The following is a 65,815-nucleotide window of genomic DNA, read 5'->3' on the forward strand; positions in this document are numbered from 1 at the left end:
ATGTTTTCTCCCAGCAGGAAAGAAAACACCAGGAGGGTGTGGAATGCTGCTTCCCTGAGTTTATTGGGTGCTGAGGGGAGAAGCTTCAGTCAGGAAATCAGACTTATTTGTGTAAAATGCTGGAATTTGGGAAGCTGACATCACCCAGCCTAAAAACATCCAGGGAAAGCTGTTGTGTGAAATCCTTGAATTGTTGTTCCCAATTACAGCTCAAGGATTGTGAAAACAACACCAAGTTAAACAGAACAGCTACCCCAGAGCCTCTGTTCCTCAGGAAATGAAGGATTCCATTTATCCTGCCACAAACCTGGCTGATGGGGAAAAAAGGTGACTTTCGGATAGTTTGGCACATTGCAGTGAGCAGAGGTGGGACAGTCATGGATCTGCTGGGAACCCAGCTGGAGAACTTGGTGGCACAGGACAAAAGCCATGACTTCGTGGTGGGACAGGACATGGCAGGAATGACACAGGAGCTGTTCCCAAACATGGGGATTCATCCACAAGGAGCATCCCTGGCTCTGCAGGTCTGGTTTGATTCGAGGTGACAGAAAAGGTGGAAATTTGGGCTCCAACAGCAGCAGAAAGAAAACCCAGCCTTGACCCTGAGTGATGACATTTGGTTTATTGGAGACGCGAGTTAAAAATCAGCATGATTCTAGCCCAAAACATGACAAAAAAACTAGCAGGCAAATCTCTCTTAGTGACAGATTAACAGTTTGTTCACGATTTTTATTCAAATATATTAATTTTGTTTACAAACTCTTGAGTAACAGTTAATTAGTGACATCAAATCAACTGCTGTATGTTCATCTGTGTATATATGGAGTAGCAGAGGGTTCAGGCAGAGCTGCAGAACTGGAATCTCGCAGTTGAAGAAGTGACAGGAATTGATTTTGGCACAGAACAATCAGTGAAACCACTCCCAATCACTGACTTGCATGGAAGGATGATCCCAGCTCCAGGTCTGTCAGCACAATGACTTGCTGACTGGATCCATATCCACAAAACTGAGGATTTCACTTAAAAACTGGCTCCCTTTCCAGCTGAAGGCCCAGCAGCTGAGCCAGACTCTGCCCCGGATCCCTCGTCTGCACCGTGGCCCTCGGAGGCACAGAAATGTTTCACTTTCAGAGGCTGCCCGGGGAGCCACGTCAGGCGCATGTGGCAGGAAATGATTTCCTGGAGAAGGGATTTAAACACAGACCTCATCATCCTGATGCAGCTCCTCTCCTGCTGGCAGCAGGGGTTGTTCACCTGCACTTCCTTACCTGGGTTGGGATTTCATGCAGTAGCACAGTGTAGTCAAACTCAATAAAATCATCTTTCCTGATCTGGGCAGGTGTAAAAAAGGGAAAGAATTATCAGGAACACAGGTTTATATTGTTTAAATGTCTGCTGTGATTTACTGGAGCTCAGGGAAGGAGGTGAGCAGGGCCCCTGCAGTGAGATGGGATTTGATTGTGGAAAGATGGATTTAGGAGCCCTTCCTGCATGGAATGTTTGAGGACACCAAGAGCTGTGTGGCTCGGCAGCCTGTCTGCACTGAGACCAGGTGCTAATTAATTGAATTTAACCCTCAGTTACATCTGAGTATTACATGAACCTCTCCTTCAGAAAGAGGCTGAACAGCTGAGGAGCCAAAGCTGGATGCTGCCCGTGGATCCCAGCTGGCTCAGGGCTCTGGAAGTGCTGCTGGATGTGCTGCAGGCCTTGGAGCTGCTGCCCAGCCCGGGGGCAGAGGCTGCTGGGCTCAGCTCTGGGGCTCAGGAACTGCAGCCCCTGCAGAAGCCACTCCTGCCCATCCAGCTCGGGACAGTTTCCCAGCAAAACCCGGACAAAGTGCTCGTGCAGAGGTGGAGCTGCTGGTGAGGAGCAGGCCCTGGGATCTGGGGAATCCCCCTGAGAGCAGAGCTCTGTGCTGCCCTGTCCCTCCTGCCCCACTCACCCACTGCCTCACGGACTTCACTTGGGCCAGGAAGTATCCCAAGGTCTCCGTGGACTTTTCCCACATGATGGAGCTGCTGCCAGCCACCGCCAGAGCCCACACTGGCTCCAGGGCAGGCTCAATGTTGCCATAGCTGTCTGCAAGGCAAGGAGGAAGAGAAAATAATATTAATTCTGGCTGGGCAGCAGAAGAATGATGAACCTCAGAGCAGTTTTGCCTGGCACACCATTCCTGCATGGGGCTCCTCCTCCTGATGTGTCACAGGGAGGGGAATGATGCTGCACCTGCAGTCCCAGGGGAGTAAAAGTGTGGCACAGCTGACACTGCCAAGAGAGGGATCCCCATGATGAGGTGAGAAACCCAAAAATCCACAATAATGGGAGTCCTTACCTAGCTGGGAGAAAAGATAGGATTTTTCCAGGATGGAAAAACTGTGTTGGTCATCCTCAGTGAATTTCCAACCACAGCTGGGGAGGTGTGTGGGTTTGGGCACTTGTTATTCCTGGAGGACAATCTGTATTTATTTGACTTAAAGGTGGCGTGGAGCTGCTTTTAAACCCAAACCACCCTCCCAGGATGGTGCTGAGTGCCAGTGGTAAATGCAGAGGGGTTCTGTTCTCCCAAAAATCCCTGGGGAGGTGGGAGTGCTCTGACAGCGGGATGGGCTCAGGGTGCTACTGTGTCTCCTTTTCAGATGCTTTGTCCCTCACGGCCTTTGAGATAAAGTGAAATACAGGTGAATATTTGGAGGAATATACCTGGAATGTTGTTTGCAGTTATTGGTTTGCTTTGGTGCCTGATCCTTTGGTAAAATCTGTTGTCCTCTTCCTGGATTTCCTTCTTGTCTTTGGTGTGGGAGCACTTGATGCTGACAACAGGACGAGACTTTTTCTTTGGATACAGCACTGTAGCCAGGCAGTTCCCAGCATCTTCCTGTCCAGGGAGAGTTTAAAACTGTTCTTTTTAATCAAGATTTTATTTACCAGCAACTCATTCTTTGTGTGAAGCTTTTCAGGGGTTAGGAAAGTGTCAAGAAGGATTTTATTTTTCTTTTTTCCAGGAAAGAGGTTAAAGCCACAAGGCTAAAGGGATTTAACAGAAGGTTTTAATTAATGCTTGCCCTGCTTTCAGGACATGACAGCGCTCTAAGTCATCTTGGAAATATGTTTGTGAGAGCTCAAGAAACAACATTAATTGATAACAGGGACTTTCATTGTGCCAGCCTTGAAACAAAAATAATCTAAGGCTTCACAGTAAGTTCTGAAAATCATTTGAATTCCACAAAGTGTGTGTGAAGGAAGAGGACAGTAAAATGCTGCTGACAGCTGGGGCAGAGTGAATGGAGGGGGTGGAATTGGAAAGAACATGGAGCTGTCAACTCCTGATTCCCATTCTGGGGTGTGGACAGCAGGAAAACAGGAACCTGAGAGGGGGAATGGGGACCTGACGGGGGGAACAGAGCCCACAGAGGGGGAATGGGGACCTGACGGGGGGAACAGAGCCCACAGAGGGGGAATGGGGACCTGACGGGGGGAACAGAGCCCAGAGGGGGAATGGGGACCTGACGGGGGGAATGGGGACCTGACGGGGGGAATGGGGACCTGACGGGGGGAATGGGGACCTGACGGGGGGAACAGAGCCCACAGAGGGGGAATGGGGACCTGACGGGGGGAACAGAGCCCACAGAGGGGGAATGGGGACCTGACGGGGGGAACAGAGCCCACAGAGGGGGAATGGGGACCTGACGGGGGGAACAGAGCCCACAGAGGGGGAATGGGGACCGGACAGGGGGAATGGGGACCGGACGGGGGGAACAGAGCCCACAGAGGGGGAATGGGGACCTGACGGGGGGAACAGAGCCCAGAGGGGGAATGGGGACCTGACGGGGGGAATGGGGACCTGACGGGGGGAACAGAGCCCACAGAGGGGGAATGGGGACCTGACGGGGGGAACAGAGCCCACAGAGGGGGAATGGGGACCGGACAGGGGGAATGGGGACCGGACAGGGGGAATGGGGACCGGACGGGGGGAACAGAGCCCACAGAGGGGGAATGGGGACCTGACGGGGGGAACAGAGCCCACAGAGGGGGAATGGGGACCGGACGGGGGCAACGGGGAGCAGAGAAGGGGAACAGGGCCCACACTGTCACACTGCCACCCAGGCTGGGCCACTGCACAGTTCCACTCAGGCCTCTGGTTGCCTCAATGAGTTGAGCAAGAATTCCCTTTGGGACTGAGGCCTGGTGAGCCTCAGAGCAAAGACAGGCAGGGAGGAGCAGAAAGGTCTTTCCATGGTGGCAGATCCATTTAGGACACAAATGTCCCTGTTTTGACCCTGCTGGAGTTGATTTAATGCCCCAGGTGAGGAGGAAGAGCAGGAACTCACCCCAGTCCTGTAGTCCTCAGTGCTGAACTGCAGGTAATACTTGTGGCCAGACTCTGGGATGTTCTGGAAGAGAGAAGATGGAGCCAGCAGTGGAATTAAAGCCTTATGTGCTGCAAGGAGCTCTGAGGAGGGAAGGTCCTTCTGAATTCCTGGTTTTGAGTGCAGCATCACTGATTTTTAGTCTTTCTTGGTGTGTAAATACAATTCTGGCTGTTTGCAGACCCAAAGCAAACCTTTGTGTATTATTTATCAAAGCAAACCTTTGTGTATTATTTGTCTAACCCCAAGCCTTCCTGTTCCCAGCATGCTTTTCCCAGGAATGTTTAATGGTACAAGGTGAGTGGCGTTTCATACCCACAGCAGATCCTCAGCCCAGCACCTGCCTGTGGCACCTACAGAGAGCTGGGAAATGTAGGTAAACAACTGCTTTAGTCACTCTATTTTTATAAAATCCCCTCCTGGAGTTTTAGGATGAGGCAAGTCCACTGTGGAGTCAAATCTCACCATGAAGGAGGTGCAGGAAACAGAGAGGATGAGCTCAGACTTTTTGATAATTTCTTTCTTCTCCGCATCCTCCTTCTCCCCTTCTGCCCTTTTTGTGTACTGCCTCAAACACTGTCCTCCAAGTGACCGTGGGACATGGGCAGAGTAGTGAAAGCCGGCTCTGAAATGCAGGATCACCAGAGGAGGAGCGAGTGCAATGAAATTAGGTTTAGAAGCGTCTCACCCTGTGCAATAACCACATTGAAGTCTAAGATTCTAACTTGTAAAGCCACCCAAGAGGTGTCATTGCTATGGTTTACAACACCCCTAATCTGACTAAATTTGGGGATTTTTACAGTGACCCAGGATTACTCCTGTCCTGCATCAGTCCCTTGTGGTGTTACATTTTAGTTAAATGGTATGCTCTGTTGCAGGAGACAGAAGCTGCAATAGTCAGCAGAACTTTTAAAAGAGCACGGAATTCTGTGTTTCTGGGGGTTTTGAAGCAGAGATTCCCTCCTGACTTGCAACAACTCCCCATAGTACTGCTAGTAGCTACTACTACCCTATTGCTGCTGCCTAGACAGCTTTCAAATGATGTTACACAGCTAAAACAAATATTTAGTGAACACCTGAGGCTTCCTGAGCTCACCGGGGAGAAGGGAGAAGCTCCATTTGGCGTGAAATTGTACGAAAAATCTTCGTAATCCCAAAGAAAAACTTGTATTCCCACTATTTTTCCCCACTCTCGTCCCAAAATGCTGTTACCCAATCCTAGAGTGTGGGCTGAGCAGAGCTCAGGGATGTCTGGCAACCCCCAGGGAAGCAGCCAAAGATAAAAGTGTCCAAAAAGAGAAGAAAACAAGTGAGTAATTCATTTTTCCACTCAATATCTGGGTCACGGGATTCTTTTACTTCTGGGCTCCAAATTACCACAACTTTCCTGACAGATTTTTAGTCCTGGGAAGGCCAAAACAGGAATTTCAGAGCAGCTTCACAGCAGGTCCCCAAGGAATCAGTTTCCAATCAGTATGCAATCAGTTTGCACTTCCCTCACTCCCCACAGGCACGGAAAGGGAGGATCCCTCTCTCCCCAGTCCTGAGGAGGTTCCCATCTCCCCCCCTCTGTTTTCCCACCAGGATTTCCCCCCTGGGATCAGTTTTTGTCTGGATCACTGAGCAGGGAGAAGCTGGGAAAAGGAGTCAGAGCTGCCCCTGCCCTGGATTCTGCCTTTCCCACCCAACGTGGTGCTCTGACTATTGGACATTAACAGAACATTTCTCGTTGATTTCTGATATCAGGGAGCAGAGCTGTGGTGTTGCTGTTGTGTCCAGGTGAGGCTGTGAAATGTCCACCTGGGTATTTGAAAATTGGATTTCCTAGACCAATTTAAGCAAATGTTGCACGAGGTCACCTGGCTTTTCCCTTTCCCCTTCACCTCCTTACTCCTAAATTAAGATTTCCAGGGCAGCTTGGGATGGGAAACTACTCCCAAGAGCTTCCCTTTCAATTCTGGGATCTTCAGCTGGCACAAACTAATGCTTCATTATCAAAAGTGTATTTTAAAGTGCAGGACAACAACTCCAGGAGCTGCTGTTTCCTAGAAGATCCTTGGTCAAGAGACAAGAAGGGGCAACAAAACCCATCTGCATCCAGCAGCAAGGTAGGGATTATTCCAGGTTTGGCATTTTGTTGCCAGGAAAGAAAGTCTCATTTTGCCTGAACTTGAAAGATCTTTCCCATCTAGGAGAGTTCCCAGTCCTGGTTCCAATTACCAGTTTCAACAGCTCATGGGCTAATAAAGTCAGTATTCAATTACAGTGCTCATTATTAAATTCCACTAAAAATTATCCTGGTTTGACGAGATCCAGCAATAGAGTAACCAATAGGAAATTAGCCCACTTTCAAAAATAATTAAAAACCGGACTAACCTAAAAAAATACCCAAATCCCAATATTTCTGCCTCTTGTCTTCACGCAATACAGCAAATTCCTTGCAGGAAATTCTTTTCATTTTTTTCCAGGGGAGGACAGGAAAGAAGGAAGTGCCCACTTCTAGTGCATTTCTCCTCTTGTTTTCACAGAGTGGGAAAAAAAAAAAAGAAAAAAAAAAGGAAATAAACTGAACTGCAGAGAGTGGTTCCAGGGAGCTCCTACAGCACCCAGCACTGAGGAAATAAGGAGCAATTTCACTTCTCTATAATGAACCAATTATTTTCCTTCCTGTATGAGGAGACAGGTGGCTGATAGAGGGTGGAAAAACCCCTTTCCCTCCCCACAAATATTCACTTATTCTTCAGCCAGGCACAGGTGTTTATTTATGGAAATATTTACATGTGGACATATGCGAAGTTACCAGGAGATCCAGAAGGAACGTGTGTACTTTTGGAGAGTATAAAATAACAGAGAATTCCTGTCATAGGTGTTTGTAGCAATTTCACAGGAAAGCTTCAGTATCCCAGGAGCACTTCCATGCACAGCACCCAATGATCTCTACAATACAAGGGCTGCATTAATTAATGCATCCTAGATCTTTCTAGTTGGTTTGGAATATCTTTTTTAAAAGGGGAGATTTAACACTACACCCTCTTTACTCAGTTTTAGGAGCTGCACAGGACAAGTGGTGGAAGATCTCCAGATCCTGGAAAGGATCCAGTGGAATCCAGTGCTGCCTTTGGCACCTCACACTGGGAACCCAGAACAAGCAGCCCTTGCTCTCAGGAGCTGCCCAGCACAATCCAGGATCCAGAATTTGTTCTGGGAACCCAGAACAAGCAGCCCTTGCTCTCAGGAGCTGCCCAGCACAGTCCAGGATCCAGAATTTGTTCTGAGAACCCAGAACAAGCAGCCTTTGCTCTCAGGAGCTGCCCAGCACAATCCAGGATCCAGAATTTGTTCTGAGAACCCAGAACAAGCAGCCCTTGCTCTCAGGAGCTGCCCTGCACAATCCAGGATCCAGAATTTGTTCTGGGAACCCAGAACAAGCAGCCCTTGCTCTCAGGAGCTGCCCAGCACAATCCAGGATCCAGAATTTGTTCTGGGAACCCAGAACAAGCAGCCTTTGCTCTCAGGAGCTGCCCAGCACAATCCAGGATCCAAAATTTGTTCTGGGAACCCAGAACAAGCAGCCCTTGCTCTCAGGAGCTGCCCAGCACAATCCAGGATCCAGAATTTGTTCTGAGAACCCAGAACAAGCAGCCCTTGCTCTCAGGAGCTGCCCAGCAGCAGGAGCACAGGGCTGGATTTAAATCCCATCCCTCGGCTCTCCAGGAAGGTGATGCATTCCTTCCAGGATCTACAGCCCAGGACAAACATTCCCCAGAAGTTTTTGCCTGATCCTGTACTTTCAGAAAGTGAATAAGCTGTAAAAAAACCCCAAACCTGGAGGAGGAGAAGGACTGTACCCCGAGCACCACCTCGAGCATCCCCAGCAAGCTCCCCATGACAGGAAGGCTCTGTCCCCGTATCTACTCCTCTCTGGGACTCCTGTCCCGTTCTGCCACCTCAATTCCATGTGATTTTTGGAAGATTAAGGTATATTTTCTGGTGGGAATCGCATCGCCTTTAGATGAAGCTCATGGTATGAGGGAGGGACTGCAGGACAGCAGCTCCTGAGGAGAGCCAGGGGTGGGACAGCGGTCCCTGAGGAAGGGGACAGGGGACAGCAGTCCCTGAGGAGACCTGGGGATCCCTGGGGAAGGGGAGAAGGGACAGCAGTCCCTGAGGAGACCTGGGGGTCCCTGGGGAAGGGGAGAAGGGACAGCAGTCCCTGAGGAGACCTGGGGATCCCTGGGGAAGGGGAGAAGGGACAGCAGTCCCTGAGGAGACCCGGCTGTCCCTGGGGAAGGGGACAGGGGACAGCGATCCCTGAGGAGACCTGGGGGTCCCTGGGGAAGGGGAGAAGGAACAGCAGTCCCTGAGGAGACCTGGGGGTCCCTGGGGAAGAGGAGAAGGGACAGCGATCCCTGAGGAGACCTGGGGGTCCCTGAGGAAGAGGAGAAGGGACAGCGATCCCTGAGGAGACCCGGCTGTCCCTGAGGAAGGGGAGAAGGAACAGCGATCCCTGAGGAGACCTGGGGGTCCCTGAGGAAGGGGAGAAGGAACAGCGATCCCTGAGGAGACCCGGCTGTCCCTGAGGAAGGAACAGATGGACAGCAGTCCCTAAGGAGAGCCAGCTGTCCCTGAGGAAGAGGAGAAGGGACAGCGATCCCTGAGGAGACCTGGGGGTCCCTGAGGAAGAGGAGAAGGGACAGCGATACCTGAGGAGACCTGGGGATCCCTGGGGAAGGGGAGAAGGGACAGCGATCCCTGAGGAGACCTGGGGGTCCCTGGGGAAGAGGAGAAGGGACAGCGATCCCTGAGGAGACCTGGGGGTCCCTGGGGAAGGGGAGAAGGGACAGCGATCCCTGCGGGGACCCGGCTGTCCCTGAGGAAGGAACAGATGGACAGCAGTCCCTAAGGAGAGCCAGCTGTCCCTGAGGAAGGGGAGATGGAACGGCGGTCCCTGAGGAGACCCGGGTGTTCCCGAGGATGAGGCAGCGGCTCTTGCGGGACGCGGGAAGGTGCCCGGTGCCCTGCGTGGGAACGCGCTCCGCTCAGTTACATCTAACAATGCCAATGTAATGACTTCTCTTAATTACACTTTCCCAGCGCCCCTTTACACCCCGCCGGCTCCCCGCTTACCTTCAGCGTAGCCTTGCGGACCTGCCCGAGCGCCCTGAGCCCGCCGAGGGATCCCGCCTGGAAGTTGCGGTACTGCAGGGCCACCCGCGCCGCCGCCGCGGCCGAGCGGCTGCCGGGCTCCAGCACGGCGAGGCTGCCCCGGGGAAGGACGAGCACGAGGAGCAGCAGCAGGGCGGGCGGTGAGGCGCGGAGCCCCGGCAGGGCGCGGAGCCCCGGCATGGCGCGGGCAGCGGCGGGCATTGGGGCGGGCGCGGCCCCGCTCCCGTACAAATAGCGGGGCCCGGCCCGCTGCTCCCGCCCACCCTCCGCCCGCTGCCAGCGCCCGCCGGAGGGCCCGGCCCGGCGGCGACTCCCCTTCCCTCAGCCCTCCCGCCCCAGAGCCCCCGCGGGCTGAGGGGAACTGGGGGCTCAGGGGAGCCAGGACGTTATGGGGACCCGGAGGGTTGAAGATGCCGGGGGGGCTTGAGAGGGACCGGGGTATTGAGGGGAGCCAGGGGGGTTTGAGACTGCTGAGGGGAGCCAGAGAATTTGAGGGGGTCGGAGGTTTCCAAAGGGAGCCCGGAGGATTTGAGGGGGTCGGAGGCTTCTGAGGGGAGCCAGAGAATTTGAGGGGGTCGGAGGTTTCCAAAGGGAGCCCGGAGGATTTGAGGGGGTCGGAGGCTTCTGAGGGGAACCAGAGAATTTGAGGGGGTCGGAGGCTTCTGAGGGGAGCCAGGGGAATTTGAGGGGGTCGGAGGCTTCTGAGGGGAGCCAGGGGAATTCGAGGGGGTCGGAGGTTTCCAAAGGGAGCCCGGAGGATTCGAGGGGGTCGGAGGCTTCCGAGGGGAGCCAGGGGAATTTGAGGGGGTTGGAGGTTTCCAAAGGGAGCCCGGAGGATTTGAGGGGGTCGGAGGCTTCTGAGGGGAGCCAGAGAATTTGAGGGGGTCGGAGGCTTCTGAGGGGAGCCAGGGGAATTTGAGGGGGTCGGAGGTTTCCAAAGGGAGCCCGGAGGATCTGAGGGGGTCGGGGGCTTCCGAGGGGGGCGTGGGGAATTTGAGGGGTGTCAGGTACTGAGGGCAGCCTGGGGGACTTGATGGGGACGTGGGGTTCTCAGAGGAACCAGGAGAATGTGAGGGGCACTGAGGACTTGGAGGGCAGCCGGGGGACTTCAGAGGGACCAGGGGTTTTAAGGGGAGCCACAGGAGCTTGAGGGGGAGCAGGGGTTCTGGGGGGGGGTCAGAGGGATTTGAGGGGTCCTAAGGGAAGCCAGGGGGGATCAGGGGATCCTAGAGGAGATGAGGGGGCTGGGAGCCAGGGGGTCTTGAAAGATGCTGGAACTTGAGCAGGACCGGGGGTTCTGAGGGGAGCCAGGGACACGGAGGGTCACAGGATTTGTCTGAAGGGAGCTTGCAGCTCGAGCCAGATGTGCAGTCCTGACACAGATCCGAGCACACACAGGTAATGGTTGGAAAAACACAGTTAGCTCCTTCTCAGCGTTACCACAACTCAACACCTCCCAGAAGTCCAGAGCCTCGCTCAGACCATGGCACGCTTTGCCTGGGACACAGCAGAAATATTCCAAGTATAATGCACAAGAAGCATTCATCTCTGGGATAAATCTCACTTAGCGAAGCTTTTGGAACCAGTATAGTCATGTCTTGGTAACGTGAAGAAAATCAACAGAGAAAGCAGCCAGATTCCCTTAAACTTATGTTTGGGATACAAGTGGGCTTGTTGCCTTGCTCCTCCTGGAAGCATCTCCTTTGGAGAGACTGAATGTGGTAAAATGTAAAAGGCTCAGCACTTCCTGTGTTGAAAAAGCTGATTTTTAATGACCTGCTCGATTACCATCCCAGCAGACAGGGGTTTGTATGTGCAGCTGGGAATCTATTTTTGTGCTCTGCATGAGTATCGAGGCAGGTTTCTGGGCTGGGACCTCAGAGAAGTAAATCAAAACTAAATCAAAACTCTGGTTAAGGACTCAAACTGTCTCCTGTGGAGCTTTAAGTCTCTTTTTATTACTGGAATGCTTTTTCAAAGAACTGGAAATTTAGTATTTCTGAGGCTTTCCTAAGTGAAGGAAAGAATTATTACAGTAAAGGTATAATATTACATTTTTTATTAGAGTTTTTTATATCACCCAGCTAATTTTCCTGAATTTGTTGATTATGATTTGCCTTCCTGAAATAGATTCTGTAATTAACAGCTTGTATCTTTTCATGCCAGGCTGGAGGGGGCTTGGAGCAACCTGGACTAGTGGAAGCTGTCCCTGCCTGGTGCCAAGGCTAGCTGGAGGGTGATTTTTTCTTCATTTTTCCAATATTTTTCTGGAAGAAACCAACATCTTCTCGTTCTCCTCGCTGTGGTGGCAGCGCAGATGTCCCTGTTAGACTGAAATCCACAGGCTGGTTGCCCTCGGCTGGCACAGGGAGGGGTCGGGCAGTGCCAGCTGTGTCCTGTCCTTCCTGCCCTTCCTGCAGCTCCCTGGGTGTGGGACGAGCGCCGAGGATCCCGTGGGAGCGCAGGAAGCGCCGCTCCACGGAAAGGCGAGCAGGGACGGCCGGTGAGGAGCCTCTGGTGCAGGATGTCGGGGAGGGTGGGGCGGGAGCGGCTTCTCCTGCTCACGAGTTAAACCCACCCAGCGCAGGGGTTTCACACTCACAGCTTCGGTGCCTGCGATTGTGGGGTAAAAAGAGGTGAAAGCGTCTAAATGCGGCTTTGTCACAAAAAGCCTGCCAGGCTCGGAGCCGAGCCCTGGGACGCTGCCCCCATCCCTGACTTTGGATGCACTTCCTCTCCTGCTGTCCCAGTGACAGGGCAGTTTCCTTCCTCCCGAGGGCAACCCGGAGGCTGTGAGTAACCGAGTCAGTGTGACAAGGGCTCTGAACGCCTGTGACAAAGCAGGGATAATCCCAGGGCAGTTTCCTACGCTGCTGCAGAGATCATGCTGCCGCAATCTGCCGTTGATCTGAATTTACTAAACAGTTTGACTTGGGAAAAACAGAAGTTCAGATGCTGACCAGGTCCAGGTCAAGGCTGGGGCGTGTTTGTAAATGTGTACATTTACAAATGTGTAAATGTCCTTCCACAACATTTAGGAAATGTATTTATTTCAAGCTCTGAGGGTTTTGGACCCTTAAAAGCTGGAAGTGCATCCTCCAAGAGCCAAGGTTGCTTCAGGCTCTTTGGTGAGGGTGAAAGAAGCTCTGCAGCGTGTCAGAGCTGAACCAAAGGAGCTGAGGTGAATTACCTGACCTGGGGGGATGCATCCACTGCTGGAGTGAGTCCCGAGGATGATCAGAGGGATGGAGCAGCTCTGCTGGGAGGAAAGGCTGGAGAATTGGGATTGCTCAGCCTGGAGAAGCTTTGGGGTGATTTCACTGTGGCCTCATCTGAAGGGGCTACAAGAAGGATGGAGAGGGACTATTTCCAAGGGATGGAGGGACAGGACACAGGGGATGGCTCCCACTGCCAGAGGGCAGGGATGGATGGGACATTGGGAATTGGGAATTGTTCCTTGGGAGGGTGGGCTGCTCCTGGATCCCTGGCAGAGCCCAAGGCCAGGCTGGACAGGGCTTGGAGCAGCCTGGGACAGTGGGAGGTGTCCCTGCCATGGCAGGGGTGGCGCTGGAGGGGCTTTAAGGTCCTTTCCAACCCAAACCACTCCATAATCCCATCATTCTGTATATTCTGGCTAACTGGAATGTGGTGTAGGGAGGTTCTGTCCTTTACAGTATTTTTCCCTCTCATCCCACATCATTTGCTGCAGCAAAGAGGACGGAGCTGGTGCCGGTTCCATCTCACAGAGCTCTCTCCCTGTCCCCTTCTCTGTCCCCTGTAGGAACCAGGACATTCTGCGAAGCTCCCGCGGTGGTTTGCATCACACTTCTGTCACAGCTGACTTGGACCCTTTGGAACTGGAAATGAGGCTTGGTTCAGGCAGTGGCTCTAAAAGGCATTCTGAGGTTTGCATTTTCCTTTTGCAGACATCAAGTGCTTGTTTGGAGGCCAATTATTCCTAATTAGTTTCATATTTGGAGGCGATTTCTATATCCCCTGTACACACCAGACCTCACTGGCTCACAATCATTACCAGCTGACTGTAATTTAATACAGTGAATTTGGACAAAATTCACTTTATTGGGTTGTGCAACTTTTCCAGTTTTAACTTCACCATCTTGTTGTAGTTATGAACAAGTTCTGTTACTTGATTTTAACTGATCTGGGATTTATTCTCAATAATTAATCCCAATAATTTATTTTTAATTACTCTCCAAATATTTTGCTGGATTAATCAAGAATTGATCACCTTTTAATGCATTGCTGGGCTGACCTTACCTATAGGAATAAAATATGCGAATGGATTTAGTGAGGAAAATTTATATTGTTTTATTCCAGAAAAAATTGGGTTTGAAGGCTTCTGATTATTTTTAAATCACGGATAGGATTTTTTTTTAAAGAAATATTTGTATTTTGTGTCAGCAGCCGTTCTGTCACTCCAGGCCCTTGCAAATTGTCTTTTTCCATCTTTCTTGTAGCTCCTTTCAGGTACTGAAAGGCCATAATTAGGTCACTCCAGCACTTGACTTTTAAGGGACAATATTTAAATCATCCAGGAAGGTCTGGTAACGCCTTCTAGCCAAAACCAAGCTCGTTGATGCTGTTTGCATTATCTTGTGTATTTTTATGCTGGGTTTAAAATGTGTGCCGAGGTCCTGTACAATTGAAATGGCACCAGGAAGTTTCTGGGCTCCCTTAGCTGCTGTTCCCACTTCTCCAGTGAATTGTCCATCAGCACTTCTGCTGCTGTTGCTTGGAGGCTCCTCCAGCCTGAAGGTCGATGCTGTAGAGTCACCTTTAATGCCCCATTTCATTCAGTTTGGTGTTTTTACTGTATCAAACCAATACTTCTGCAGTGATAGACATTCTCATGCAGAAAAAACCCCTTGTGACCCCCACGAAAGAGAGAAGCACAGAAACTCCCAAGCATGTCAGCATTTACAGGATCCTCTTTTATTGCACTTCCCCAAATGTTGATCTGTAAGGAAATTGGAATAAATCTGCCGTGACCTTATCCCAGGAAAGTGAGAGGACATGGATTATAAACAGAGAGTCAGTCACTGCCGATGATCGCTGTGATCCTGACGTTGGAGAGAGACACAGAACATTTGACAATCCTCTTTGGGATAATTTCCTTTGAATTCTGGAGCTGCTGTGGAACAGAGAAAGCTTTCCAGACAAACAAATCCCTTCCATGCCCAGTGAGATCCCATCACCCAGAGCCAGGAATAAACACGGGCAGTAAATAATCCCTGTTTAATAACCTGAAATCACCGTGTTGCCTCGTGAAACTGTAACAAAAGCATGTGGGATCATGCTCAGGCCTGTTTAAAAACAAACAGTAATTAAAGCAGCCCTTTGGAGCTGAGCTGCTGAGGGGAATATTTGCTTTTCGGAGTGCTGGACGGCTGTCACAGGGGAGCTCAGCTGGGATGTTTGGTTGTTGGACAGCTCTTGCAGCAGTTCTGCCTCTCCAGAGATGTTTGGGCAGATTTCTAAAAGATGGGAATCTGAAATGAAGCCTCTACAGCACACTGTTCAGATGGAATTCCTGGCAGATGATGGATGTGGAGGCACAACCCCTCACCCCACAAAACTTTAATTTGTTTGAGGCTAACATTTATTTACCTGATAGCAATAGAAATCCCCTTGTAATGCTGACTTTTTGACACTGATTCTGTAAAGATTCAGTCCCTGTGAAACGAGGGCTGCAACAGCACAATAACTTGGGAGGTGTTTGGTTGCACAATGTTTGGAGAAGGCATTAAATATTTGCACAACAAGGGGGTGATGCCTGAGGGATGTTTGATATAAGGTGAGGACAGCAGAGGGATTCTCACCAAAATTCCTCAGCATAGTCTCAGCAGCCACCCCCCTCTGCAAGGTGACAGTGGCCCCTCAGAGAGGAAGGAATGAATCTTCCATGTCCTGCTCACTGGATCCCCTCTCTGTCTCCTCTCTGTGCCCTTTTCCAGGAGCTGGGGATGCTGAGCTCTGAGGTTCCTTTCATCAAAACCCAAAAGGGGCAGAAGCCCCTGTGGGGACAGCCCTGCACCCTCACTGCTCTGGGCACGCCTCAAAGGGGATCCCGACATTATTTATTTCATAGTTGTTAACATCTCTTAGACAAAATAAAACACAAAAATACTCCTCCTTGAGACCTTCCTTGAGTAGCTGGGGATGTTATTTACAGTGGAAAACAGGTAGAATTTATTGTCAATTCTGTTCTAAGAAGAATTTGTGTTGCAGGGAGATTAATTAACTTAAATGCAGCATTTTATCTTCGCCTATGAATTTTGTACTTAGGTTTTTTTAAAGGTTTGCTCAAAGTTAAATACTTATAGCCTGTATTTATGTCAGTAGATACATAAATTACTCATGGAATTACTCATTGAACTTCATGATGTTGGAGATATTTTCCAGCCTTAATGATTGTGGAATTCTGTTACCCAATTTTCAGCTCACCTATAAAATGTGTGATGATAATTCACAGGTTTTTAATTTTACTCTTCTGCAGGACTTCCGGTAACCAAGTGACTGAAGCAGATTGAGCACCCTGACAGCAAGAAAGGTGGGTTATTCTTCTGGAACCCCTACAATATCAAAGAACAAATCAAAATCCACATTGTGATTTGCTTGTATTGCAAAGTTCATATTTGGCTATTGTAGGCACCACTCCTGGGACTTAACAATGAACTAGGATTACGTTTTAGTCTGAGTATTAAATGGACATGGAATTAAAACATCAGAGCAGCTATGTCCAGTTCTTTAAGTAATTAATGTATATAAAATCTCATTTCCATACATGAATGGTTTGGTTTCTCTCATCTCTCGTTGGTCAGTGAATTATCTCACAATAATCTCGTTTTCTTGGTTGTGATTAGCAATAACTCCTCCTTTGTTCTTTTCTGCATCACTGTGTTCCCAGAACTTCTGAGAAAATGATCTTTTTCCCCTGGATTAGTCACGGTGTTTGGACAAACATGGCCTTGTTTCCTCATGAAATGTATCAGCACCACTGTGTTTATTTCTCCACAGCCTTAACCAGCAGGAGGATGGGGGAGTCCAACTGAACATTTGGATGAAAAATCTGGTGAAATAGCAGCTTTTACAAAGTTCAGTGTGGGCAGTGTGGTGCTTTTCATGAGTGTTGGAGTGCCTGACCAGTGTTTATCCTGCACAAACTCCAAGGGACAGGCGAGACCTGTGAGCTCAGCGTGGCTTTGATCCAGTCAGCAACTGCCCAAAGCACTTCCAAACATGTCAGGCTCAAGGAACAGCTTGTGGAGAGCAGGAGAGGGGCACAGTCATTCCCAGCAGCTTTCATTCCCCTTGCAGGCACTACAAGGAGAAAGCTCCTCCACTTTCATCCCTGGGAAAAGGGAGGGAGTCAGTGTGATCTGGCAGAGCTCCCCCACCACATCAACAGCCCCGTCCCAGAGAGGCAGTGACCAGGGCTGTGCTCACCATTCCCTGTGCTCCCCTGGAGGAATGGACCACAAAAGCTGCAATGGGCACTAATGTTTAGTGGCTTTCCTATAGAGTGAGAGTTTTTAGGAGAGACAGCAAATGAAAATGGGAAGAGTTTCATGTCTAAATGTTTATTTCTTGTTTCTGGCTTGGAAAATGGGCCTTTGGTACCTTCAAATGTTCACAGAATCATGGAATTCCACACTGGATGGGTTGGAAGGGACCTTAAATCTCTCATTCCCAGCCCCTGCCATGGGCAGGGACAACTTCCACTGTCCCAGGCTGCTCCAGCCTGGCCTGGGCCACTTCCAGAGATCTGGGGGCAGCCACAGCTGCTCTGGGAATTCCATCCCATACCCTCCCCACCCTCCCAGGGAGGGATTTGGGTTATAATATTTGGGTTTGGCTTAGAATATAAAGCCAAGTCCAGGATGGGTTTGTTAATTTTTTTTTCCAAAGAAAAAAATGCCTTCAGAGTTGTGGAATTTTATTCTTTCAGGTATTGGTGTTACAGAATGTGCTGAAGTATTTGTATAAATGAAATGAATTAAATTATCCCAGACTAAATAATTTGCTGCCAGTTAAGAGCCTGGTGCTATCATTTTTAGATTGGTGATGTGTTCACAAACAACACAGTGCCACATCTATATAAATTATAAATAAATATATATATGTATTTAGTGAGAGAGGTGTAACCCATGATTGAAGTGGTATTGTGGTTGAATCCCTGATATCACCCACCTTTCCCTCTGAAAGGATTTTTAATTGAGTATTTAATTGTCCAAACAAATAGAGAAAGTTTAAGGGAAATTCTTACATAAAGGAAAAAGGGAGAACTTTCCCTTTTTTCTGTGTAAGTTATTGCAGAGCTTCCCTGCAGAAAGCTCCAACCTGTACTGACATTTTGGTTCCCTTTTTTCCCTCATGCTGGCTGCCCTTGATTCCAGAGGAGAACAATGGGAGGGGAGTGAGTGCTGAGGGTATTTAAAGCACAATCATGGGAAATGCTCCCATCACCACAGAGCCCTTTTCCTTCCCCTGGCGAATCCTCTGGCTGTGCTGCAGCCTCTGGCTCCAGAGCCTCTTCCCCAGGGGAATTGTTCACATGGAAAACTCCTTCATGGCAGGGACACCTGGAAGGGCACAAGGACACCTCATCCAAGGCCCTGGATCCACTTTCCTGCTGCATTCAGAAGGTGCTGCTGGGGGAATTTCACTGATTCTAACAGCTCCAAAGGTCAGAGATTTATTTTTAATCAATTGTTTTTCCCAGACTTCTTAAATCTACTGATCAGCTTTCCATATTTGTAGTGATGGCGGGGTTTGAGAGGCAGCAGATACCTAATTCATACCTAAATTTGATTTAGGCTTGATTTTCCATTTCATAGCAAGACTCTTAAAAGGGAGGGGAGTGATATTAATGTTTCACATGGTTGGGAGAGGAAATGCCTGGCAGTCCCAGGGGAAGAGTCACAGCACCTGTGCTGAACCCACCCAGATTTTTGGCAGGAATGATCTAATTGCTCATTGTGAGTGGAACAGAAAGCAATTCTGACACAAAGCAAGAGAAGCCTGGCTCAGGAGATGCCATCACTGCAATCAGAGAAGGTTTCAATGAGCTGGAGAAAGTAACAGAAATAGGTTGTGTGTTAAAAGACATGTCAGGGGGTAGAAGATCAATACCAAAAATCAAACCATATCAATTCTTCCTTTCTTTTTGCTGTGTTTCCATCTTTCCATTTGCTGTGTTTCCTTTCCAAAGCAAGGAAGGGGCAGGAGTTTAGGAGAGTCTGGTTCAGGTGAGTCTTGCTGATAAAGCAACTTGGGGTTCCGTCATCAATCTGCTTAATTAACTAAAAATGCAGAATTGAAGAAGCTGTTGGATGTTTTTGCATTTTTCTGCAGTTGGCTGCAGGAGACTTTTCTCAGACTATTGGCTGAAGGGCGGGGTGTTCAGCCTGGAGAAGAGAAAGATCTGGGGAGATTTAACTGGGGTCTTCCAAGACCTAAAGGGAGCCTGAAAGAGCTGGAGAGGGACCTTGGACAAGGAGCTGGAGTGCCAGGACCAGGGGGAATGGCTTTAAACTAAAGGAGGAGAGATTTAGATGGGATCCTGGGAAGGAATTCCTCCCTCTGAGGGTGGGGAGTGGCTGGGATGGAATTCCCAGAGCAGCTGTGGCTGCCCCAGGATCCCTGGCAGTGCCCAAGGCCAGGCTGGAGCAGCCTGGGACAGAGGAAGGTCCCTGCCCGTGGCAGGGGTGGGGCTGGGTGAGCTTTAACGTCTTTCCATCCCAAACCATTCCATGACTCCAACCCAAAGAGAACCTGGTTATGGAGCCAGCAGTGTCTGGGGGCTAAAGCACCTTCCCAGCTGTTGACCAGAGCAGGAATTTCAGACATTTTATCCCTGGTTTTTCTTGCTTATCCCTTAGCTGAGAGGTGATGGCAACAACCAGCAGGAGCATCCCCAAGCCCTGGGAGGGGGACGCTTTGGGAGGGGGACACTTTTATAACCATTATTGGCTTTGAGGCTTATCCTGAGCCAACAGAACCAAGAGTAAGTTGTCACTTCAGGGCCAGCATTTAGTGCCAGCTCAGAGAAATGCAGGATGGCTGTGGCAGGTATTAAATACCCTGAATAAACCCTGGAGGAGGATCCCAGGGTAACAATGCCTGCTTGCCAAATCTGTTTGCAGAGTGCACAGAGCAATGAGGAAAACATTGCAACAGCACAAAGGTTTTCTTACAGATCCACCTCAGGCTGCTGCTACAGCAGAGCTGCTTGCTGGTGCTTTTCTTCCAGCCCCAAAGTGGGATTGAGCCAGGCACTGCATCCATGGGGATTGGGATGCTGTGGCTGTAGGATAAACCCCCAGCCAAGGCCCCTAGGGAGCCAATTATGCTGCTTGGAACCCATTTATTTTTCCTCATTCCCTTGAAGATGTGTGTGGGAAGCAGTGATTCATCCAGGCCCTCTCCCCAGTGCTGTGGGATGTGTGTTTGTTTCCCATTTCCTGGAAGCACTCGGTGTTTGGGGAAGGTTGCTGGGCCACGAGGAGCTGCTGGACACCATCCACAGCCACTATCAGGTATTTTCTGCTGGGTGGAACTCCCTGAGAATCCCAGCCCTTCATCTTTGCAGGGAAATCACTCTTCCTTTGGGGCACACAGGGTGTGAGGCTGGCTCTGGGAAATATTCCCAGGGAAGAAAGGCTGGGAATGTGCTGACAGCAGCACTGCTCCTTCAGGTGTCAGTGTAAGAAGCTTATAAAAAGCTCCAGTTTTGCTTGGTGAGCAGAAAGTGCAGGAAAATGGGCTGGGAATGTGTGGAGTAGAAGCTGAAATGACGTTGGGACAGCTCGGGCAGGAGGCAGGAATGCTCAGCAGGGAAGGAACAGGCAGCCTTAAAAGGAAGAGAAAACTTGAACATGTGAATTCTAGACAAAAAAAATTATACAAAGCTGATGAATTGTGGCTAACTTGCAGCGTGACTTTGGAAAAGAAGGGTTTGGGCTCGTGAGGATGCTGATCTGGAACCCCTGACTGTCAGAGCTGTGATCTGAATTTTGGTGGTGGTGCCATCCCTCCTCCCCAGCAGCACCAGAGCAGGGCTCAGATGTGCTTGCCCCACCCCTTACCTCCAGTGCATCTGCTGGCTCTAATTCCCTGCAATAATCAGATTTTAAGGAGTTCTAAAAGCCCTCATCAGTTGTTTCTCCTCTTTTGGTGGGGATGTAAACTCAGAGGAGCCAAGCAAAACACGGCAGTGGTTCCCAGGCTTGGGCAGAGCCCCAGGGGTGCAATCCCAAAGGAATGGGGGCTCCTTTCCCAGCAGGCTCGATGTCAGCTGGGTCCAGGGAATTCAGCTGGGGGTGCTGGAGCCAAGGCCTGCCCCAAAGCTCTTATTGTTGGAGTGGAACATAAGAAGTGTGAGTTCCTGGTTTGCCAGCAAACTCAGACAAGGAAGCAAACACTCCAGCTGCAGGATGGGATGTTCCTACTTGGCATGGCTCTCTAAAGCAGGATTTTTATCTGTTCCCTTTCCTGAGTTCAGTTTTCCCTCCCCATTTTCCATTCCCTATCGCTTTCCTCAGCCATGCCCTTGGCACTTGTCAGATGTCAGATATTTGAACTTGGAGTTGTATTTTCTATGAATGCTTTGTGGTTGTGGATCTCAAATTTCCAGGGAAAAAAAAAAAAAAAAACTGTATTTACCTTCCAGATAAGAGAAAAAAAGAAAACTTCATTCATTTTCTCTCCAATTTCTTCTAATCTGGCTTAATCTACTGGTTACCATTTCCACCAGGGAGTGGTGGAGTCCCCATCCCTGGAAGTGTTTAAAAATCCTGAGGATGTGGTTTAGTGCTGGGTTAACAGCTGGACTGGTGGTCCTGGAGGTCTTTTCCAACTTTAGGGATTCTGGGATGATTCTAAAAGGAAAAAAGAATTTGTGGTTCAAAAGGGTTTCAGCTCCTCTGAGTGTAACCAAAGCAGATTCCACAGATGCTGGCCACGGCCAGGTCAGCGTGGTGGGATCTCCTTCCCATCCAAGGAGAATCTGGCTTATATGTGCAATTCAGTCATTTAAATATTAATGTCATTGGGAATGTTGTTCCCACTGGAAGCAGGGAGAGGTAAAATCCCATGTGGCCTCCTGTGTCTCTGGGAGACACAGGAGTCTCCCAGAAGGAGTCTTCCTTGTGCTGGTGGTAAGGGGTGGATGGAATTCAGGATTTGCCTAAATGGAAGAGGTAAATATAGAAATAAACCAAGTTGTGAGGGAAAGGTTCTCCAAGCACAGCACAATTTCCACTAAAACCATCTGAGAACTTGCTGTGCTCGTCTCCTGCTGCTCAAACCAGGTTATTTTAAAAGGGTTCTGCTCTTTCCCCCCTTTTCAAGGACCATGTGGAGCCCAGGACCAGCTCGGACTCAGGTGGTGAAAGCACAGCACCGTTTTCCTGCCTTGAGGGAAGAAGGTGAGTCCTGGAGGTCCCCTAAGAAATGACAAAATTTCCAAGCCAGGGAAGCTGGAATGACCTTTCCTTGAAACTCTGGGCTAGGAATAATTCCCTTCACATGTCCTGAGTGGGGATGAGCTGGCTGTGGTGCCAGGAAAGGTGAGGGGAATATTTCAGTTACTCACCTGGAGCACTTGTATTTATTCACTTGTCATTTATGGGGAACAACGTGAACCCTCTCGTTTCCTTCTCCCAGGCCATGAATAACACTGAGGAAATTGTTTGCACTTGGAAACCACAAGGTGGGGAGGTCAGGGATATGAAATTGCAAAGAAGGCAATCGGTGAATGAAACTGTGAAATCAAGTGTTGAGCAAGATGCTTCTAAAGGAAACAATATATTTTCAGAATTAGATCACAAGTGATTTTTTTTTGCTGTACAGAATAATTTCTCATTCACTCTTTGAAGGAAATGAAAAAGAAAATTGCATTTCATTTCTCTCTCCAGCCCCTTGCTTTAACAAATACTTAGGCAGAATTTCTTGTCCTCTAATTTGTATTATCAGTTTGTGAAATGTTTTTTTCTTCCCCTCTCTAGCTTGTTTCCAATTCTTTGCCTGTAAGAAAATGATTATGCTCCCCCTTTCCCACCCTTTATCTCTTTTCTTCAAAATTAGAGCTTTCTGTAATTTTTTCCCCCATGGTATCACTTTCTTGGGTTATGAAGCAAAGCCTCATACTCAGAGATAAAGCTGGATACATGGAGATGACTCAGGATTATTGGAATAATTGTGATTTTTCATTTTTTTGTTTTATTTTAAACAATCTCAACCCAATAAGAATATTTAACATAACTGTGTCAACTACAGGGAAAGAATTTACTTGAATTTCCTCAGATCCAAGGCCTGGGAGAGCTGGTGAGAAGGAATTCCACTGAGGAGAGGAATGAATTAGAAATTGAGGGATCAGGTGTATCAGCAAAGGAATTAAAGCTCAGGGAACAACAGGACCACTGAATCAAGTTGTTTGCTTGGAACATGCAGCAGAGAGAAGGAAAGAAATCCTCCCCACCTCAGCCAGGTCTTGGAAAGTCTCCAGCAGAGTTCAGCCTCTCGAGGCAGAGGAAATGCCTGAGGAGGAGCTGCTGGATGTGCAGAAAATGCTCAGCCTTGGGCAGGAAAAAAGCAGGAGCTGGCAGGAGATCTGCTTTGGAATGAAGGAACTGAGGGGGAGAGCAGAGCTGAGAGGGGACTGCAGGAGCCTGGAGAGAGGAGGTGCTGCTGGATCCTTGGGCTGTCCCACAGCTGGGTGGTGGGCACAGCCCTGATTTGGGAACAGGATGGTTTCTGTGATTACAGGGATGCCAGGGGGGCACTGCAGCCCTGCCACGGAGCCAGTGGGAGCAGTTCCCTCTGCCATCCATTTCCAGCTCTCCCTTCTCCAGAGGATGAGGAGCCCTGGTGACAATGAGCTCTCCTTGGCCCTCAGGCAGGGGAGGGGAGCAGAGCCCTTGTCCAGGGTGGGAACTTCCTTCATTCCCAGGGCACTGAGGCTGGGTGGCACCACCCTCCAGCATTTGATTCAGGATCAGAGCTGCCTCCTGAAATTCCAGGGCTGAGCTATGAAATCCTTCATGTCCATCCTGCTGGAAGAAACAGGAGAGTTTTAAGAAGTGTTTTGAGAAGGCATCTTTTCAAAGATGAACTACCCAGGAAATGCTCGGTGGCTCTCGGGCAGCTGTTGTTGGTCAGTATTTCCACCAAATAACCTGGGGATTTTTGAACTTAGCACTGTTAAGGTCCACCAGGAATTTGTGTATCCTGAGGAAAACAGGCACAAAGGGAAAGCTGTGCGTGGAGCCAAGTTCAGGTGTTTCCCAGAAATTCAGTTATAGTCCCCACAGCCCAAAGCTCTGAATTCCCAGAATCCCAGACTGGTTTGGGTGGGAAGACACCTTCAAATCATCTCATCCCACACCTTCCAGTGGACCAGGCTGCTCTGGTCCCTGTCCAGCCTGGTCTGGAACATCAGAAAATCCTCCTGGCAGTCCTGCCTTGGCTGAGAAGCTGCACATCATTAATGGTGCTCCTGCGCTCTCCAGGGGGTGTTTTCACCCCAGTACCTGACTGGCTGTTGGAGAAGGAGCCTGGCAGCAGCTGTCCTCGGGAAGAGCTGTGAATTTCAGCAAGGATCAGAACAGTACTGAACAATCTTTGGCACAAGGAGCCATGAACCCACCCGGCTCAGTGCTCGTGGGACTCAGCACAGGCAGGAGCTGTTTGCTGTGGCACAGGATCCCTCCCAACCACAGGAGCTTCCTCAGGCCGGGATCTTTGCTCTCAGAGAGACTTATGGGGCAGAAAAGCTCCCTCAGCCTCTTCCCAGCACTCAGAAGGAATCAGACTTGTCTTGGGATGGTGCATAAATGCCCAAAAATGTTTGAGTGAGACAGAGGGGTTTGTAATAACCCATTCCTCAGCACATGGAGGGGTTAAAAACTGTTTGCATGCCTGTGTGTGACAGATCCTTCATCCTTTGGTGGGGGAAAGCCTGAGATTTTTCCTTCAGGAAATGGATAATGGGGTAATGATGGTGGAGTCAATTTAACCATGTGAAACAGCTCCCCAGAGGCAGCAATAACTCTGAGCAGCTGCACCCTGAAACTCCTCCTTGTTTCCTGGGAGTGTTCACTGTCCTGAGTGCTCCCTGCACCTGACTGATCTGTGCAAGGAGGGGAGGCCACAGGCACAAGGGTTTTATGGCCCCCATAAAGTCCTGTGCACAGCATTTCCTGCATTTGCTGCTGTTACCCACAGCATTTGGGATCATATGGCACTTTAAGTGCTCTGATTTTTGGGGAGGCAGCAACTGCATCTGTAATAAACATTCTAAAGCCGGAGTTTAAGAGCAATCCACTGTATTTATTTGGGACATAAACACTCACTGCAGTGCATGTGGGAATCAGGGCTGAGCTCACGGGAGCATCACAGCCACGAGCCTCAGGCACAGCAGGGTCACGGCCAAGGTGAAGGTGGAGGTGACTGGGAGAAAGGCAAATGTTGGGAATTAGCAAATGAAACGTGTCTTTTCCTCCAGTTAAATATTCTGGATGCGTGGCTGTAATTTCCTACTGTCTGATAAAGAGCCTGATGTTACACAGAACAAGATAAACACAACCCCGGGCTTGAATTAGCTTTGCTTCCCAAAGTTACCCGTTTGATCTGTGCATAGAAATTGTCTCCCTGGAATTAGGAAACTCCAGGTGGCTCTGCAAGGACAATTATCTTTGAGCTCCCTCAAGTGGCAATGAAATCCTCGAGTTTGTCACAGATATCCTCGAGTTTGTCGCAGAAATCCTCGAGTCTGTCACAGAAATCCTCGAGTTTGTCACAGATATCCTCGAGTTTGTCGCAGAAATCCTCGAGTCTGTCACAGAAATCCTCGAGTTTGTCGCAGAAATCCTTGAATTTTTTACAAAAACCCTCGAGTTTTTTACAAAAACCCTTGAGTTTGTCACTGAAACTCTTGAATTTTTTACAGAAACCCTTGGGTTTTTCACTGAAATCCCCGAGCTATTTTACAAAAACCCTTGAGCTTGTCACTGAAACGCTCGAATTTTTTACAAAATCACTGGAGTTTGTCACTGAAATCCTCAAGTTTGTCACTGAGACTCTCCAATTTGTTGCACAACTGCTTTTCCAACAAAGCCTTGTAATCTAAGGCCCTGTTTTTCACAGCCACTGTTGTAAACTGAGATGCTCGGATTTCAAGGAATCTAAGCCAGTTTGGAGCAGATGATTCATTTAATAACACATTTCTCTTTTGGCAGGTCTCTGAACAGACGTGCATCAAGTGAAATGAAGTGATTCATGTCCAGGAGGAGTCTGCAGCTGATTCACAACATGACACCTGCATGTTTTGAGAGGTTGTTTTGACTTTCCTCCACGGCTCCTTATCAAATTCACGACACAGTGGCTGGAAAGTGAATGTGCTGTTCAGCATCTCAGGTAAAACTCAGCCCTTCGCTTTCTACGCCTTGAAAAGGTAAATAAATCCTTTGGCCTAAATCACAAGTGCTCGTGCCTCATTAAGAGCATATTTTATTCAAAAAGGGCATCTTTTAATCAGAAGGCAATGATTATCTCCTGCACACGGGATTCAGGGCATTTTTGGTGCAAGAAGGTGAAATTTGATGGCAGACTGGAGCTTTTTACAGTAGAAAAGCAGATTTTTCAAGGGTTTGTCTAATATGGCGAGAACCTTTCGGAGCAAAGAGCTCAAGAAAAATGACTTTGGAGAAGAGAAACCTTCCAGTGTTTGAAGCTGGAGAGGAAGTGTTCATCAGGAATGGGAGTGCCAGGACAAGGGGGAATGAACTCCCACTGCCAGAGGGCAAGGCTGGATGGGATATTGGGAGTTAGGGATTGTTCCCTGGGAGGGTGGGGAGGGCTGGGATGGGATTCCCAGAGGGTGGAGGTGCCACGGCCAGGCTGGACAGCCCGGGACAGCGGGAGGTGTCCCTGCCGTGGGTGCCCGTTGATGTCCCTTCCATCCCACACCGTGCTGTGATTCCATGATCCCTGTGAAAAACGCCAATCACTCGGTTTTGAAAATTGTAAAAGTTTAATAATAATAAAATGGCTATAAAAATAGTAATACAATTAGAGTAATGAAAATTTAGAGTTAGGACAATCACAAGACAATAAAAAGCAAAGAATTACGGATGTCCGGATGCTCTCGGGCACTTAAGCCCGATAAGCATGCCTTGTGAACAAAGGAATAATCTTTAAAAGCAACAGCCTGTTGCATATTCATACATCTCATACATGATGCATAAATTCCTTGCAAATTAAGAACTTTTCTGGTTTTTGTCAACTTCTTCCCCTTAATCCTGGTGGTTCCATAAAGACGGAGAGAAGGTGGAAGGATGTTTGTCTTTTCCGATAAAGAGGCAGTAATTCTTTATGGGCCCCCATCATTGCCATCTCTGTGTGAAGAGTTTCTTCATTATCTCATCTTCTGCTTGAGCTAGTAAAAAAAACCCACATACATAGGCTCTATTTTAACTACAAAACTACATTTACCATACTATTAAAATGTTAATACAGCACTTCCAATCAATATAACATAATACATATAGTATTCAATTTAATACTTGCAAAAAGCCAATCATAAAACGTGCATTTTTCACAACACCAAAATAAGGACAATGGAGCGATTTCCCTGGATGCTTCCTGTGGGCTGCTTGCAGCCTGGCCCTCAAACTCCATTTCCACTTCCATTTCGGTTACAGATACACATTATAACGTTGGCTTTTCACGAATATTAAAATGGATCTTCTGTGTGCGGTGTTCAAGTGACTTTGTTATAAAGACGCGGATTTATTTCTGCTGTCAATTAAGTTGGTGGCATAGCTGGTGTCAGCGTGCCGGTGTTAAAATGCCTGCTGGGATGGGATAACCCCCACGGACACAGGCTGAGGACAGCTGTACGGATCTGCCAGCCACCCGCACTCACCCTCTGAAGGCAGCGTGGGCCAAAATGCAGGGGCTAAAAAAGGACCAAAGCCACAACCACGAGATGTGCACGCTCTAAAGAGGAGGAGCTGAGCAGGAGCCAGGCTAGCCAGTTCTTGGAACGTACTCTGGGGGAAAGTTTACCGTGCACAGGGGTCTGTTTCTAAAGGAAACGGTGGCTGAAAGGTGTTTGCAAACGAACAGCAGGCGTGCTCTGGGCCGAGTGCCAAGAACCCCGCCGTTTTTAACCCTTTGCTCTACTTCTGTCTCCTGCTGCCTCTTCATTAACCTTCTTTATATTTCGCCAGGAAACTGAACCTCCTTTTTCGCGGTTTCCGCTTCCATGGTTTTAATATTCATTAAAGCGGGGCCCCCTCGCGGGCCTGGGCCCGCCGCTGCCATGGCAACGGGTCACGTGCGGGGCCGGGTCACGTGCGGGGCGGGTCACGTGCGGGGGCGGGTCACGTGCGGGCCGGGTCACGTGAGGCGGGCGCGATGGCGGAGGAGCAGCGGGCGCTGCTGGGCGCCGATGGCGGCGGTGGCGGCGATGGCGGCGATGGCGGCGGCGGCGGCGGCTCCCCGGGCCCTCCCCGCGCCCTGCCCGCCGCCTGCGACCCCCGCCGCCTCCCGCACCGCCTGCTCGTCCTGGCCCTCATGTGCTTCCTGGGATTCGGTGCGCGACGGGCCCGGGGGGCTGCGTGTGGGGGGCCGGGTGTGGGGGCCGGGACAGAGCCCTGAGGCGTCCCCTTCTCCCTGCAGGCAGCTACTTCTGCTACGACAACCCGGCCGCTCTGCAAACGCAGGTTCAGCGGGTGAGTCGCTGTCAGGGCGCTTTGAAAAACACGGAGAGTGCCCTTTTGTGTGGGCGCGGGGCAGCGGGAAGGGCTTCCCGCCGGCAGAGCGGAGCTGGGATCTGGGATCTGGGATTTGGGGTCTGGGGAAGGAATTGTTCCCTGGCGGGGTGGGCAGGCCCTGGCACGGGGTGCCCAGAGCAGCTGGGGCCGCCCCGGATCCCTGGCAGTGCCCCAGGCCGTTTGCAGCGCCCCGGGATAGCGGAAGGCGTCCTGAGCTGGGAACAAGAGCATTCCTTTCGGGCCAAGCCGTGTGGCAGCGCGCCCGGTGCAGCGCGGGACGCGAGCGCTCGCGGCGCGGCCCTGCAGCTGCCGCGGAGCAGCGCCGTGTGCCTGCCCTGGGCCCTGGGCCTGCCCTGTGCCTGCCCTGGGCCCTGAGCCCTGTGTGCCCTGTGCCCTGTGCCCTGCACCCTGTGCCCTGTGTGCCCTGCGCCCTGTGCCCTGTGCCCTGTGCCCTGTGTGCCCTGCGCCCTGTGCCCTGTGTGCCCTGCGCCCTGTGCCCTGTGCCCTGCACCCTGTGCCCTGCACCCTGTGCCCTGTGCCCTGTGCCCTGTGCCCTGCACCCTGTGCCCTGTGTGCCCTGTGCCCTGTGCCCTGTGCCCTGCACCCTGTGCCCTGTGCCCTGTGCCCTGTGCCCTGTGCCCTGCGCCCTGTGCCCTGTGTGCCCTGTGCCCTGTGTGCCCTGCGCCCTGTGCCCTGTGTGCCCTGCGCCCTGCGCCCTGTGCCCTGTGTGCCCTGTGCCCTGCGCCCTGTGCCCTGTGTGCCCTGTGCCCTGTGCCCTGTGCCCTGTGCCCTGCACCCTGTGCCCTGTGTGCCCTGTGCCCTGTGCCCTGTGTGCCCTGTGTGCCCTGTGCCCTGTGTGCCCTGTGCCCTGTGCCCTGTGTGCCCTGTGTGCCCTGTGCCCTGTGTGCCCTGTGCCCTGTGCCCTGTGCCCTGTGTGCCCTGTGTGCCCTGTGCCCTGTGCCCTGTGTGCCCTGTGTGCCCTGTGCCCTGTGCCCTGTGTGCCCTGTGCCCTGTGTGCCCTGTGCCCTGTGTGCCCTGTGCCCTGAGCCCTGTGTGCCCTGTGCCCTGTGTGCCCTGTGCCCTGTGCCCTGTGTGCCCTGTGCCCTGAGCCCTGTGCCCTGTGCCCTGTGTGCCCTGTGCCCTGTGCCCTGTGTGCCCTGTGCCCTGTGTGCCCTGTGCCCTGTGTGCCCTGTGCCCTGAGCCCTGTGTGCCCTGTGCCCTGTGTGCCCTGTGCCCTGTGCCCTGTGTGCCCTGTGCCCTGAGCCCTGTGCCCTGAGCCCTGTGCCCTGTGCCCTGTGTGCCCTGTGCCCTGCGCCCTGTGCCCTGCGCCCTGCGCCCTGAGCCCTGTGTGCCCTGTGTGCCCTGCGCCCTGTGCCCTGTGCCCTGTGTGCCCTGTGCCCTGCGCCCTGTGTGCCCTGCGCCCTGTGCCCTGTGTGCCCTGTGTGCCCTGTGCCCTGCGCCCTGTGTGCCCTGTGCCCTGTGTGCCCTGCGCCCTGCGCCCTGCGCCCTGCTCCCTGCGCCCTGTGCCCTGTGCCCTGTGCCCTGCGCCCCGTGCCCTGTGCCCTGTGCCCTGTGTGCCCTGTGTGCCCTGTGCCCTGCGCCCTGTGCCCTGTGTGCCCTGTGCCCTGTGCCCTGTGTGCCCTGTGCCCTGTGTGCCCTGTGCCCTGTGTGCCCTGTGCCCTGCGCCCTGAGCCCTGTGCCCTGAGCCCTGTGCCCTGTGCCCTGTGCCCTGTGTGCCCTGTGCCCTGTGCCCTGTGCCCTGTGTGCCCTGTGTGCCCTGCGCCCTGTGCCCTGTGTGCCCTGTGCCCTGTGTGCCCTGTGCCCTGTGCCCTGTGTGCCCTGTGCCCTGTGCCCTGTGCCCTGTGTGCCCTGTGCCCTGTGCCCTGTGCCCTGTGTGCCCTGTGCCCTGTGCCCTGTGTGCCCTGTGTGCCCTGTGCCCTGTGTGCCCTGTGCCCTGTGTGCCCTGTGCCCTGTGTGCCCTGTGCCCTGAGCCCTGTGTGCCCTGTGCCCTGTGTGCCCTGTGCCCTGTGCCCTGTGTGCCCTGTGCCCTGAGCCCTGTGCCCTGAGCCCTGTGCCCTGTGCCCTGTGCCCTGTGTGCCCTGTGTGCCCTGTGCCCTGTGTGCCCTGTGCCCTGAGCCCTGTGTGCCCTGTGCCCTGCGCCCTGTGCCCTGTGTGCCCTGTGCCCTGTGCCCTGTGTGCCCTGAGCCCTGTGTGCCCTGTGCCCTGTGCCCTGTGTGCCCTGTGCCCTGAGCCCTGTGTGCCCTGTGTGCCCTGCGCCCTGTGCCCTGCGCCCTGTGTGCCCTGCGCCCTGTGCCCTGTGTGCCCTGTGTGCCCTGTGTGCCCTGTGCCCTGCGCCCTGTGTGCCCTGTGCCCTGTGTGCCCTGCGCCCTGCGCCCTGCGCCCTGCTCCCTGCGCCCTGTGCTCTGTGCCCTGTGCCCTGCGCCCCGTGCCCCGTGCCCTGTGCCCTGTGTGCCCTGTGTGCCCTGTGCCCTGCGCCCTGTGCCCTGTGTGCCCTGTGCCCTGTGCCCTGTGTGCCCTGTGCCCTGTGTGCCCTGTGCCCTGCGCCCTGAGCCCTGTGCCCTGAGCCCTGTGCCCTGTGCCCTGCGCCCTGTGTGCCCTGTGCCCTGTGCCCTGTGCCCTGTGTGCCCTGTGTGCCCTGCGCCCTGTGCCCTGTGTGCCCTGTGCCCTGTGCCCTGTGTGCCCTGTGCCCTGTGCCCTGTGTGCCCTGTGCCCTGTGCCCTGTGTGCCCTGCGCCCTGTGCCCTGTGTGCCCTGTGCCCTGCGCCCTGTGCCCTGTGTGCCCTGTGCCCTGCGCCCTGAGCCCTGTGCCCTGTGTGCCCTGTGTGCCCTGTGCCCTGCGCCCTGTGCCCTGTGTGCCCTGTGCCCTGCGCCCTGTGCCCTGTGCCCTGCGCCCTGAGCCCTGTGCCCTGCGCCCTGTGTGCCCTGCGCCCTGTGCCCTGTGTGCCCTGTGTGCCCTGTGTGCCCTGTGCCCTGCGCCCTGTGTGCCCTGCGCCCTGTGTGCCCTGCGCCCTGTGTGCCCTGTGCCCTGTGTGCCCTGCGCCCTGCGCCCTGCGCCCTGCTCCCTGCGCCCTGTGCTCTGTGCCCTGTGCCCTGCGCCCCGTGCCCTGTGCCCTGTGCCCTGTGTGCCCTGTGCCCTGTGTGCCCTGTGCCCTGCGCCCTGAGCCCTGTGCCCTGTGCCCTGTGCCCTGCGCCCTGTGTGCCCTGTGCCCTGCGCCCTGTGTGCCCTGTGCCCTGTGTGCCCTGCGCCCTGCGCCCTGCGCCCTGCTCCCTGCGCCCTGTGCTCTGTGCCCTGTGCCCTGCGCCCCGTGCCCTGTGCCCTGTGCCCTGTGTGCCCTGTGCCCTGCGCCCTGTGCCCTGTGTGCCCTGTGCCCTGTGCCCTGTGTGCCCTGTGCCCTGTGTGCCCTGTGCCCTGCGCCCTGAGCCCTGTGCCCTGAGCCCTGTGCCCTGTGCCCTGTGCCCTGTGCCCTGTGTGCCCTGTGCCCTGTGCCCTGTGCCCTGTGTGCCCTGTGTGCCCTGCGCCCTGTGCCCTGTGTGCCCTGTGCCCTGTGTGCCCTGTGCCCTGTGTGCCCTGTGCCCTGCGCCCTGTGCCCTGTGTGCCCTGTGCCCTGTGCCCTGTGTGTCCTGTGTGCCCTGTGCCCTGTGTGCCCTGCGCCCTGTGCCCTGTGTGCCCTGTGCCCTGTGTGCCCTGTGCCCTGTGCCCTGTGCCCTGTGTGCCCTGTGCCCTGCGCCCTGTGCCCTGTGCCCTGCGCCCTGAGCCCTGTGCCCTGTGTGCCCTGTGTGCCCTGCGCCCTGTGCCCTGTGTGCCCTGTGCCCTGTGCCCTGTGCCCTGTGTGCCCTGTGCCCTGTGTGCCCTGTGCCCTGTGCCCTGTGTGCCCTGTGCCCTGCGCCCTGAGCCCTGTGTGCCCTGTGCCCTGCGCCCTGTGCCCTGTGCCCTGTGTGCCCTGTGCCCTGCGCCCTGTGCCCTGTGTGCCCTGCGCCCTGTGCCCTGTGTGCCCTGTGTGCCCTGTGTGCCCTGTGCCCTGTGTGCCCTGCGCCCTGTACCCTGTGCCCTGTGCCCTGTGCCCTGTGCCCTGTGTGCCCTGCACTCTGCGCCCTGTGCCCTGTGTGCCCTGTGCCCTGTGTGCCCTGCACTCTGCGCCCTGAGCCCTGTGCCCTGTGAGCCCTGCGCCCTGAGCCCTGTGCCTGTGCCCTGCAGGACATGAGGGTGAACACGGCCCGCTTCATGGCCCTCTACGCCTGGTACTCCTGGCCCAACGTGGTGCTCTGCTTCTTCGGCGGCTTCCTCATCGACAGAGTGTTCGGCGTCCGGTGAGCGCCGCTCGCGGCTCCTGCGCGGGAGCGCCGGCCGCGGCTGCGGGGCCGCCCTGGGCTCTGCGCTCCAAGCTTCCAGGGCTCTCATGAATCCTCTTCAGCATTTCCCCCCTCCCAGCTGAGGATTTTTGAACCATATAGTTCGAAAATGTATCATTTAAATATTTTAATGTAATTTAAATAATGTAATATAATATCATTTAATATAATTTAATATAATATCATTTAAATAATGTAATATCATTTAATATCATTTAATATCACTTAATATCACTTAATATAATTTAAATAATGTAATATAATGTAATATAATATCATTTAATATAATATCATTTAATGTAATATCATTTAAATAATGTAATATCATTTAATATCATTTAATATAATTTAATATCACTTAATATAATTTAAATAATGTAATATAATGTAATATAATATCATTTAATATCATTTAATATAATATAATTTAAATAATGTAATATCATCATTTAATATCATCATTTAATATCATTTAATATCATTTAATATCATGTAATATCATGTAATATAATGAATTTAATTTAATGTAATATCATGTAATATCATGTAATATCATGTAATATCATGTAATATGTAATATCATGTTATATCATGTTATATTATATTATATTATTATATTACATTACATTATATTACATTACATTACATTATATTATATTACATTACATTATATTATATTACATTATATGTTATGATATTATATTATATATTATTATATTATATTATTAATACAATTAATTTAATATAATGTAATATCATGAATTTAATATAATGTAATATAATGTAATGTAATTGATTTCATATAATTTTATATAATATAAATAACTTAAATTTCTAATTTAAGTGCTGCAAGCAATTAAAATTTGTAATTTAGATAATGTAAATTTAAGTAATGGTTATAATTAAAATAAATATCATATATCATTATAATTAAATCTATAAATAATATTATATAATAACCACGTGTATTGTTTTATATAATATTATTTGTGTTCATTATTTATATAGTATTATTTAGAAATATTTATTATGTAACGAATTCAGATAAATCTATTTTCTCGTATATAAATATAATAAAAATAATGAAAGCGATTCAAAGGGTACAAACTTGTCGTTTTAGTGATGTAAGTAGTTGAAGTTCTGGCCGCGCATGAAGTGGTGTTATTTTCTTTGCAGGCTGGGCACCGTGCTCTTCAGCATCTTCGTGTGTGTGGGGCAGGTGAGTGCAGGGCGGTGAAGGGCGCCCTGGGCCTGCACTTTGTCTTTCACCGCTGGGAGCTGGGACATGTAATTTAAATTTCGATGCAGTGGGAGAGCCCTGGGCTCCGTTGGGAAGGGGAGCCTTGGAGAGGGACTGGAACTGTGGGAAGGGCCCGCGGTTTTTGTGTTTGCTGTGAAAGTGCTTGAGGGTGACAGTCCCGGGGGCCGGGCTGGAGATGGTGAGCAGCAGAGGCTGCAAAAACCGAACAGAGCAGGGACTGGATGTGGGAAGGGAAGCATTTCTGTTCCTGTTCTCAGACAGCCCTGCTTTGTTCCGTACCCGAAATGCACCGTTACCATTTTCCTTTGCTGCTGTGCAGGTGGTTTTTGCTCTGGGAGCACTGTTCAATACGTTCTGGCTGATGGAAGCGGGCAGGTTCATTTTTGGGTGAGTCTGGAAGGGCAGATTTGTGCTCTTTGAGGTAAGGCCATCTAGAAAACTACAAAAACTAGCCCTAGAAAGCTCTCCTAGGAAAGTGCTGCCACTTGGAGCCAAAACTGGTGCATTCTCAGACCTCTGAAGCTGAGGAATGCAAGGCCTCCAGTTCTTTCCCTTGTGTAACCTAGAAAACCAAAACCAGGACTTCAGGTGTTGCTCAATCAAAACCTCTGGAACCACCAATTATTCTTCAATCCCTGCACTTCCATTTTTGAATCTTTGATTTCTGTTGCCCTGTGTATGTGGATATGCACTAAATCTGCCTGTGCATGGACAGGTTTCTCTGGAATTCTGCTCCTGCCAAGGCCCTTTTTGCTTTTCCTGCTGCATTGGAGATGCTGTGTTTGTTCTTCCAGGATTGGCGGCGAGTCCTTGGCGGTGGCCCAGAACACCTATGCAGTGAGCTGGTTCAAGGGCAAGGAGCTGAACCTGGTGTTTGGATTGCAGCTCAGCATGGCCAGGATTGTGAGTTTGCACCAGCTGGGCACGGAGAGAGGGGCTGTGCTCCTCGTTCTAGGGCTCCTTCTGGGCGTTTTAACCACTGCAGGTGTTTCCCTGCTGGAGCTGTGATGGGGTTGGGGCATGTTCACCAGTGGTGGCAGCCTTGGGGTTGCAGCCATGGATCCTTCTCTGGGGGCAGAAGGAGGGAAAAAGGGGCTTTTTGCTGGTGCCTGTCAGCTGGGAATCCTGTTTGATCAAATGCACTGAATTCAGCTCAGTTTGTGAGCTCATGCACGTGGGTTTATGCACTGCTCATATGTCGCTGCTGGACGAGAAATGAGCACACAGAGGCTTGGGAAGTTCAAAAAAGAGCCAGTTTTATTCAAACGGCTGGTATCTGTAGAATTCCAAAGGTGACTGTGGATGGGAGGATGGAATTGCCACCTCTCCAACCACACTGGTCCAAAGGTCAGTCAATCATTTCTCTCCACCCACAGAGAAATAGGTAAATATTCTATTTGTACATGAAATTGTGTGGGAACTCTGACTCTCAAACGTGTAAACATTATCAGAAGGCTAAAGAAGCTTTATGAGACCTTTAAAACTTTCAAAAGAAGTATAAAAGAAAACTTAACACTTTTAAAAACCAGGGCAACACTCATAAGTGAAAACTCTTCCAGCCTTGGATAAAGTTCAGTTTGAGATGTCACATCCTTGTTGTTGATGAATTTGTCACCAGCCCAGCCCGGAATCACCTGGATCCTTTTCCCTGCTGTTCCCTGGGTAGCATTTTAATAACAGACACTCCTGGTGTGTCCCTGGAGCTGGGAAATGCTGGGTTCTTCACATGGCTCTGTTGTGCCTAGGGGAGCACGGTGAACATGAATATTATGGGATGGATCTACTCCAGAGTTCAGGATCTCCTGGGCTACGCTGGTCCCAGCACCCTCGGCCTGGCTCTGCTCATAGGTCAGTGATGTTCTGGGTTGGTGTCACCTTGTGTGTGTTCATGATTTATTAATCACTCAAAAGCATTTATTAATCCATTAAGAGCATTTATTGATCACTGAAAAGCAGCACCACTCTGTTTGAGCTTAGGAAGAGAAATCCCAACGCTTTTTGCATCACATTCTCATTTTCTCTCAGGTTACTGCAGCTTCTGAAATGCTGTGGCATTTTTGGGGCTGCCAAATTCAAGTTTGTGTCTCGTGGAGATGAAATATTTCACATCCTCCAAGCAAAGGACAGGCTTGAAATTTTTTCTGAGGAGTGTCAAAGCTCGCCTGTGGTTATCTGATTGTAAAAGGGAAATTTGAACAATTTTGGGGGGTGTTCCCTTCCCTCAGAGCCGTGGGCACGGAGATTTTGGTGTTGGGAATAAGGCCAGGTTTGTTTCTGTTCCTTCAAGGGGCAGATGAGGAGCTGAGGGGGAGTGGTGGTGATGTTTGAAGTGAAATAAATCCATGTACATGTCTGTGCTCCAAGGCAGCTGTGTGCCACGTGTCGGGCTTCTGGTTTACACCCGAACCTTTGAGTTGCGATGGTAAACTTGGGGTACCTGACACGTGCAACGAAAGCTGCTCTAATTGGGCTGGAAAACCAAATTGCTGAGTCGTCAGCTGACCATGAGGTGTTGCCTTCTTCAGGTGGGGTCACCTGTCTCTTCTCACTGAGCTGTGCTTTAATCCTGGCTTACCTGGACAGGAGAGCAGAGAAACTGCTTTGTAAAGAGCAGGGGAAAACAGGTGAGTGCTGGGGCTGAGCTGGAACAGACCCTTCCAGCTACCCTGCACCAGGCAGGTTTGCATTTCAGCTAACTCGGTGCCTGCTGCTTAACTTTGTCACACTCCTAATCATAATTTTTAGCTCATTTTTACATGGGGTTTTAGGTTTAAACACCAGCTCAGCAGTCAGATGCACTGCCACCTGCTTTATTTATGAAAACAAAAGTTTGCACCAATTTGTGCCATTGGTTCTGGGCTTTCTTGGAGTTGATTTCCTTTAGCAGGGGTGCAGAGGCATGGAGCTCCTCCCTGTCAGTGTGTGGTGGGTTGAGTTCTCCACGTGGGACAACTCGGGCCAGTTAAAAATAAACTAAATTTGAGATCCAGTGGAATCCCAGACTGGTTTGGGATGGAAGGGACCTTTAATCTCCAGCCAGGGGTGTGCTTTAGGAGGGATTTGGGATCACCTGGATGTTCTCCAGTGGGGCTGACTCCCAGGTTTGTTTATCCTGACTGCTGCCATGCTGTGTCTCCCCCTAAGCAGGAGAAGTGATCAAGCTGACAGATGTGAAGGATTTCTCCCTGTCCTTGTGGCTCATCTTTATCATCTGTGTCTGTTACTACGCTGCAGTTTTCCCTTTCATTGGCCTTGGGAAGTAAGTGCCACTCACTTTTCCAGCCATTCCCTTGGAATTTGGCCAGGCTTTTAACCAAAATGCTTAGAAGCTTCACGTTCTTTGGGAATTACTGCTCTGAGTTGTCAGAGCTCAGGAGCATGAGGGATGTTTGATTTCCTGATTAAAACTGGATGCAGGTTTAAAACATGGGGTGGAATTTGGGGTCCTGTAGGATTCCTTCCATATTTTCAACCCAATACCTCATTATTTGGGTTAAATGTTGGTTATGGACTTTTTATGTGTTCCCCAAAGTATAATTTGAATGATCCTTAAATTAAAATCTGTGGAGTCTGGTAGCAAGCTCCTAAATGAATCATAAACGAGAATCCGGGATGTTTATGTCAAAGCTCTGTGAGATGAGATTCTCATGTCTTTGTGTGACTTAATGTTGATTTCACATCCTTCAAGTCTGTATTTTCCTAAATAAGTTTTTTCCCTTCCCACAGGGTTTTCTTTATTGAAAAATTCAGATTTTCACCTCAAGAAGCCAGTGCAATTAACAGGTACATTGTGGTTGACTGAATAAGGGACACTGCCAGGTTTTAGGGTGTATTTTTGGGCTCTGGGCAGGTGGGAAGAGATTTGGGATCTCCTGTGAGCTGCATTTAAGTGGAGAAATAATTTCACACGACCCAAGGGATAACGGGGAATTTTTTTATTTTTTTATTTATTAAAAACAGATGTTCACACTGGAAAGAAAAAGCTCTGAAGGATTTTATTTTAGTATTTAGCGATTCTTTTCTGAGTGATAAAAGGAGTTTAATAACAACACTAAAGGAACTCAATTTGGGTAGTTTGAGGATGAATTTGTGATGTGGCCAAAGCCCAGAGCAGTAAAACCCCACAAGAAAACACTTGCTGGGCCCTGAGTCTGTCACTGTTTCCTTGGATGCTGAGCACTTCCATGTCCTGAAACCTTTTGGAAATTCTAAATTACTGGGATTATTTTTGGGGGGGTGCATTTTTCTTCTGGCCTCAGAGCTAACAAAGGACCCTGGGGGTGTTAAATCCTGCATTTCCCTCTCCTGCAGCATCGTGTACATCATCTCAGCCCCCATGTCCCCAGTGTTTGGCCTGCTGGTGGATAAAGTTGGCAAGAACATCATCTGGGTGCTGTGTGCTGTGGTCACCACACTGGCCTCACACATCATGCTGGCCTTCACCTTCTGGAACCCCTGGATAGCCATGGTAATTCAGTCCTAAAGAGAAATAAAATAGCAATATTTATTTCTGGGATTGAGACCTGAAGAGAAATAAAATAGCAAATATTTATTTCTGGGATTGAGACCTGAAGAGAAATAAAATAGCAAATATTTATTTCTGGGATTGAGACCTGAAGAGAAATAAAATAGCAAATATTTGTTTCATAAATATAAAATAAGCCGTGGGGTTGGCACTGAATTATTCTGTGTGTTGTGAGGTGGAAAAGGTTCCTCACTCCATTACTAAATTCCTGTGCCAGGTAATCACTTCTCTCCTAAAAGCTATTCTTTTAGTTTATTTTTGAAGTTTATTACTATTACTCAAACTGCTCACTTTTCTCCTAAAAACTGTTCTTTTAGTTTATTTCTGAAGTTTATTACTATTACTCAAACTGCTCACTTTTCTCGTAAAAACTGTTCTTTTAGTTTATTTCTGAAGTTTATTACTCAAACTGCTCACTTTTCTCCTAAAAGCTATTCTTTTAGTTTATTTCTGAAGTTTATTACTATTACTCAAACTGTCTGAGATGTGCTGGATTGAACCCCAGTAAAAATCTGCATCATTGAGGGCAGATTTCCTGAAATGTTTGTTTGGAGCTGAGGATTATGGTGCTCATCAGTGGGGCAGGAATTAAAAACTTTGGTTTTCAAGCGTTTTTCCAGTGAGGTGCAGCTCTGGGTGTTCAGTCAGGCCCTTTAATTGAAATCAGTTTAAATTAAGAGAGTTTATTCTGGGGGTCATTCCTGGAAGAAGTTGCAAGCCTGGATATTTATTTAGAATTTTATTGCGCGGGGTGTCTCTGGAGCTCCTTTTGGGAGGAAGGGAGGGGAATTCCTGGATGTGTCGGGGCTGTGCCTCGGGGGTGGCCCTGCTGTGACCCTGTGTGCTGTCCCTGTGTCCCCAGTGCCTGCTGGGCCTGGCCTATTCCCTGCTGGCGTGTGCCCTGTGGCCCATGGTGGCCTTTGTTGTCCCCGAGCACCAGCTGGGAACTGCCTATGGCTTGTGAGTACTTCCATGGGGATCAGAGCTGGGCTTCTCCAGCCTGCAGAGGAGAAGCTTTGGGGTCACCTGGGAGGGGCTGGGGACAAGGGCACAGGGAACGGCTCCCAGAGCCAGAGGGAGATGGGAATTCCTCCCTGGGAAGGGATTCCAGGGAAGGGAGCCTGCCAGAGAGCTGGAGAGGGACCTTGGACAAGGGGGAATGGTTGAAACTAAAGGAGGAGAGATTTAGTTGGGACACTGGGAGTTAGGAATTGTTCCCTGTGAGGCTGAGGAGGGGCTGGGATGGAATTCCCAGAGCAGCTGTGGCTGGCCCTGGATCCCTGGCAGTGCCCAAGGCCAGGCTGGACCCTGGGACAGTGGGAGGTGTCCCTGCCCATGGCCCTGGGTGAGCTTTAAGGTCCCCTTAAGGTCCCTTCCATCCCCTGATCCCTGACACTCTGGAACCAGTGAACCTGGGCAGACCCAGCCCTCTCCTGGTTGCAGCTCCTGCAGGCTGGGAGCAGGAATTCCTGGCTGCTCTGGGGCTGTGGCTTTGGGACAGAGCCTGGGGCTGGGGGGAGGCACGGGAACCTCTGCAAAACCCAGCCCTGACTTCCCCATGTCCAGCACACGGGGGACAGTGCAGCTCTCACTGGCTCAGTACCACTGAGGAGCTTTTCCTGGGGGAATGAAGATCCATTTTCCTGGGAAGAGAAATCACTGCTGTTCCTGCTCTGTCCCAGCATGCAGTCCATCCAGAACCTGGGCCTGGCAGTGATTGCCATAGCAGCTGGCATGATCCTGGACACCAGGGGATACCTGTTCCTGGAGGTCTTCTTCAGTGCCTGCATTTGCTGTGAGTGTGGAACACCCTGGGAATGGGCTCAGCAAGCTTCACTGGGCTCTTTGGCTTCATATTTCCTGGAAAACAGAAATCATTCCTCTTCCAGAGGTGTCAGCTGGGGCAGTGTTGGGGTGAACTCACAGCCAGTGAAGTGCTTGGGTTTTCCCTGAAGTGTGGAGAGCTTCAGTGTTTAAAAAATGGAGTGAAAATAGACAAATAATGCTTTTAAAGTGTAAATTCCAAGTTGAAAATTAAAATCCTTTCTGAATGACCATGTTCTGTGAGCACAGGGCGATTTACAAAAGCAGAAAACCCCTCTGAGTTACAGCTGCCATGAAGATCTTGGCTGTGGGTTAAAGCTGTTCATTTATTGTCAGCTAGAACTGTAAAACTGTCCCTTTCCTTTTGCAGTGTCACTGATAGCTGTGGTCATGCTGTACTTTGTGAATCACCTCACAGGTGAGTCTTTGCAGCTTCTCCTTACCTCGATTTCTACTTCTGTAAAATCATTCTTCTGCTTTCTCAGTGCTCTGGGAACTCCGGGGGGGAATTTCCATACCAAAGCCACAAAACCCCACTTTTAAAGGTCTCAGAGTGCTCATTGCTGCTCTTACAGGTGGTGATCTCAACTGGTCTGCAAAGAAAAGGGCAAAACTGCAAAAAGCAGCTGCTTCTGAGTAAGTACAGAGCCAGCAAATGTCACTGCCCTTGGGAAGTGTTTGTCCTGAAGGGATTAAGCAGATAATTTCTCCCATCTGATTCCTGTTGGATTTATTTTCTTACCTTCAGTCTGTTTTAGGATTTCATATCCTGCCTCCTGTGAGTCAATATTTGAGGCAGCATTATCCAGGTGTCCTTTCCTGGCACTTTTCCTCTCTGCTTTCCTTTATTTCAGTGGTCTCACAACTGAGTTGTGGTAGAAAATGTGGTGGTTTGAGCCTGAATCACAGCACTGATGGGATTGAGGTTGTCCCAGCCCAGTGTTTGTCAGCCACATGTAACAAATCCAGGGATTCTGTGGGGTCTGGGATGCCCCAGCCCAGTGTTTGTCACCCTTGTGTAACAATTCCAGGGATTCTGTGGGGTCTGGGATCCCCCAGCCCAGTGTTTGTCACCCACATGTGACAATTCAGTGATTCCAGGGATTCTGTGGGGTTTGGGATGTGCCAGCCCAGATTTTGTCACCCTTGTGTAACAATTCCAGGGATTCTGTGGGGTCTGGGATGCCCCAGCCAGGGTTTGCAGTAATTGTTGTCCCCCTGTTTCTTTCAGAAAGGAAAGTTGAGTAGCAAAGCCCATCCCAGGTGGGAGCTCCAGCACCTCCCCAGCTGCCAGAAGCAGAGTTTAGGTTGCTCTGTAGCTCTCTGGAAGATCCTGGGGGTTCCAGCACTGCCTCAGCTCCTGCTTTGTTCCAACAATGCCAAAATTCCCTTTCTGCTGGGCTGAGGGCCTGGCTGAGCTCTGCCACCCCACAGACCCCTGGAGTGAAGCTGAGCTCAGACCCCTGTGCTCACAGGGTGGAGCTTTCTGATCAAAAAGCATTTTTGTGTTCTCACCCAGAGCTCCCATCAGCTCCCTGCTGCTGCTTCTGTCACTGTCTCCATGCAAAAACCACTTTTAAAATGTATTTACAGCTTCGGCTTTGTGTCCTTTCAACACAATGCAAAAAGAGCCACAGATGCTCAAGGGACTTTTTTTTTTTTTGGGGTAGATTTCTGAACTCTGAGACTGCTGAGCAGTCTTTTATTGCCTTCTCGATTCTCTTTGTATTGTAATGTTTATTTTAAGGATGAAAGTTTGTTTAATAGGTACAGAAGTTGTTATGGAAGCTCCCTGAGCACGTTGTAATCTGGGACAAACCAGAAGGTTTCTCTTTCTACTGAAATCTTGGAATGAAATAAAAGGAACCTGCAGAAGTCAGCCTCTCTCTTTCTTTACACTGAATTACTGAGCCCTGCACCTCTCAGGGTCATCCACCTGATACCCCAAAACATTTCCTAGCTATTTAAATAACGATAACAACATTAAAATATTAAATAATATTCCAATAGCAATATTGGATAGCAATGGCAGGCTTTTCCCTCAGGGCAAACACCTTTTTGCCACTTTTCTTTTGCAGAGCAGAAGAGCAGGAGAGGCTCAGAAGGCAGAACGAAGATGATTTGGCAAAATTGCTGCCAAAAGCTGATGCCTTTAGTTTAAGGAATAAATACCTGTCCAAGCTTGGAGCTCAGGTATCACCAGCAGGGGTTCACAGACAGTTAAAAACCAGAACGATCAGGGGTTTATTTAAAGAATTTGGCTGGTTTTAGCAGCCAGCAGCTGCACCTCTGAGTGAAGTTCCTGGGATTTGTTCTCAGAAAGAAATCCCAGTAATTAAAAATCAAATGAAGGGAAGGAATCGAAGGCTGGCCCACCTCAGAAGCTGAGGAATGTCTTAATTTTATTTTTTTGCAGCTCCCAGCTCATTACTCCTCCTGTTTCTCCACCCTGGCCCACAGAAGTGTGTTGAAATAGCAGCTTGGCCCTGTGGAAAAGCAGGAATACACTGAATTTCCTGGGCCAGGAGCCCAGCACCAGCAGATGCTCCGTGCTTTGCTGCAAGCCTAGATCCTAGATTTCAAATATTGCCTAAAACTCCTCCTTCCTGGGCAGTGCAGAGATCCTGATGGGGAATTGTGGCTCTGGTGGAACCTCTGAGTACCTGCTCCAGCCTCCTGTCTCAAATACTCCGTGAGTAGCTGAGTCAGGATTTGATCTCTGGGTGTGAAATGGGAAAATTCAATTGTTAAATTGCTGGGATCAGCCTGGATGGAGGTGGGGCTTTTCCTGCCTCTCCTCTTGGACACCTGTATTGCTCTGGTTTGTTTTTTCTGAGAGGAAGAGGTGAGGACAGCTCCCAGGTGAATATTTCAGAGGAAACTCCAGTTCCAGAAGTACAAAACGTGTTCACCTTGGAATTTATCCCAGGGCAGGAACAGCAATAACCTCTCCAAGCCTGAATAATGTGAAAACTGATTTATTTTTAAGAGTTAATGACTGAAAACTATAAAAAGAGTTAAAGCAAGAACTGAGTTTTGCTTCCAGAGGGAAAAGCCTTGAATTCCATGGTGGAGCTCCTCATTTTCCCATCGTTTCAGTGGGAGGCTCCGTGCTGAACAGGGAGATCCCGGAGCTCCCGCAGAGTGCATTTTGCTTTGGTTTAATTACTCCTCGAGGTAATTGGATAAATTATCCCTGAAGTGAGCTGATCTTGCTTTGCAGGGTAGGAGCAGGAGGTTTGTGGAGCCCCAGGAATGGGGAATGTTCCTGGGATGGCTCCAGGGAATCCCTGTGTGCCACAAAAGGCTCAGGAGCCTTTGCCATGTGCTTGGCTGCAGAGAGAGGAGTCTGTTAGAATAAAAATGCTGCATTTGATGTAGGACATCCTTAATTTAATATTTCTAATTTAAGCAGAGCTCACAGTCTAAAAGTTGGTTTTAAAAGAGACTTTGCAGTGGAGATTTCTTTGATATCCCTGGAAAAATCCCATTTTCCTGAGGGACCTTTCGGGTGACAGTTCTGGATTCGGAAGGACAATGTGGGAAAGCAAAGCAGCAGCTTGGGATCTCCCTGCCCCCTGAGCTGTGCTGGTTTCCACTGGTCCTTGCTGGGCTCCTCAGAACCAGCCCTGAGGGCTTGGCTTGGCTGGGTGGTTTCCTTGTGGACTTGTGAATTCTGAGTGTTTTTAAATAAAACCTTCCACTGGACACCGGCACCTGTGGTTTTTGCTTGTTGAGGGTTCTGCTGCTGCCTTTGGGGGTTGTTGGGGCATTGTTTTCCTGAGAGGGGTGGAGAGTTTGGGGGAAGTTTCCCTTTGAGGATCCAAAGGCAAAGCTGCCCCCGCTGCTGGGTTGATGATTTTTTTCTTGGGGAGGGAGAGAATTAAATTGAATTTTGCTCTTCTGCTTCTCTTGAACTCTGACACGTTTTGGTGGGAGGAGCTGCTCTGCTCTTCCCTCCAGGCTGGCATTTCCAACCCTGCAGTTCTGTTGTGGTTTCTCTTGCTGAATTCCCTGCACCCTTCAGGCTCCTGCTCCAGTCCTGGGGGGAATTCTGGGGGACAAATTCCCTGTGAGCTGCAGCCCCTCTGGCTGAGTGTGGGAAAGGGCTTTGACCCTCACTGGGCAGTGATGGGCACATTGATTGAAAACACCTCAAAATCAGGGATTTTTTGGGCCAGTTTCTCAGAATCTGCCTTGTGCCAGTGCTGCCGGTGGCCGAGGAGCCCTTTGGAAGGAGGGGCAGGGGATGGGGTCGGGAGCTGCTGGGAAGGGACCCCCGGAGCCCTCCCTTGCCCAGGGATCTCTCACTAGCGGTCAGCACCGCCACGCTGCTGCCTCGGGGATGTTGGGAAATTGGGATCAAACCCTTCCAGGCTGCGGCCGCTGCGGTTTGTTTGGGTGCCTGATTGGCACGGCTCGGTCCTGGCACGGGGTGCCCATCCCTGGCAGTGCCCAGGGCCAGCCTGGACAGGGCTTGGAGCTCCCTGGAGTGGTGGAAGGAGTCCCTGCCCATGGCTGGGTGGTTTTTAAGGGCCTTCCAACCCAAACCAGTCTGGGATTCCATGGAATAGAGTCCAGTCTTTGGGAAAAGCACATCAATCCCTCACTTCTCTTGGACTGAATCTATTTCCAAGGTGGGTGAAGTCTCGATGTTCTCTGTCAGGTTTTACCAGGGGAGGTTCAGATGGACACCAGGAGGAATTCTCCATGGAAAGGGAGCTCAGGGCTTGGCACTGCCCAGGGAGGTTTGGAGTGGCCATCCCTGCAGGTGTCCCCTGGGCTGGGGACAGGGTGGGCATCGGGCACAGCTGGGACTCCACGGGCTGGGAGGGCTTTTCCAGCCTCAGGGATCCTGGCATTCCCTGGTTATTCCACGTGTTCCTGAGTGGGCTTGGGGAGCTGGACCTGACCTTTGGAAGAAAACTTCCTCATCCCTTTGGGATCTGGGGCTGCAACCTCTCTGTTCTTCAAGCCAAAGGTGGGGCCTCCAGGGAGCAGAAGGAAAAGAATTCCTGCTCTGTTTCCCCTGCCCAGGGTGCTCTTCCTGGGATTTTGATTTTGCAGCTGTGGCTCTGTGAACACGAGGCTGCTCCTCAAGTGATCCCAATCAACGTTAGCCCTTAATTAATGGAGTTGTTTACGAGTTTACAAAGCTCTGTGTGTGGGCACAGCTGGGAACGGCAGGAGTTGAGCCCTGGTGGAGCTGGCACACCCCACATCCCTGCTGGCAGCTGGAATGGGGGTGGAAGCTGTGGTGGGCATATATATCTGATTTAATGGGTCAAACAAAGCTCAGGGAAGGAGCAGCCTCGTGGCTGCTGGGGGGAAATGCTCATTTAGGGCTGGGGCAAAGCCAGCGGGACATCTCAGGTGTCCCCTAAACCCTGATGGAAATTTCCTTCAACTCCAGACTCCAGGACTTCGTTAAAAATTCCGACTTTATTCCCAGAATGTCTGCAGGTGAGCATTACATGGATTTCTGATGTTATTTGATGTTTTTAGATATGGATTTTGGAGGTTATTTTATAATGTAGCAGTAGGAACAAATCAGCTTGGATTTGCTGGACCAGAGGAGGTTTTTGGGGTGTCCCTCGTTGCCCATCCTGCATTCCAGACCCCCCATGAAGATGAAATCCAGAGCAAACCTTGACTTCCCAATCTATCAGAAAATGCATTGCTTAGGAGAGCTCCCTACAGCAAATTTCCCAGGATTTTAGATTAAACAAATCCCTGCAAGCAGTTTGTAGTGAGACTGGAGGTGACATCCCAGCTCAGGACAGGCGTCAGGAATGCTGGATACACACAGGAAAAGCTGGGTGAAAACTGGAGGGGAGAGGTGGCGCCCCAGGCTCCATGGAAACCCAGCAGCTCCTCATTTGCACGGATTGATTTCCCTGCCCATGGACCCCGACATGAATTCAGTGACAGGTAATGGATTGGCTGTAATGCCAATATTAATTCAGAGCCGACTCCGGGAAAAATCTCTCACTGCTACTGCTGGAATTGGGAATTCTGGGCTTTGTTTTGCTGCAGGGGCAGCAAATCCAGCCCTTTCCTTTAGTAATGGCTCTAAGTGAGGGAAGGAGAGCAGAGGTGACCTGGCTCGGGGCAGTCCATGGCCTGGAGGTGTTTTGGGACATTCAGGGCAGCAGGAGGCTGCAGAGGGAGCACATCCCGTGTTTCGGAGTGTCCTGGACTTGGGCTGGAGCCGGTGCCAGGGGCAGGGTTAGAGGATGCTGGGCAGGAATCTTCCCTGGGAGGGTGGGGAGCGGCTGGGATGGATTTCCCCCAGGATTCCCCATCCCTGGCAGTGCCCAAGGCCAGGCTGGACAGGGCTTGGAGCACCTGGCACAGTGGGAGGTGTCCCTGCCGTGGCAGGGGTGGCACTGAATGGGCTTTGAGGTCCCTCCAAACCATTCCAGGATTATGGCACTTCCATAATGCCACATCCATCTGTTTTTGTGACATTTCTATTCCCATTTATCATTTTAAAGGTGTCAGATGAAGGGCACAACCCACAGACTCAAATTTTTCCCTTTGCACGGAATCATTGTTTCCCCTTCTCCTTTCCTCCTGCATTTCCTGCTCTCCCTTTGCCCAGGCTGCTGCTCTGAAGGGTTTGTTCATGAGCTTAACCCAATTACTGCCCTCAGGAGCAGAGCCTGATTACCCTGCACATCCTTTTGGTATCCATCACTGGAATATTGCCTAACAGAGTTAGCAACTGGCCTCCCAATGAACCAAAAGGATTAAGGAGCTCATTCCAGCCAGGAGCACATCCCCGCTGCCCCAGCACTGCCAGGAATGTTTCACGTTCTCAAAGTGTGGCTTTTCTGGGGGATCAGTCTGTGGTTTTGAGGTAGAAAACACAGTTTGGATTCAGTGCAGCAGGTCCAGAGCTGCTGGTGTGATCCCTGTCCGAGGTTTTTTATGGACACACCAGAGATTCCCCAGAGCTGTTCCCTTTGAGGAGCTGCAGGAGTCAGGAGCTCAGAGGCTCTCCTGGAGCTGCAGGGCTGAAGGGCAGGAATTCAGGTGCCTCCATCTGGTTTCCTGGCTGGGAACAAAGCTGGTTTTTTGGGGAAGCAGAGCTCCCCGGGGCTGAGCATGCTCGGGGGATCGTTAAACAAGGAGTCATGGATGGGATGGATGGATGGGATTGGATGGACACTGGGACAGATGGATGGATGGATGGACAATGGATGGATGGATGGACAATGGAAGGAAGGAATGAAGGAAGGAATTCATGGATGGATGGAGGGATGGATGGATGGAAGGAATTCATGGATGGATGGAGGGATGGATGGATGGAAGGAATTCATGGATGGACGGATGGAATTCATGGATGGATGGAGACTGGGGTGGATGGATGGAAGGAAGGAATTCATGGATGTATGGACACTGGGATGGATGGATGGATGATTGTTGGATGGATGGATGGAAGGAATTCATGGATGGATGGACACTGGGATGGATGGATGATGGATGGATGGAAGGAAGGAAGGAATTAATGGATGGAGGGATAGATGGATGGACACTGGGATGGATGGATGGATGGATGGATGATGGTTGGATGGATGGATGGAGGGAGCCTTGTCCTGGCCACAAACAGGGATGGCCAAGCCTTGGGCTCAGGGATCACTCCCTGGCCTGGCTCAGGCACCTCCCAGGATCCCAGGGCTTGGAAGAGTTTTATAGAATTGTGGAATTACAGGATTGTTAAAGTTGGAAAAGTTCTTTAAAGTCATCAAGTCCAACTCTCAACTCAGCAGCTCCGTGTTCCCCTCTAAACCAATCCTCAAGCATCCTTCCATGGCTTCTGAACAATTCCAGACTGGGGACTCCACTGAACTTCCATCTGGTCGGAACTCTGGAATTCCTGTGGGTATTGGTGTAAAAACATGACATAAAATGTCATTCCAGCCTTTCCTGGTAGGGAAATGTTCCTTGCTCCACTCTTTCCCAGGGAATGGGCATGGTCCCAAGGCTTCCAGAGCTCCAGGAGTATTTGGACAAAGCTTTCAGGCACAGGCTGGGAATGTTGGGATGTCCTGTGCAGGGCCTGGAGCTGGACTTTGATGCTCCCTGTGGGTCCCTTCCAGCTGAGGGCATTCCAGGATTCATTTGTCTTTTCAGGGAAACAGAAGTGGTAGGTGGTGACAAAAGGAGTTCTTCCCCCTACACATCACCTCTCTATTTAGTGAATTCTTGGACAATAAAACGGGGGTTTGGGTTTCCTTCTGTGCAGCAGAAACCCAGCAAATCCTGTTAGAAACTGCAGATTTCCATGTCCCGGCTGCTGCCCCTCCCTTGGCTCTGGCAGGGATGTGGGGAGAGAACTGGGGCAGGCTCCAAGTTCTTCACCTTGCCCTGGGACAATCCCCCTGAATCCCGATCCACCTTCAGTGGGAAATGACCTTTCCCAGGAGAGCCTTGCAGAGAGGGATCTGATGCTCCAGTGGCTGCAGATTCCAGCTCTGAGCCAGGCTGATATCCAGAGGAAAATCATTATTCCAGTTCCTCCTTCAGCAGCTCCTCGGACTGGGGGTGAATTAATGGCAGCGTGGCATCATTAGGCATTAATGGGCTCCCTCTGATTTATTTTTCCTGGCAGCCTCCCCTGCTCCATGCATCATTCCCAACCATCCCGTTGTCCTGCTGGCTGCAGAAGCAGGGCCTGGAGCCAGCTGCAGCTCCATGGGCTCTCCCCTCCTGCTAAGGGTGACTTACGGGGTGTCACACCCCACAACCTCCTGGTGCCACCCCTGCTGCCCCAGAGCAGCTCCTGCTCCCCAGCTGCTGCTCCCCAGCCCTTTGGGCTGCTTTTGCCACCACAAACCTCTTCCCCAGCTCTCGGATTTTTGAAATAAGAAACGCGTCCCAGGGAATTGTGCTGTGGGGTGTTAAAGGCAGTATTTATTTGTGAGAGTTGCTTTGGGGGGGGCCTAATTGGAGCAGGTTTTCTGCTCAGGCTGCAGAACGGGGCAATAAAAATCAGAGATTGATGGTTATGAGCAGATTAAACGGGCATCAAAGTTATAAATTACAGCCCTGCCCGAGCTGGGATTGGCCACCAGAGATCCTGCTAAGTGCCAGTGGTGGTTAATGAGCTCGTTTATTTGCAGGCCTCCATCTGCATCAACTTGGGGAGTTTATTGAGAGTGTGTTTAAAATAACAGCGTGTGTCAGGAGTGCTGGGTATGGGCTGGGCTGCCTGGCTCAAATAGCCCAGGGGGAAAAGCAGGAGCTGAAAACAGAAATTTGGATTTCCAAGGGAAGTCCGAGGGCTTGGGGAGCACGAGGGATCCCATCCTGTGGCTCTACACTGCTGGGTTTTGTTTCCTTCTGGTTTTTGGTCATTTCAGTGCAAACACGAGGCCTCAGCGTGTCCAGCGTCAGAAATATTGGATATGGGTTGTGGTGAAACGTTCCAGGGGGAAAAAGCAGGAGCTGAAAGCAGAAATTTGGATTTCCAAGGGAAGTCCGAGGGCTTGAGGAGTGTGAGGGATTCATCCTGTGGTTCTCCACTGCTGGGTTCTGTTTCCTTCTGGTTTTTGTCATTACAAGGCCCCGACGTGCCGGGTGTCAGAAATGCTGGGGTAGGGTTTGTATTTGCTGGGTCAGATGCCCCAGAGGGAAAAAGCAGGAGCTGAAAGCAGAAATTTGGGTTTCCAAGGGACGCCGGAGAGCTTGAGGGGCAGGAGGAGCTCTGCCCTTGGGTTCTACACTGCTGGAATTTTGGGTTCTCCTGGTTTTTGGTCATTTCACTGCAAACACGAGGCCTTTATCTGCCAGGTGTCCGAAATATTGGATATGGGTTGTGGTCAGATATTCCAGAGGGAAAAGCAGGAGTTGAAAGCAGAAATTTGGATTTCCAGGGAAGTCTGAGAGCTTGAGGAGTGTGAGGGATCCATCCTGTGGTTCTACACTGCTGGAGTTTTGGTTTCCCCTGGTTTTTGGTCATTCACCAAAAGCACAGGGAACCAGCACGCAGCAGGTGCAGATGTTGGTGGGATGTGCCTGGATGACCTGGTTATGCCTGGAAATGAAATGTTTCCATTCCCAGGGGGTGTGGAGGGACCTCAGCAGCACAACCAGAGCTTGGAGAGCTCATGGAGCCCTGTGGGACGGCTTGATGAAGTTTAAAGGTTGTTTTTTCCCTCTTGGAGACTGCCCCTGGTGACTCCAGAGTTTTCCCCTCTGCTCATGAAAGGAGAGGGAATGGGGAGTTCTGTAAATGGCAGAAAAAAGGGAATATCCTGGTGTTATTTGCTCGTAGCTGGCGGGGCACAGCCCGAAATTCAAAAGCACAATATTCCCATAATGGAGATCTGATGGGAAGCAGCACTGAGACAATTCTGTTGGGTTGTTCCTAAGCTCCAGAGCTGAAAACTCCAGAGAAAGGCTGGAATTCAGGCTGCTCTTAGAGGAGACTCAATTCCATCTCCTGACTTGCTGAGGGAGATTTGCAGTTGGGTGGAAGCTGAACTCTGAATTCATCTCTGCAGGACTGTGGCATCAAAAGCTCCCATTGTCTCCCGGGGCCGTCCTTTGCTACAGAACCTTTGTTTTACTCCAGCGAGCCCTTTTTCCTTCCTCCATTCAAAAGTCGGAGTCTTTTTTCTCCTCGTGGCTGCATTTCCCCCTGGGAGGATGAAACCTGCCAGCCCAGGGGATTGGGGGTTCAGGGGCTCAGAGCAGCCTCCTTCCTTCTCCTTCTCCTTTTCTCCTTTTCTCCTTTTCCCCTTTTCCCCTTTTCCCCCTTTTCCCCTTTTTTCCCCTTTTTTTCCCCTTTTTTTCCCTTTTTTCCCCTTTTTTTCCCCTTTTTTTCCCCTTTTTTTCCCCTTTTTTCCCCTTTTTTCCCCTTTTTTTCCCCTTTTTTTCCCTTTTTTTCCCTTTTTTCCCCTTTTTTTCCCTTTTTTCCCCTTTTTTTCCCCTTTTTTCCCCTTTTTTCCCCTTTTTTTCCCTTTTTTCCCCTTTTTTCCCCTTTTTTCCCCTTTTTTCCCCTTTTTCCCCCTTTTCCCCCTTTTTTTCCCCTTTTTTTCCCCTTTTTCCCCCCTTTTTTCCCCCCTTTTTTCCCCCCCCTTTTTTCCCCCTTTTTTCCCCCTTTTTTCCCCCTTTTTTCCCCCTTTTTTTTCCCCCTTTTTTTCCCCCTTTTTTTCCCCCTTTTTTTCCCCTTTTTTTCCCCCTTTTTTTTTCCCCTTTTTTTTCCCCTTTTTTTTCCCCCTTTTTTTCCCCCTTTTTTTCCCCCTTTTTTTCCCCTTTTTTTTCCCCTTTTTTTCCCCCTTTTTTTCCCCTTTTTTTTCCCCTTTTTTCCCCTTTTTTTCCCCTTTTTTTTTTTCCCCTTTTTTCCCCTTTTTTTTCCCCTTTTTTTTCCCCCTTTTTTTCCCCTTTTTTCCCCTTTTTTCCCCCTTTTTTCCCCCTTTTTTTCCCCCTTTTTTTCCCCCTTTTTTTTTCCCCCTTTTTTTTCCCTTTTTTTCCCTTTTTTCCCTTTTTTTTTCCCTTTTTTTCCCTTTTTTTTCCCCTTTTTTTCCCCTTTTTTTCCCTTTTTTTTCCCTTTTTTTTCCCTTTTTTTCCCTTTTTTTCCCCTTTTTTCCCCTTTTTTCCCCTTTTTTTCCCCTTTTTTTCCCCTTTTTTTCCCCTTTTTCCCCCCTTTTTTCCCCCTTTTTTCCCCTTTTTTTCCCCTTTTTTCCCCTTTTTTTCCCCTTTTTTTCCCCTTTTTTTCCCCTTTTTTTCCCCTTTTTTTCCCCTTTTTTTCCCTTTTTTTCCCCTTTTTTTCCCCTTTTTTTCCCCTTTTTTTCCCCTTTTTTTCCCCTTTTTTCCCCTTTTTTTCCCCTTTTTTTCCCCTTTTTTCCCCTTTTTTTTCCCCTTTTTTTCCCCTTTTTTTCCCCTTTTTTTCCCCTTTTTTTCCCCCTTTTTTTCCCCTTTTTTTCCCCTTTTTTTCCCCTTTTTTTCCCCTTTTTTTTCCCCTTTTTTTCCCTTTTTTCCCCTTTTTTTCCCCTTTTTTTCCCCTTTTTTTCCCTTTTTTTCCCTTTTTTTCCCCTTTTTTTCCCCTTTTTTTTCCCCTTTTTTCCCCTTTTTTCCCCTTTTTTCCCCTTTTTTTCCCCTTTTTTTCCCCTTTTTTCCCCTTTTTTCCCCTTTTTTCCCCTTTTTTCCCCTTTTTTTTCCCCTTTTTTCCCCTTTTTTTCCCCTTTTTTTCCCCTTTTTTCCCCTTTTTTTCCCCTTTTTTTCCCCTTTTTTTCCCCTTTTTTTCCCCTTTTTTTCCCCTTTTTTCCCCTTTTTTTCCCCTTTTTTTCCCCTTTTTTTCCCCTTTTTTCCCCTTTTTTTTCCCCTTTTTTTCCCCTTTTTTTCCCCTTTTTTTCCCCTTTTTTTTCCCCTTTTTTTCCCCTTTTTTTTCCCCTTTTTTTCCCCTTTTTTCCCCTTTTCCCCCTTTTTTTCCCCTTTTCCCCTTTTTTCCCCTTCTCTCCTTCTCTCCTTCTCTTCTCTCTCTTCTTCTCTCTCCTTCTCTTTTCTCCTTTTCTCCTTCTCCCCCTCCATCAGCCCGGGATGCTCTGCCCTGGCCTGGCACCAGCGAGGTGGCAGGAAATGTGACTGAAAGTGGTGTTTTGAAACATTACATGATTCCAAGTGCTATTTTAAAGGTGGTGTTACTTAAGGTGATACTTTTGCAAGTGATATTATTTAAGGTGGTGTTTTTCTGGAGTGATACTTTTCTGCAGTGATTTTTTTTGGGTAATATTTTTCTGGAGGGATATTTTTTTTGAGTGATATTTTTGGAGTGATTTTTTTTCGGGGTGATATTTATAATGGAGTGACTTTTTTTTTTTTGGAGTGACTTTTTTTTTTTTGGAGTGACTTTTTTTTCTGGAGTGACTTTTTTCTGGAGTGACTTTTTTTTGGAGTGACATTTTTTCTGGAGGGATATTTTTGAGGAGTGATTTTTTTTGGGGGGAGCAATATTTTTTTGGGAGTGATTTTTTTTTTTTTTGAGACCTATTTTTTTGAAGTGATATTATTTAAGGGGACATTATTAAAAGTGGTATCATTTAAGGTGGTGTTACTTGAGGTGATATTTAACATGATATTTCTTGAAGTGATAATATTTAAAGTGGTGTTATTTAAGTGTTATTTAAGGTGGTGTTATTTAAGGTGCTGGTTTTTAAGGTGCTGTTATTTAAAGTGGCTGTTGATGGACTCCCAGCCCCTCGTGCCCTCATTTTACTGGGGTGGGAAGGAGGTGCCCAGAGCCCCCCTGGGGTGTGGGAGAGCCCCAGTTCTACCCCTGGATAATGGGATCATGGGCTGGTTCAGGGTGGAAAAACCCCCCAGGGCCACCCCTGTCCCTGTCCCCTGCTGCCACCTCCCCAGGGCTGTGAAGGCACCTGAGCTCCCTCAGCCTCTCCTTTCCCTTCCCTGCTCCAGCCCCTCCAGCTCTGTGTTCTCCTCTTTAACTGCACCTTTACCCCACAGCCCGGGTGCAGAATAATTCCATTTCAGCCCAGCCTGGCCCCGGTCCAGCCCCCGAGGGCATCAATTAAATGCAAAAAAAAAAAAAAAAAAATTAAAATAAAATAAAAAGCAGCTGCAGCTTTTAACAAAAATGTGGCGTTTTCCTAAGGAAATGAGGGGAAGTCTTGGACACAGGGCAGAGCTGGAGGATTTTTTTCTGTGTTTCCATGTAAGGGCCACTCCGGGAAAACCTGAGGAATGCCTGAGGAGGAGCCATTCCCACCTGGGAAACAGAGGCAGGAAGATGCTCAGGGGACAGGAATTCTGTCCTTGCCCAGAGCAGCTGTGGCTGCCAAATCCCTGGAAGTGTCCAAGGCCAGGCTGGATGGGGAAGGTGTCCCTGCACAGGGATGGGATGGGCTCTGAGATCCCAGACATTCCATGATTCCTCTCTGTAAAAAACCAAGGAATGAGTGTGGCCTGGAGCCTGGGCTGGGGGTGTTCCCTCTGGAGAAGGGAATGCTGCTCCAGCAGCAGCAGCTTCCTGGGAGCACTGGGAGAGCAGCCCCCACCTCACATCCGAGGGAAATAAAGCACCGGAATGATCCCAATAAATTACAATAATTGTGCCTGGCAGCATGGGGTAATTTAAAATGGATTAATCTAACAAGGCTTAAAGAGGAATAAATAATAAACATCTCCAAGCGGTGGGAGCCCTGCTCTCCTTCATCCTGCCTGGATATTAATTACTGCTCATAAACTGCTGCAGAAATCAGTCTGGGAGGAGGAGGAGGAGGAATTGAGCACAGGGAACGGGGCAGAGCCAGGGGAACATTCCCAGCATCCATGGGAAGTGGGAAGGTGCTGCCTCCATCCCCAGGTGGGCTCTGGGGGCTCACAGGGATTTGTCCCTCGTTGCCTGGGCGCTCCGGCAGGGCTGGAGCTGGGGTTCCCCGGCGTCTCCATGGACAAAGGATGGAGCACAGGTGGAGCTGAGACCCGGGGCTCTCCTCCTGGCACACAAACCCCCGAGGAAACCTCCCTCCGCTGGGGAGGGAGGGGAGGCAGACTCCGGGGCTGGGTGCGCTCCAGCCCGTGCCGGGCATCCCGAGCTGACCCGGGCAAAAAGCAGCGCTGGCAGCGCTTCCCTTCCCGTCCCCGATGCCCGGCAGGGCTGGGTGAGCTGGGGAGGTCTGCATGGGTTACGGGGATGTGTTCCACCCTCCAGGCTCGGGGTGAGCCCTGCTGCTGCCTCGGCGGGGCTCCTGCCCTGGCACTGGGATTCCTGCTCTTGGACTGGCGTTCCTGCCCTGGCACTGGGGCTCCTGCCCTGGGACTGGCGTTCCTGTCCTGGCACTGGGGTTCCTGCCCTGGCACTGGGGTTCCTGCCCTGGGACTGGCGTTCCTGTCCTGGCACTGGGGTTCCTGCCCTGGCACTGGGATTCCTGCCCTGGCACTGGGGTTCCTGCCCTGGCACTGGGGTTCCTGCTCTTGGACTGGCGTTCCTGCCCTGGCACTGGGATTCCTGCCCTGGCACTGGGATTCCTGCTCTTGGACTGGGATTCCTGCCCTGGCACTGGGGTTCCTGCCCTGGCACTGGGGCTCCTGTCCTGGCACTGGGGTTCCTGCCCTGGCACTGGCATTCCTGCACTGGCACTGGGGTTCCTGCCCTGGCACTGGGGTTCCTGCCCTGGCACTGGGGTTCCTGCTCTTGGACTGGCGTTCCTGCCCTGGCACTGGGATTCCTGCCCTGGCACTGGGATTCCTGCTCTTGGACTGGGGTTCCTGCCCTGGCACTGGGGTTCCTGCCCTGGCACTGGGGTTCCTGCCCTGGCACTGGCGTTCCTGCCCTGGGACTGGCGTTCCTGCCCTGGCACTGGCGTTCCTGCCCTGGCACTGGGATTCCTGTCCTGGCACTGGCGTTCCTGCCCTGGCACTGGGATTCCTGTCCTGGCACTGGCGTTCCTGCCCTGGCACTGGGATTCCTGCCCTGGCACTGGGATTCCTGTCCTGGGACTGGGGTTCCTGCTCTGGCACTGGCGTTCCTGCCCTGGCACTGGGATTCCTGTCCTGGCACTGGCGTTCCTGCCCTGGCACTGGGATTCCTGCTCTTGGACTGGGATTCCTGCCCTGGCAGTGGCGTTCCTGCCCTGGCACTGGGGTTCCTGCCCTGGCACTGGGGTTCCTGCCCTGGCACTGGGGTTCCTGCCCTGGCACTGGGATTCCTGCTCTTGGACTGGCGTTCCTGCCCTGGCACTGGGGTTCCTGCTCTTGGACTGGCGTTCCTGCCCTGGCACTGGCGTTCCTGCCCTGGCACTGGAAAAGGTGGAGATTTTCACCCATTTTTTTTTTAACAAAAGCAAAGCAGTGACAGTGATGCACAGTTGTAAGAGCAGCCTTTGATCCTCTCGGCCTCTAAAGAAGAAGGAAAACCAGAAGGGAAATGTTCTCCCAGGGAGCAGCCGAGCTTTGAGGTTCTGTTGGTTTCAAGTGCTCGTTTTGTTTGCAGATGCATCATTAATTCAGAGGTTCTATTAATATTAATACTACTATTAACGTTAATAAATGAATAATTACATTTATGTTATAAATGGATACATTTTATTAAGAAATTTAATACTACTAGAAATGCTAATATGATAAAAATTAATCTTGTTTATGATTTGTTTCCAGTCCTGTGTGCAGCCCACTAGGAGCTTCTCCGTTTGGAGTTTCATCCCCGTGGCGGTAGGAAAGAAACCAGAACAAAGTTTAATTGCTGAAATAAAATTTCTTTTGTTGGAACACACAGGCTGCGCGTGCTGTGGTGCTTCTGTGAGCCCTGGGAAAAAGCAGCTCAGCATTCCAGGCTCCTGGAGCCTGTGCAGGCTGATTTTGGGCTGGTTTTGGGCTGGTTTGGCAATTTGCTGTTGAATTCCAGTTCACAGCGTGGGTTCTGACAGGGAAAGATTGAAAGGAATGAAACATATTGTGGGAAAATCCTGGAATAAAGGCTCTGATCCAGCAGGAACGAGAAGGACACGGAGCTGCCACCCAGGAAGAGAATCCGTGGGAATATTCTGAAGGATTGGACAGTTCCTGCATAGCAATTCTAAGAAAAAAAATTAAAATATTTATATATAAATATATAATATTTATATAATAGAAATAGATATATAATAGAAATATTATATATAATATATATAATATAAATATCTAAATATATATTTTTAAATTATATCTGTATACACACATATATAAATAAATATAATTATTTATTATAAATAATATAATTTATATATTTCACATATAAATATAAATTTATATATTTCACATATAAATATAATATATAATATATAAATAGAAATAGAAATATAATATATAAATATATAAATAAAACCCCACAATTCTAGAATTCCATCATTTACATCCCTCACAGCTGCAGACTAGAATTCTTGGAATTTTTAATTTATCACTGATAGGGATGAGGAATTCTTGATCTGCGTTGGAGTTCATGACAGGCCCATGGCTCTGCGTTCAATGGCCAAGAACCGATCAATAATTGCCAATTTTACAGATGAAAAATCGAACAAATCCCGAATTATTGAAATGTGGGCACCACTGCCAGGCTCTGCCACCTGGGATTGTCCCTGGTGTCACTGGGGCTGTCCCTGGTGTCCCTGGGATTGTCCCTGCTGTCACTGGGGCTGTCCCTGCTGTCACTGGGGCTGTCCCTGGTGTCACTGGGGCTGTCCCTGCTGTCACTGGGGCTGTCCCTGGTGTCACTGGGATTGTCCCTGGTGTCACCGGGGCTGTCCCTGCTGTCACTGGGGCTGTCCCTGCTGTCCCTGGGGCTGTCCCTGCTGTCACTGGGATTGTCCCTGCTGTCACTGGGATTGTCCCTGGTGTCACTGGGATTGTCCCTGCTGTCACTGGGATTGTCCCTGGTGTCACCGGGGCTGTCCCTGCTGTCACTGGGATTGTCCTTGGTGTCACTGGAGCTGTCCCTGGTGTCACTGGGATTGTCCCTGGTGTCACTGGGCTGTCCCTGGTGTCACTGGAGCTGTCCCTGGTGTCACTGGGATTGTCCCTGCTGTCACTGGGATTGTCCCTGGTGTCACTGGGATTGTCCCTGGTGTCACTGGGATTGTCCCTGCTGTCACTGGGATTGTCCCTGGTGTCACTGGGATTGTCCCTGGTGTCACTGGGCTGTCCCTGGTGTCACTGGAGCTGTCCCTGGTGTCACTGGGATTGTCCCTGCTGTCACTGGGATTGTCCCTGGTGTCACTGGGATTGTCCCTGCTGTCACTGGGATTGTCCCTGGTGTCACTGGGATTGTCCCTGCTGTCACTGGGATTGTCCCTGCTGTCACTGGGCTGTCCCTGCTGTCACTGGGATTGTCCCTGCTGTCACTGGGATTGTCCCTGGTGTCACTGGGATTGTCCCTGGTGCCCCTGGGATTGTCCCTGGTGTCACTGGGGCTGTCCCTGGTGTCACTGGGATTGTCCCTGCTGTCACTGGGGCTGTCCCTGGTGTCACTGGGATTGTCCCTGGTGTCACTGGGGCTGTCCCTGGTGTCCCTGGGATTGTCCCTGGTGCCCCTGGGATTGTCCCTGGTGTCACTGGGGCTGTCCCTGGTGTCCCTGGGATTGTCCCTGCTGTCACTGGGATTGTCCCTGGTGTCCCTGGGATTGTCCCTGGTGTCACTGGGATTGTCCCTGGTGTCCCTGGGATTGTCCCACGTGTCACTGGGCTGTCCCTGGTGTCCCTGGGATTGTCCCTGGTGTCACTGGGATTGTCCCTGCTGTCACTGGGGCTGTCCCTGCTGTCACTGGGATTGTCCCTTGTGTCACTGGGACTGTCCCTGGTGTCACTGGGATTGTCCCTTGTGTCACTGTCACAGGGGCTGTCCCTGGTGTCACTGGGATTGTCCCTGCTGTCCCTGGGATTGTCCCTGGTGTCACTGGGATTGTCCCTGCTGTCACTGGGATTGTCCCTGGTGTCACTGGGGCTGTCCCTTGTGTCACTGGGATTGTCCCTGGTGTCACTGGGATTGTCCCTGCTGTCACTGGGGCTGTCCCTGCTGTCACTGGGACTGTCCCTGCTGTCACTGGGATTGTCCCTGGTGTCACTGGGATTGTCCCTGCTGTCACTGGGGCTGTCCCTGCTGTCACTGGGATTGTCCCTGGTGTCACTGGGATTGTCCCTGGTGTCACTGGGGCTGTCCCTGGTGTCACTGGGATTGTCCCTGGTGTCACTGGGATTGTCCCTGCTGTCACTGGGATTGTCCCTGGTGTCACTGGGGCTGTCCCTGGTGTCCCTGGGATTGTCTCTGGTGTCCCTGGGATTGTCCCTGCTGTCACTGGGATTGTCCCTGGTGTCATTGGGATTGTCCCTGGTGTCCCTGGGATTGTCCCTGCTGTCACTGGGATTGTCCCTGGTGTCACTGGGGCTGTCCCTGGTGTCACTGGGATTGTCCCTGGTGTCCCTGGGATTGTCCCTGGTGTCCCTGGGATTGTCCCTGCTGTCACTGGGGCTGTCCCTGGTGTCCCTGGGATTGTCCCTGGTGTCACTGGGATTGTCCCTGGTGTCACTGGGGCTGTCCCTGGTGTCACTGGGATTGTCCCTGGTGTCACTGGGGCTGTCCCTGGTGTCACTGGGATTGTCCCTGGTGTCACTGGGATTGTCCCTGCTGTCACTGGGGCTGTCCCTGGTGTCACTGGGGCTGTCCCTGGTGTCACTGGGATTGTCCCTTGTGTCACTGTCACAGGAGCTGTCCCTGCTGTCACCGGGGCTGTCCCCGGTGTCACCAGGGCTCTGGAGCTGCCCTTCTTGCAGGTCCAGGGCCTGCCAAGGGACCAGAGCCCAGCAGGGACACAGAGGAGCCCCAGGACGTTGGGGGGACACTTGGGGACACCCAGGGCACCCCCAGAGAGCCCCGGCTGAGGGCACTGGGGACATGGGGACAGGGGAGGGAGCAGGAAACGCTCCGAGGAGCCACGGTGGGGTCAGAGCAGGGACACTGAGAGTGAGGAGCACACGGGGCCACTCGGGGCCACCTGAGACCTGACCGGGGCCACTCGAGAGCACTCGGGGTGACTCCAGGTCATTGGGGTCATTGCAAGGTCACTCAAGGTCACTCAAGGTCATTTTGGGGTTACTTTAGGTCGTTGGGGTCACTTGAGGTCAATTTTGGATTTTGAGATTTTTTGAGTCCCTGACTGGGGTTACTTTAGGTCATTTCAAGGTTGTTTCAAGGTCACTCGAGGTCATTGGGGTCATTTCAAGGTCACTCAAGGTCATTTTGGGGTTACTTTAGGTCGTTGGGGTCACTTGAGGTCAATTTTGGATTTTGAGATTTTTTGAGTCCCTGACTGGGGTTACTTTAGGTCATTTCAAGGTTGTTTCAAGGTCACTCGAGGTCATTGGGGTCATTTCAAGGTCACTCAAGGTCATTTTGGGGTTACTTTAGGTCATTGGGGTCACTTGAGGTCAATTTTGGATTTTGAGATTTTTTGAGTCCCTGACTGGGGTTACTTTAGGTCATTTCAAGGTTGTTTCAAGGTCACTCGAGGTCATTGGGGTCATTTCAAGGTCACTCAAGGTCATTTTGGGGTTACTTTAGGTCGTTGGGGTCACTTGAGGTCAATTTTGGATTTTGAGATTTTTTGAGTCCCTGACTGGGGTTACTTTAGGTCATTTCAAGGTTGTTTCAAGGTCACTCGAGGTCATTGGGGTCATTTCAAGGTCACTCAAGGTCATTTTGGGGTTACTTTAGGTCGTTGGGGTCACTTGAGGTCATTTTTGGATTTTGAGATTTTTGCATCCCTGACTGGGGTTACTTTAGGTCATTTCAAGGTTGTTTCAAGGTCACTCGAGGTCATTGGGGTCATTTCAAGGTCACTCAAGGTCATTTTGGGGTTACTTTAGGTCGTTGGGGTCACTTGAGGTCAATTTTGGATTTTGAGATTTTTTGAGTCCCTGACTGGGGTTACTTTAGGTCATTTCAAGGTTGTTTCAAGGTCACTCGAGGTCATTGGGGTCATTTCAAGGTCACTCAAGGTCATTTTGGGGTTACTTTAGGTCATTGGGGTCACTTGAGGTCAATTTTGGATTTTGAGATTTTTTGAGTCCCTGACTGGGGTTACTTTAGGTCATTTCAAGGTTGTTTCAAGGTCACTCGAGGTCATTGGGGTCATTTCAAGGTCACTCAAGGTCATTTTGGGGTTACTTGAGGTCATTGGGGTCACTTGAGGTCAATTTTTGGATTTTGAGATTTTTGAGTCCCTGACTGGGGTTACTTTAGGTCATTTCAAGGTTGTTTCAAGGTCACTCGAGGTCATTGGGGTCATTTCAAGGTCACTCAAGGTCATTTTGGGGTTACTTTAGGTCATTGGGGTCACTTGAGGTCAATTTTGGATTTTGAGATTTTTTGAGTCCCTGACTGGGGTTACTTTAGGTCATTTCAAGGTTGTTTCAAGGTCACTCGAGGTCATTGGGGTCATTTCAAGGTCACTCAAGGTCATTTTGGGGTTACTTTAGGTCGTTGGGGTCACTTGAGGTCATTTGAGTCCCTAATAATTGATCAAGGGCTCAGAGCTTGACTTTGGTGTTAATTTTAATTTTTTTATTCTGTCCGAAGTGCTGGTGCAGAATTTGGGGTGGGGCTGCCTGAAAAGCCTTTAAAATCCCGGGGGAAATGCACAGGGATGTCTCCGTGGCAGGAACTGGGCTCCTTTTTGGGGTGGAAATGGGTTCCTGGCCCGGCTTCCAGGGGCTCCAGCAGGCCTGGCAGCCCCACCTGGGCCTTGGGGTTTCATCCTGGGCTGGCAGCAGGAGCACGTTTGGGCTCCCTCCTCGCATCTCCTAAATGGGGAAAAAATGGGAAAAATAATGGGGAAAATAATGGGGAAAAGTAATGGGGGGAAAATAATAGGGAGAAAATAATGGGGAGAAAAATAAATAATGTGGGAAAAATAAATACTGGGGGGAAAATAAATAATGGGGAGAAAAAATTGGGGAGAAAATAATGGGAAAATGGGGGGAAATAATGGGAAAAAATAATGGGGAGAAAACAATGGGGGAAAATAAATAAGAGGGAAAAATTGGGGAGAAAATAATGGGGGGAAATAATGGGGGCAAAATAATGAGGGGAAAAGTAATGGGAAGGAAATAGTGGGGGAAAAACAATGGAGAGAAAAAATTGGGGATAAAATAATGGGAAAATGGGGGGAATGGGGAGAAATAGGGAAAAACAGAGAAAAATGGGGGGAAAATAATGGGGAGAAAATAATGAGGGAGGATACAATGGGGGAGGAAATAATGGAGGAGGAAATAATGGGAAAAAATGGGGAGGATGGGGAGAAAATGGGGAAAACAGGGAAAAACGGGGGAAACGGGTGAAAATGAGGGAAAATGGGGGGAAATAATGGGGAAAATAATGGGGAAAATAATGGGGAGAAAATAACGGGGAGAAAATAATGGGGGGAAAATAATGGGGAGAAAATGAATAATGCGGGAAAAATAAATAATGGGGGAAAACTGGGGAGAAAATAATGAGGGAGAAATAAATAATGGGGAGAAATAAATAATGGGTAGAAATAAATAATGGGGAGAAAAGAATGGGAAAATGGGGGGAAGGGGAGAAATGGGAGGAATGGGGAAAAATGGGGAAAACCAGGGGAAAACGGAGAAAAACGGGGGGAAAATAATGGGGGAGGAAATAATGGGGGGAAAGAATTGGGGGGGAAAGAATGGGGGGAGAGAAAAAAGAGAAGAGGAAAAGGGGGGAAGGGGGGAAAAGAGCAGCGGCAAAAAGGGGGTTGGAAAAAAGGGAGAGAAAAAGGGGGGAAAGGGGGAAATCGGGGGAAAAATGGGGGCAAGAAATAGGGGAAAAAGGGGAGGGAACATTTGGGGTAAAAAATTGGGGGGAAAGGGGAGGGAAAAGAAAAAGAGGGAGGAAGGAAAAGGGGAGGGAAAGGGGGGTGGAAATAAGGTGGGGGGAGAAAAAAGCGGGGAGATAAAATGGGGGAGAATTTCTCCAGCCCCGTTTAACCTCCAGCACTCACGCTGCCAGCAGCCAGCCAGGGATTTCTTGCTCCTCAGGGATCTTCCTCCTCCCCAGCCTTTGGGGTGAGCCCCTTTCTCCTGGTGTGAAGGACAGCAGACTGCCAGGAGGGCAGGAACCTTCCTGGAGTGGAGAATCCCGGGAAAATCCCCTTCTCTCCAGGCTGCAGCACTGAAATTACGGGGTTTTCAGGCAAAAACCTGGGAAGAGGGATGACAGTTCTTTGCTAGAATGTATGCAGTGAGGAAAACAATCCCATTAGCAATCCCAAAAGCCTTTTCCCACCCTTCGGGCCATTCCCCCTCGGGTGTAGCTGCGGGAACAGCGGGATGTCCGCCTGGATGTGGGGTTTGGGTTAAAGTGGAACAAAAACCCCAAAGCAGCAGGAGGAAACACCTGGAGGAGGGAGAAGGTGGAGGAGAGAGGGAGTTTTTGGGGTTTTCCTCAGCTCCCACCTGTCCTGTCAGACGTCCTGGGGGTGGCAGCGGCAGCCGGGAGAGGGGGCAGGGATTGGGGTCCTGGATTTGCCCTAAAGCACCGAGCACAGGGACTGGGGTTGGGGATTGGGGTCCCAGAATTCCCCTGAGCAGAGGGTGAGGGGGCAGGGATTGGGGTCCTGGATTTGCCCTAAAGCACCGAGCACAGGGATTGGGGTTGGGGATTGGGGTCCCAGAATTCCCCTGAGCAGAGGGCGAGGGGGCAGGGATTGGGGTCCTGGATTTGCCCTAAAGCACCGAGCTGAGGGTCAGGGTCCCTCTGGAGAGGGGGATTAGGGACTGGGGTCCTGCATCCCCCCTGAGCAGAGGGTGAGGGGTCAGGGACTGGGGTCCTGGGTTTCCTCTGAAGCACCGAGCACAGGGATTGGGGTTGAGGATTGGGGTAGGGGACTGGGGTCAGGGATTGGGGTCCCGGGTTTCCCCCGAGCCCATGGTGAGGGGTCAGGGACTGGGGTCCTGGATTTCCCCTAAAGCAGTGAGCAGAAGGTCAGGGACCCTCCACAGAGGGGTCAGGGACTGGGGTCCAGGGATTCCCTGGAGCTGAGAGTGAGGGCTCAGGGATTGGGGTCAGGGATTGGGGTCCCGGGTGTCCCCTGAGCACAGGGTCAGGGGTCAGGGATTGGGGTCCTGGGATTCCCCCGAGCTGAGGCTGAGGGGTCAGGGATTGGGCTCAGGGATTAGGGTCCCAGGTGTCCCCCGAGCACAGGGTCAGGGGTCAGGGATTGGGGTCCTGGGATTCCCCCGAGCTGAGGCTGAGGGGTCAGGGATTGGGGCCAGGGATTGGGGTCCCGGGTGTCCCCCGAGCACAGGGTGAGGGTGGCAGTGAGGTCAGGGTGACAAGACCCCAGTTCCTGGAGCACAGACTCACCCGCGGCAGGAGCAGCAGTGAGGGACAGCCCTGGTGGCAGTGAATTGTGCCCACAGCAGCAGCAGCCCGGCCCCAAACCCATCCCTGTCCCCTCCCTGCTCCCCAGAGGACCAAGGGCAGCCCTGAGCCCGGCCAAGCCCCCCCAGATCCCTGCACTTCCCTGGAACCCCCCAGGCTCTGAGCTCAGCCCCGGATAAAATCCCCAACAAATCCTCACCCCCATCCCAGGCACGGCTGCGGTCTCCTGAGCGCCTTCATTCCATCTACTGAGGAGCAAAAGGGAGCAAAAGTCCCCGGCAGAAAGAAATACAAAAAAATAAAAAAAAGGGGAAAAAGGTAACCTTCCACACCTGTGGGGGTTTGCACAGCTGGGATCTGGTTCCCCTGAGCACGGAGGAAAGGGCAGCACCAAAATGAGCACCAGAAAAAGGGGAGCAAGGACTGAAGAAGCCACCCAAATGTCCTTTGATACAGGAATTACTCTGTTATTTAACTTTGGTTTTGTACCAAAAATGCAGCACCAGAAAAAGGAGAGCAGCACCTCATTTAAATTAAGATGTAAAGTATTGCAGAAGCCACCCACAAATAATTTGTTATTTAACGTTTGTTTTGTACCAAAAATGCAGCACCAAAGGAGAGCAGCACCTCATTTAAATTAAATTTAAGGTACTGAAGAAGCCACCCAAATGTCCCTTGACCCAGGAATGAATTTGTTAATTACCAGTGCTTTTGAACCATCCCTGGTGGTGTCTGCCCAGCCCCGTCCCCAGCTCGCTCTGAGCAGAATAAAATGTTTATTTTGAAAGAAACCTTCCATTTAAACCCTGGCAATCTTTGGTACAACCACGGGTTACCTCTGCTTTGGTGTCTGTGGTCTACAGGTTTCCAAACCAGATCGTTCCTGCCCTGGCTGTCGCAGGATTTTTGTCCTCTGTGCTTGGCTTTGGGGGGGTTGGTGTCCTCATGGCTTTTATCAAACCCCACAAATCTCTGATCCAGTAATCCAGGCTTGGCAGGCCAGGCTGCTGGGAAAGCACAACTTAACACTAGGACTGGTATACGAATGAATCCAGGGAGGACTAGAATGAGCAGAATAACAGAAAGTTAGTCTAACCAAGACAGTTGATTTCGACTCAACAAATTATAGTTAAAACCCTATAACTTTCTTCGCATACTGTGCCACCATCACACTCCCACCTCACACCACTAACCAAATAAAACAATGACGCACTAGCAAACCAATCAGCCCCTTAGTCGCTATTCTAATCACAGTATCCATTGCTATACTGCCAATCTCCCCACTAATCCTTTACTCCGTCTAAGAAACTTAGGATTACCCAAACCGAAGGCCTTCAAAGCCTTAAACAAGAGTGAAACCCTCTTAGTTTCTGCTTAAAGTCCGCAGGATTTTACCCTGCATCTTCCAAATGCAACTCAGACACTTTAATTAAGCTAGGACCTTACCTGCCTCCTAGACAGATGGGCCTCGATCCCACAACACTATAGTTAACAGCTATATGCCCTAACCAACAGGCTTCTGCCTAAGCACTTCTCAGGATGAAAATAACACCAAACAATTGCCAATCACCAAATAACACCAAACAATTGCCAAACAATCACCAAACAATCACCAAAT

The 65,815-nt window shown here is 50.5% G+C and overlaps 2 protein-coding genes and 1 long non-coding RNA gene across 9 annotated transcripts; 2 read left to right on the forward strand and 1 right to left on the reverse strand.

The window, feature by feature from the left end:
• Positions 1 to 607: 607 nt before the first annotated feature.
• LOC137479689 (ovocalyxin-32-like) lies at positions 608 to 9,799 on the reverse strand. The gene is made up of 6 exons (XM_068200165.1): positions 9,498 to 9,799; positions 4,332 to 4,394; positions 2,704 to 2,878; positions 1,946 to 2,082; positions 1,269 to 1,331; positions 608 to 1,179 (listed from the first exon to the last, which is right to left on the reverse strand). Exons 1-6 carry the CDS (start codon positions 9,735 to 9,737, stop codon positions 1,021 to 1,023), a joined length of 837 nt encoding a protein of 278 aa, XP_068056266.1. The 5' UTR covers positions 9,738 to 9,799; the 3' UTR covers positions 608 to 1,020.
• Positions 9,800 to 12,313: 2,514 nt separating this feature from the next.
• Positions 12,314 to 25,782, forward strand: LOC137479695 (uncharacterized). Of its 2 annotated transcripts, XR_011002436.1 has the most exons (4): positions 12,314 to 12,756; positions 13,318 to 18,243; positions 18,516 to 21,662; positions 21,699 to 25,782. It is a non-coding gene; the product is annotated as an uncharacterized lncRNA (long non-coding RNA). The 2 variants fall into 2 exon arrangements; XR_011002437.1 differs by lacking the exon at positions 18,516 to 21,662 and having other exon boundaries at positions 12,315 to 12,756; positions 21,909 to 25,782.
• Positions 25,783 to 27,962: 2,180 nt separating this feature from the next.
• Positions 27,963 to 44,022, forward strand: MFSD1 (major facilitator superfamily domain containing 1). 6 transcript variants are annotated; one of them, XM_068200169.1, is made up of 17 exons: positions 28,005 to 28,155; positions 28,242 to 28,294; positions 32,552 to 32,664; positions 33,883 to 33,925; positions 34,287 to 34,354; positions 34,762 to 34,870; positions 35,713 to 35,815; positions 36,493 to 36,591; positions 37,115 to 37,226; positions 37,694 to 37,750; positions 38,279 to 38,435; positions 39,355 to 39,452; positions 40,175 to 40,287; positions 40,687 to 40,734; positions 40,892 to 40,952; positions 42,395 to 42,509; positions 42,733 to 44,022. In XM_068200169.1, exons 1-17 carry the CDS (start codon positions 28,137 to 28,139, stop codon positions 42,790 to 42,792), a joined length of 1,428 nt encoding a protein of 475 aa, XP_068056270.1. In that variant the 5' UTR covers positions 28,005 to 28,136; the 3' UTR covers positions 42,793 to 44,022. The 6 variants fall into 6 exon arrangements, 5 of the variants coding, with proteins under 5 accessions (XP_068056272.1, XP_068056270.1, XP_068056271.1 ...); XM_068200170.1 differs by lacking the exon at positions 42,395 to 42,509; XM_068200172.1 differs by lacking the exons at positions 42,395 to 42,509; positions 42,733 to 44,022 and adding an exon at positions 41,548 to 42,191.
• The last annotated feature ends 21,793 nt before the right edge of the window (positions 44,023 to 65,815 follow it).

The sequence above is a fragment of the Anomalospiza imberbis genome, chromosome 10 (genome assembly GCF_031753505.1).
Source record: "Anomalospiza imberbis isolate Cuckoo-Finch-1a 21T00152 chromosome 10, ASM3175350v1, whole genome shotgun sequence".
Classification (NCBI taxonomy): Eukaryota; Metazoa; Chordata; class Aves; order Passeriformes; family Viduidae; genus Anomalospiza; species Anomalospiza imberbis.

What these genes read in the sequence shown, in the direction of transcription:
- LOC137479689 (XM_068200165.1), bottom strand. Translation starts at nt 9,737, where the DNA reads ATGCCCGCCGCTGCCCGCGCCATGCCGGGGCTCCGCGCCCTGCCGGGG. An exon ending in CTGAGGACTACAGGACTGGG is followed by an intron (nt 2,879 to 4,331) that starts GTGAGTTCCTGC and finishes CTCCCTGGACAG; the next exon opens with GAAGATGCTGGGAACTGCCT. An exon ending in TGCATGAAATCCCAACCCAG is followed by an intron (nt 1,180 to 1,268) that starts GTAAGGAAGTGC and finishes TCCCTTCTCCAG; the next exon opens with GAAATCATTTCCTGCCACAT.
- MFSD1 (XM_068200171.1), top strand. Translation starts at nt 27,978, where the DNA reads ATGGCGGAGGAGCAGCGGGCGCTGCTGGGCGCCGATGGCGGCGGTGGC. An exon ending in TGCAAACGCAGGTTCAGCGG is followed by an intron (nt 28,295 to 34,286) that starts GTGAGTCGCTGT and finishes GCTGCTGTGCAG; the next exon opens with GTGGTTTTTGCTCTGGGAGC. An exon ending in CCTTTCATTGGCCTTGGGAA is followed by an intron (nt 37,227 to 37,693) that starts GTAAGTGCCACT and finishes CCCTTCCCACAG; the next exon opens with GGTTTTCTTTATTGAAAAAT.